This window comes from Microcebus murinus, chromosome 14, assembly GCF_040939455.1.
Source record: "Microcebus murinus isolate Inina chromosome 14, M.murinus_Inina_mat1.0, whole genome shotgun sequence".
NCBI classification, from domain to species: domain Eukaryota; kingdom Metazoa; phylum Chordata; class Mammalia; order Primates; family Cheirogaleidae; genus Microcebus; species Microcebus murinus.
In genome coordinates this window covers 8,143,154-8,200,674 of record NC_134117.1, presented here as the reverse complement: position 1 = coordinate 8,200,674, position 57,521 = coordinate 8,143,154, and the positions used below count along the sequence as shown (strand labels likewise).

The window sequence follows — 57,521 nt, the reverse complement described above, 5'->3', positions numbered from 1 at the left end:
TGTTGGTTGTCTGTTTACTCTGCTGGGTATTTCTTTTGCTGTGCGGAAGGCTCTTCATTCAATTAAGTCCCAATTATTTATTTTTGTATTGCTGTATTTGCCTTTGGAAACTTAGTCATAAATTATTTGCCTAGGCTTAACTACACAAGTTTTTCCATGATCTCTTTTAGAATTATTATGGTTTCATGACTTACATTTAAGCCTTTTATCCATTTTCAATTAATTTTTTATATGGTGAGAGATAGGGGCCCAATTTCAATCTGTATGTGCTGATCCAATTTTCCCAGCACCATTTATTGAATAGGGCTTCTTTTCTCCTATATTGTTGTCTGCTTTGTTGCAGATCATTTGGCTATAGGTAGATTGTTTAATTTCTGGTTTCTTTATTCTGTTCCATTGGTCTATGTCTCTACTTTTATGCCGGTACCACACAATTTTGGTTGCTATAGCCTTATAGTACAATTTGGATTCAGGTAATGTGATGCCTCCAGATTTGTTCATCTGGCTTAAGATTGCTTTCGCTTTTTGAGTTGTTTTCTTTTTCATTCCAATTGAAGTGTAGCATTATTTTATAGATCTGTGAAATATGACGTTGGTATCTTGATGGGGATTGCAGTGAATCTGAAAATGACTTTGGGCAGACCATATGGACATTTGGACAATGTTGATTCCACCAATCCAAGAACATGGGATATTTTTCCATTTGTTTGCACCATCTATGATTTTGTTCATCATTTTTTTAATAGTTTTCCTTTCAGAGACCTTTTACCACCTTGGGTAAGTATATTTCTAGGTATTTTACTTTCTTTTTAGCTATTGTAACTGGCATTGAGTCCTTGATTTGACTCTCAGCTTGACTGTTATGAGCATGTATAATAGAAAGGCTACTAATTTGTCACATTAATTTTGTAACATGAGACTTTGGTGAATTTATTTATCAATTCTAGAGGTCTTTTCATAGAGTCTTTAGGGTTTTTTAGATAGAAGATCATATTATCAGCAAAGATCAATAGTTTGATCTTTTCTCTCCCAATTTACATATGCTTTATTTCTTTATTTTGCCTCATTGCTCTGGCTAGACTTCCAGTACCATGTTGAATAGAAGTGATGACAGTGGGCACCCTTGTCTTGCTCAGGTTCTTAGGAGCAACGCTTTCAACTTTTCTACATTCCGCATGATGTTGACTGTGGGTTTGTCATATAAGGCTTTTACAATTCTTTGCCTCATTGCCTCCCTCCTCCCTTTTTCTTTCTCTCTATCTACCTTAAATGCTCCATGTTCCAATTTCTCCTTCAAACAAACAGCCACATCTTATCTGTAGTTTGTGTTTTTCCCAGGCATGTCCTCGAAGTCTTGGCTTAATAAACCTCCATTGACTGAGATTTTTGCCTTGTTCATTTACTTGGGCCAAGAAGAGATAGGCTCAAGACTTTCAAGGAAAAAAGTCGAATCAGGAGAGGGGTTGATTGCCAAAGCTGTTTCTCAGGAATTCTCCCTGGTTTACAGAAATCCTATGGATTAGTGAGTGGTTATACACTGTTGAACTATAGGGTGTGAGTTATGATGTCCAGGTGAAGACATTTTATGGCTCCTTCTCATCAGTGTAGAGGTCCCAGGGCAAGTGGCTTCAAGATGCATTTGTTTAGCTCAAGAAGGGAGTGAGACTTGACTGTCGACACATCTTAAATGTTTTCCTGAGCCTGATGATTTATAGGGCCTCACACTCCTCAGATAAAATGTTTCTTTTCTTTTCCATACTCAAGGCTGCACCAGTCACTGGCATGGGGGGTGGCATGTCCCCATTCATACCACATCCTTACTCTACTCAGGCCAGTGCTTGGTGCTTGGCCCAGGGTCAGTTTTTCCCAGAGAACATTGAGCACGCTGGGTGGGAATACATACCTGGATAAAATTGGGGTTCTCTGTTAACAAAAACCATGCTGGCAAGGTAACTTACCAAAGGCCCAGCAGACCCTTAAAATACTTCTTGTGAAATAAGAGCAAGGGTTCTGAGGAGGCCGCTTATGACAGATTCGGGGAGAATGGAGAGATGACAGTTCTGATGCTATGCACAGCAGTCAGTCTGAGGGAACATTGAGCAAGGTGGAGAGAATTACTGAAACCTGGGAGCAGCAGAGGATAGATGTGCACATGCTCTGAAGGGAAAAAGATCTGGGGGATGCAAATCCTCAATGGCTCTGACTCAGCTGGGGAGAACACACCTGTCCTGACATGCTGGAGTAGATGGCCGGGCCCTCGGGCTGGGGTCCCAGAGAGAGGACACCATTCTCTCCCTGGGCTCCCAAATGACTGCATGTGGGCATTTACATCCAATTGTGGAGAGCTCTGGACTCTCCCCAGCCTGGAGTCAGGAGTAAGGTGAGTAAAGGGTAATTGTACAGGCTATGTGAGGTAAGAGGAGGTAGGAGAATTAGGAGGAAGTACTGTAATTTCCATTAGGAAAACCCTGAGTGCACTAAAACAGAATTAGCATTGAATACTAGGTAGGGAGAAAATTTCCGGGCTTTGCCTCTTCCTCCGTTCCTCAGCGAGGATGCTCTGAGTGACTCAATAGCTCCCAGCCTAGCAGTTTCACCCTGTTCTGATAAAGTTGGACAGTTCCTTGCACTGCGAACCCATTAGCGCCCTGTGTAAAAAGGTTACAGTTTGCAAATACAAGGGTATCTTCTATGCTGCCTAAACAAAGGAACAATGCGATAGGTTTTGGCCCGAATTTAGGGACAGGTGTTTCCCAAAGAGCTGCTGCTTCACCAAAGGCATTGAGAAGAGGCCAGCCCCTCTGGAAATGGGAGAACTGCACACTTTTGAAAATTAGGTACAGTTTCTAGCTTGTTTGATCAAGAACAGCAAAAGATATTAACAATTTGGTAAAATCCAGAAGTGGTTAGAGTTAAGGAAAGTAGATCCTCATGTGCTATCGTTTGGATGTGCTTTATCTCCACCAAAAGATCATGTTGAAATTTGATTGTCAGTGTGGCAGTGTTAGAAGTTGGTATTTTCAAAGAGTGTTTGAGTCTTGAGGGAGTGTCCTCATGAAGGCATTAATCCCGTCTCAAGAGAGTGAGTGAGTCCCGCTGTCCCTGAACTGGACGAGTTACCATGTGCCTGAGTAAAAGAGGTCACTTGTCACCTTAGGGACCTCTTCAGAGCCATCTTGTGCACGTTCCCTTCCTCTGGCATGTTCTGAGTCAGCAGCAGGCCCTCATGAGAAGCTAAGCAGGGGCTGGTGCCATGCTCTTGCACTTCCAGATATCAGAATCATGAGCCAAACAAACCTCGGTTTTGTATATATTGCTCGGCCTCGGGTATCCTATTCATATGATAGCAACACAAAGATAGCAGACAAAGAGAGCATGTTTGGGGGACTGTCCCTCAATCAGTTATTCACCTGCTTACCAGTAGATGGACATTTGTGTTGTTTCTACTCTTTAGCTACTAGAACTGATGCTGCTATGAACATTCAAGTAGAAGTTTATGTGCAGACATATATTCTCAATTCTCTTGCTTCTTATACCCAATAGAAATGCCTGGCCAGCAGACAATCTTTTGTGAAACTGCCGGCGTGTTTTCCATAGGGGATTGTCCTCTGTTTTTTAACCATGGCACTGCTTTCGACTGAGCCGTGTGGATCCTGGTATGGGACACCTGCATAAGGAACGCAGATACACACACTCCTGTCACCCATCTACACATTCCCACACATGTAGACCTGTCCCTCCACCTGCCCCAGCATTCTAATAAAGACTCTCTTTAGCTAACTCAGAATTTGTTGTTTTGTTTTCTTACTTTGAAAATCTTCCTTTCACTATTCTAGGGCCTTGCATATCCCTGAGAGTGATTGTAAAGCACTTTCGGATCATCTTCCAAACAAGAGGGATTCTCATTTGAGTATGGCCTGTCTTGGGGCAGGATAGCTCGTGGCTATTTTTCTTCCAGGCACTGGGAAAAGACCTGCAGGGACACATGACTGAGAAGGTGTCGGCTTTGTGCTCACCGTTCTGCCCACGTGGGTAATGCTGACGAATGTCTTGGTGATGGGCGTTAAAACTTTTCTATTTCCCACTGGCAAAAACAAATTACGCTACATTTGAGTCCAGGTCCCGTAAAGATCTGAAAAGAGCAAAACCAAATTGCTCATATTGCTTATGGGATCTTGAGACTTGTGTTATCTGTTGTCTTAATCTGTTTTTCACTGGTATAAATAAAAACCAGCTGGGCAATTGATAATGAACAGTGTGGAACACAAGCAATTCAATGAAGCGAACTTAACACACATAGACAGTTTACTTGGGCCAAGTTTCAGGAGTATAACCCAGAAAGAAAGATTAAACTTGCTCTGAATATATGCTGCAATTAGCAACAGTTACACGTGGGTGTTTAAAGAAAAACAACAGGCAGGTTCTAAACTGTTTACCAAGAAATTTCATTAATGCATTTAATAGCATAAGCTACAGATAAGATCTACATTGTTCTTTGCATCACAAAATTCAGGAACATGAAGATAATCAGTGAGCAAGTGAGTTAAGAACAGAATGCCTTTAAACCACTGCCCCTAGGCCTATGTGTGGGGGGCAAGACTGAAGTCCCATACTCTATCTCTCTGGGTCTGCCTGACAAAGTATGTGTATCTAACGTACCTCAGACTACTCTCTTCTCAAGACAAGTTGGCTGTGTTGTGCCTCTGGAGGCTGAAAGACCAAGACTTGAGGGGCCAGCATGCGATGAGGGCCTCCCTATAGAATGTTGCAAGGTGAAAGGGCAGAGTGAGACACAGACAAAATGGGACCAAACCATCGTCTTATGAGGCTCCAAAGCCTGTGACAATGGAACTAATCTGTTCAAGGTCTAATCCCCTCTCCAAAGGCTCCTGTCCCCAACACTGTTGCATTGGGGTTTAAGTTTACAATGCAAGCACAAGGACGACATACTCTAACCATAGCATCAATGTGGCATTTTATCCAGAAGATCAGGAAGTTAGGACGATGTACAAGGATATGAGCCCCATGAATGGCCCAGACCTTCATAGCCCTGGAAAAGCCCTGGAGGGCCTCAGCGTCCTTTTCTTGTGTTTGTAGAGCCTGGTGAATGCGGGGGCCTCTTCACGGGTACTGCAGGCCACTCCATCCACACCCTCAGGAGAAACACTCCGTGTATGTGAGCCATGTGGATGAAGCCAACACTAAAAGCCTTGCCAGAAGGCCCTCCCCTCAAATGAGTGCTCAGGGTGTGAGTTTTCTTTGCTGAAGTTATACTTTTCTAGGAAGGAGAGATCACATGCAAGAGAGGAAGCAAGGCAAGGGTGGGGATGCCAGACTATTTTTCGTGAGCAGCAGTTGCACGAAATAATGGAGCAAGAGCTACTGAGAGAAGGGCACCGGCCATCATGGGGGATGTGTGCCCATGACGCAAACACCTCCCACTCACCCTTCCACCCAGCACTGTGGATCAAATCACAGATGGCGTTTGGAGGGGTCATATGTCCACATCATAGCAGAGTCCATCTGGGTCTCTTTCAGTTCACCTTCCACTGATCCACCACTAGCGTCCAAAACAAAATCTGAATCCATTTACACTCCGTGCTGAAACTATCTCACTGTGCCCTGTATTCTAAGTGAAGCTGACTGTTTTCAGCATGACCTTGCAAAACCCTTCATGACCTCGCTCATGGACCTGTCTGTCCTACTCTTCATTTCTCCCCTGTGCAGCCCCCTGTGTGCTGAGCACAACACAGTGAGACTCCTGGACACACCACCTGTGTGGCAGGGCCCTGTCCTTGCTCATGTCATCCCCTCTGCCTGGAACAGGGTCTTCTTCCCCATCTCATCCACCTGCCCTCGGCAGAGGTCCTGTTTTTGTGTTTCCTGATTCAGCTGGAGAGCTCACTCTTCCAGAACATCCTCTTCACTCTTCAGGTGGATGGAGCCTCTGTCTCCTTTTTTTACCCCAACATACACACCCTAGAATATCTGTAGGTGATTTTAAGCATACACTATAATTTGCTCATTTATGGGAGCCAATTTATTGGGCCTATCCATAAGGGAGCGCTAACTTTAGGTATAGTTACAGTTTCTGACTGAGTGACCTTGAGAGGGATGTGATGAGTTCCCAGAAGGCAGTGTCAATGCAGCAATGACTTACTGCACTGCTGCCCCAGGGCTCTTGTCACTGATATTAGCGTGGGAGTCACACTTCCATTAATTCCAGACAAGGCCATGTGAAAACCCCCAGGGATAGACGAGACAGGTGATGAACTCTCTGTGATAAGGGCCCCTGTCCACTATGGACCTGCTGTGAGGTCAGGAAACCAACTGGGTCACTCAGGTGCTCTGTGGGTTTCACAGCTGGGAAACAGCTGCCTCCAAAATCGAACTTTCAGCCCTTACCCAAACTTTGCTTCCATTAACCTAAAAATTGTAGCAAGACCAAGAAAGTCTCATGGAACAATGGGAGAAAAAGGTATAGGGGAGGAGAGGAATGATTAAGCCAGGCATTTCCAGTGTCACCATTTACCCAGAGGTTAGAAGCCTGGCCTGGATGGCACATTTCCTATTGACACTTATCCTTTTTGAAAGATTTTGATGAGTCTGAGTGTTTCTGTCACCAAGAGGAGTGGGGCTTGGCCAGTAATGACAGCAGTATAGAAGATCCCTGTTTGTGTGTTTGTCTGGATGTTTCTGTCTGTCTTCCCATATTCTTAAGAGCCTCTGGCCTCTTTCCTGGGAGCAGGGGAAGTGCGGGGGGCTATATGAGCAGGGAGCAAGGGAGATCAGATGGAAGAGTCGGCACCAAGAACCGCCTGGTTCAGCCAGGGCTAAGGGTCCAATTCCTGATGTCGTGCTCAGCTTGGATGTGAGCCCCGTCCTTGGAGCTGCCCCCACAGCCACTGACTCTCCCCTACGTCTGGCCATGGGAGAGAAGTTGGTGTCATCAGCACAGAAGGTCTTTGAAGACATTTTAGTCAATGTTCGGTGGTCATAAAAGGACTTCATTCTCTGGTACCTGTGGGGCTTCCAGGGGTTAAGCTGTCTTCACCTGGATGCACAGAAAGCCGGGCTCCAACTGGCTTGATCCACAAGGACAGGAATGGACTCCTGTGTCTGCAAGTGTAGACGCTTCAGGGCTGACGTCACTCAGTGACTCTGGAGTCGCCTCCCTGCCACTGTCTTTTTCTGCCTGCTCTTGAGTCGGCCTCGCCCTCAGCCTGGTAGCACCTGGGAGCGGCGGTTTCCCACCTCCCTCTGGGCCAGGCCCTTCCTGTGACCTCATTGGCCCAATGGCCACATACTCCAGTCTGCGCCCGTCACCCACCTGCAGGGTGAGCCTCCCTGTCCCCATTCACACCACCTCTTTAGTATAGTCAGCTGGGTTCTGAGACAGGGACATGGGTCACTGGCTCCCAGGGCACATCACGCTCGCTGGGTTGAAATGACAGTGGGGTTCTCTGTTAGCAAGCAGGGCAGCTGTGCTGGGGAGATGAGTCACAAAATGTCCGGCAGTCCCCTCAACTCTTCCAGATTAAGTTATAGCAAGGGTGTGTGCAGTGGTTAGTGACAGACCCTGGGACAGGGCGTCTTCTTGACTTGAGCACGTTAGGGCTCTGTGTAAACAAAGTTATGGGTTGGACAGGACAAGTGCCGCTTCCATGACCCCTGGGAAGAAGAGCAATGCAAGGGGAAATGGTCTGAGATGTGGACGGGCGATTCCAAAGAGTCGCAGCTGCGCAAGAGGCATCGAAAGACACGAGCCCCACTGGAAACGGGGGAATCGAATATCTTTAAACATGTGGGCCAACATCTAGCACGTGTGATCACTAAGTCATATGAAAAGATTTGGTCAAATCCAGCTTTGGTTAGAGATCTGGAAAATGAATATACATCGTGTGTCGTTGCTGTATGAATTGACAATAGTCCTTGGTAGGTAGATTGGCTACCATTCCTTTCTCTGTCTGAATAACGTTCCATCGTGTGACTGTCTGGTTTTATTAATATTTTCCTGTTAATCAGTTGAGGGACATTGGAGTCGTTTCCCCTCGCTAGGTGCCACGGTGGGCAGTGTGGTGCAGTTCCTGTGCAGACACATATTCGCAGCCATCCTGGCCTTGTGCCTAGTGGAGATGCTGGGCCACAAGGGGCCCCTCTGAGTGACCCTTGTAGAAACTGCCAGCCTGTTCTCCACAGGGCCGTGTGCTCTATTCTTTTAACTGGGACATTGCCCTGGGACTGGCCGCGACCTGGCAGGATACAAGTTTCCCAAATGCAGATGCATGTACACATGTCGAGCATCCGGACATTCCCACATGGGTGGACCTGCCCCACAGCTGCCCCCGCTCCCAGGACTCCCACTCAACAGCTCCAGAGCCTGACTCTGAGTCTCGCCTCAGGAACTCTGGGAGAGACGAGTAGTCGGGAGGTTTGGAGCTTCCCCTGGTTCTGCCTCTGATGCCCTGTAGCTTAGGGCAGCACTCCGGTTCTCCGTGAGTCTGGCCACCTCAGCTGCTTCAGGACACGTGGCTGCCCCACCTGCCAGGTGTCGTGAGGTTTCTGCAACACAATAGAGGGGAAGTGGCTATGAGTTAAGCCAAGGCAGGAGGGCTGACCAAATGAGAGGTCACCTTGACCTGCGGCCGACCAGGGACTCTTCCTCCAGTACAATGACGAGGAAAGGGGTAGGAGCACCTGGCATTGTGTCTCAATCCCAGAGACAGGGCCCCGGCACCTGGCTGAGAGGAGAGTGTGCATTGGCACGGAGCCACACCTCACGCCTCCCTCTCTAGACCAGCCAGGTGACCGGCAGCACCCTCAGAGCCTGCTGCTGGGCCAGCCTGGGCTCCACCTGGGAGGGAGGGATCAGATGCCAGGAGCCTCTCTATATAGCCCCAGCCCCAGAGCTAGCTCACGGCCGAGGCTGGTGCCAGCGCCTGTCAGCATGGGGGTGTCCAGAGCCTTCACCTGGGCGCTGCTGCTCAGTACAGGTAATGTCTGGCCGCCGGGCCCTTCTCCTGGGCTCTCACTGCTCTCCTGGGTAGCCTCAGAGATTCTGTCCTTGGCTTATGGCACAGACACAAGCCCCATGGCTGCCAGGCTGCAAGGTCCTCTCCCACACACAAACTGTCCCACTGCCTCTAGTGCTGGGGGAGGAAGGGACAGACATGGGAATGTCCCTGTGTCTGGGTCGATGCCATCTTGATATCAGAGGTTTCCTTGGTTCCCGATTCGATGTCTTGGCACATGGCCATGGGATCCGTCCTGCCTCAAGCAATGTGTCCTCAGGCACTGCTGGGGGCAGGCTTGGGCCCCCAGAAGTGGCCAAGGGTCGAACCCTGGAGACGTTCCCAGTGGTGTGAGTGACAGCAGAGTCTCAGACAGGGTCCCTCCTTGGGATGCATCAGAGGGGGCATCCGAAGGGTAACTGGGCCCCCTGGGGGAGCCCACAGCGGATTGAGGGCTCCACACTGCCCAGTGGATTGTCCCTGGAACCCGCAGCGACTGCAGGAGCAGCACAGACGCAGGCTGCCAACAGGGCTGGGATGTGTTGCAAGAGGGAGGCCGCTGTCCTCCCTGGGGGGCTGCCCCCTGGGAATTGGGTGACATGCCTGAGGATGGGCCAGCTGGGATTGACAACACCTGCAGGGATAGGGACCATGTCTCAGGGATAGCTTCTGTCTCTCTCCTTCTCTCTGGCTCCGTGTTTCCGACCTCCCCCCACCCCCCCGTGTCCTTCTGTCTGTTCTTCCTCTCGCCTTTCCGTGCCCAGCTCTCAGTCCTGCTCTCCTGGCCCCTCTCTACTCTGTCACTGTCACCTCGGCCTTTCCAGCCTTGCGTGTTGATCCTGTACGGCTGTGCTTTGTCACCTGCACACTCGCATCAGGACTGCCCCACCTCGAGAGCCTCGTCCCCCCCTGCATCCCTCCTCGGCTCCACGGGCCACCGTTGCCTGGCCTGCTCTGGCTAGAGGTGGCCTCCAGCCCCAGGTTTTGTCTCCGTCTTCACTGGAGTAGGGCTTGCACCCTGTGTCCAGCTTGGGGCAGCAGCGGGGCCGTAGGGACACTAGTGATAGGCTACCCGGGAACTCGGCTGGACAGGTTAATAGCATTGATGTCGTTTTTTTCCCCCCTATTAATGTCAGGAGGCAGAAAAGCAACTAACTGCAAAGGAAGGAGGAACTCAGGGCTTGCAGGTAGAAGTTAACACCTGCTGTATTTCTTGGTCAGGTAACTCAACCTCTGTGATGCTCAGATATACAAGGATGAGCCTCCCACAGGGCTGCGAGGACTTGCAGAACGGGACACTGCTGTGGCGCCGACTTACAGGAGTTAATCATTACATATCCCCAAGGCGCCCACGGGCAGGACCCTTCACCTCCCAGGCGGGAGGCTGTTCATTCAGTGCTTGTCAGGGGCAGCTTGTGCTCTGTGCCTCAAAGCCAGCACCTGAGAATGCAGAGGAGAGGGCCTCATGGCAGATGTGGGTCCAGCCCAGAGGTGTCACCCACTGGCACGGGCACGCGAAGGACTTGCACTTGAGGTCTGCTTTCTGCAAAGCATGGTCCACATCTCCCAGAGCAGGCGAGATAGAGACCCGGCCGTGGGAGACTCTCCCTGCCACCTCGAGGCCAGCGAGCCTCTGGCCCAGGGAGGACGGCTGAGATGTGCTCCCAAGTCCCGGCTGAGCTTCATTTTCACAGTAGATTCTAGAGGACTCCATTGGCTGCTAATTCACCAAGTAAAGAAATACCATGCAATGTGGGACACGCAGGAAGGTGTGCGAGTGTTAGGGTGACAGGCAGGTATGTGGCAGGCCACCCTGAGCGGGGCATGGAGTCAGGGGCTCCCCCTCCTGCAACTGCGAGTCAACCACCACCAGGATGCCCATTTTAAGATGGGTGAGTGAGGCTCAGGGGCAGTGCAAAGCTTGAGCAAAGTCTTTCTGTTCTAATGCCAAGTGGGACTGCAACCGGGCTGGTGTGTTCCGAACCTGTGCTGGAGGCTGAGTCATGCAACACCTGCTTCCCAATGCATAGCTGCCACCAGCATCGTGCAGGAGCCAGGTCCCCACACAAAGGGACAAGGCCTCAGGCATCTGCAAGGACAGCCGCACACACCATTCACAGGGAAATTCCCTGCTGGCCTCCCATGCACAAGGACATGCAAGTTGTAACTTCAGGGCTAAGTCTTGGGAGGCTAAGTCTAGCTCCTAAAACTGAAGCCTGCTATCACACACTACTAATGTTGATTACAAGTTTATCCCTCCCGGTGCACAAGAGAGACAGGACAAGTTCATGCATCCTTCCTCCTACCCAAGAACATCGGAATAATGGATTCTTCCTTCAGTCCATTTTTCTTTTCAAACACACTCCTTACTGGATGTAAATCCTATATTTTCTCAGCACTAATTAGAGCCTCACAAGAATTCAACCATCTGCTTCAGTGCCCACCCTCCTCCTTCTCTCTCTCTCTGTATGTCTCTGCCCCGAAATACTGAGTTCCCCTGTCCCCCTTTGGGGGCTGATCAAGTCACAGGCGCTTCTCCACTGTGTGCCTTTTAAGGACACATAATCAGACTTTGGCTTAATAAACCTCCATTAACTGAGATCTTCACCTCAGTCATTTTCCTTGAGTTGTTCCAGGTGTCTCTTGGAGCAAGTATTGAACCTGGGTCCCTGAAATAGTGAAATTTCCCAAACTTACAATGCTTTATGTCTGCTAACTTCCGATTTTATTGTAGTCCTGAAAAAAAACATCAAATCGATCATTTGCTTCATGACGGAAGTTACAGTAAGAAATGTTCGGGTCCCATTTAGTTTGGCTGACTCTTCTGGTTTTCCCAGTAAGGTGTGGTTTCCTGGGACATGGTCCATTAGTGCTAAAATCAGAAAAATGTAAAATAAATCAGAACAAGCTGGTCACCAGTGTCGGTCACCAGTGTTTTCTGACTGTGGCATCACAGTGGGCAAACTGAACATCAGCTGAGTGGACTCAGAGAGAGAAGGAGGAAGCAGTGAGGGAGCTGGTCTCCAAGGGCACTCTGAGAGCCAGAGCTTCTCCCACCCTGCCCTCAGGGGGGCCCAGTGTGGCTCCCAGGCATGGGGACAGCTATGGGCTCTTCCTGCCCAGCCCCACCCCTCATACTCAAACTCCTCTTCAGAGTGTTCTCATTTCCGTCTGCCTTGACCCACTGGGGACTTCAGCTTTTCATGTTGTTTTTCTGTTTTGATGTCTTTCAGCTACAAGCGTTTCAGCTGAAGTTACCGAAGGTAAATGCAGAGAAAGTTATCACCCCCGTCCCCGTCTTCATAGAGGTGATGTGCTTTTGGGTTAAACTCCAAATGGCTCAATGGGAAGAACATGTACTGGGGACAATTGTTGCTCCAAAGGGCATGGTGAAGCCGGCCCTGACACTGCTTCAGCCTTCCCTTTCCCCAGCGCCTCCGACTCGGAGTCTGAAATCTCTGAACGGCCTACATGCACAGAGCCCACCTTGTTTTCGGGGCCTTCAGACTAGGATGATCAATGTTGCATTTGATCCCTGAGGAGGGGAAATTAAGAGGTGCTGTCATGAGCCTGCAGCGCCTGGACCCCTTTTGTTCTCTTGCAGAGCCTGTACAGTGTGGCGGCACCTTGATAGACGATTTTGGCAACTTCACTAACTATGCTGGACCAAACACTGAGTGTGTCTGGATCATCAAGATGACGCCTAATATTAACCTCGTTTTCGAATTTCGAGACTTGAAGTGAGTGCAGAGGTTGATTCTTGCTGGTGTTGCTGTAGTTTCCGGGAGTGATCCCCTCTTGGCCTCCTTGTGCTCACCCTCCTCCCTCCACCCCAGGCACCTGAACCACTGCCCCACTCCATTCCTGCTCCCTGCTCACCCTGTTCTCTGGAGGAAGCTGCCCTCCGTGGGACCCTTCCCATCCTGCGCCCTCTGGCCCCTTCCTCTCTGCCCCCTTCTCCCTCCCCACTGCTCTCCCGTGCGCTGCCCTCCCCCCCCCCAGGCTGAGCCATAACACACTGAGTTTTCTGGACACACCAGAGTTCAGCAGTTCCTGGCCTTTTCTCCCCTGACCCCTCCACCTGGAAGCATCCTTCCATCCCTCCTGAGGATCTGCCCTCTGCTAGGGGTCCTCAGGGTGTTTGTCAGGAATTAGCTCAAGGACAGGCTTTTCCGTGTCAAGGAGCCCCCCTTCCTGACGCTTTGCAGAGGAACACAGTTATCTGTCACATGCACCTCAAACAATACCTGGAACAAAGCTCTAGGTGGAGTTTAAAGGGTAGTGTTATCCTCGCCTGTGTCTGTCAGCTAGAATGGGAGTCTTTGTAGTGCACAGAATTTTCCTGAAGGAGAGAATGAATAAATGAAGTGATGAAGCCACTGCAAGTGTTTCCAGTGCAGCACAAGCTCCTGCATGGCCGTGCCAAGGCAGTGTTCCCTGATGTGACCTGGGAGCCACGTGTCGGCCACTTTTAGGCCAGGCCAAAGACGGACCAGGAGGTGGACGAGAAAGAGGGAGGAATCTGTGTGGCTAAAAGCCTCTGTCCCCTCCAGGGCTTTCTGGGACTGGGACCCCCAGGAGGTTCTTCAGGTGCTCTGTGTGAGGAAGGGCTCCTGAGAGCTGCGGACAGGGTGGGGCTCGGGCCATCTACCCAGCCTGTGCCCCAGGGTCTTGGAGAAGGAAGTGGGGCCCGGGAGACCAGGATGGGAACCAGGAGCAAAGGAGGTGAAGGCAGGACCTGGGGTGGAGGAGTCAGGCATTTCCTGTGTCACCATTCCCCAAATCAGAGGGGTGGGCAGCTCTGCCCATTTCCCCACACTGTTCCTTTGTCCTTTTCAAAGACAGAGTTTTAGACCTCTGTACTTCTCACAAGCAAAGCTGTTGGAATTTAGTTTGTTTTTTTTTTATTTTTATTTATTTATTTTTATTTATTTATTTATTTATTTATTTATTTATTTATTTATTTATTTTTTGAGACAGAGTCTCGCTTTGTTGCCTAGGCTAGAGTGAGTGCCGTGGCGTCAGCCTAGCTCACAGCAACCTCAAACTCCTGGGCTCAAGCGATCCTTCTGTCTCAGCCTCCCAAGTAGCTGGGACTACAGGCATGTGCCACCATGCCCGGCTAATTTTTTCTATATATATTAGTTGGCCAATTAGTTTCTTTCTATTTATAGTAGAGACGGGGTCTCGCTCTTGCTCAGGCTGGTTTCGAACTCCCGACCTCAAGCAATCCGCCCGCCTCGGCCTCCCAGAGAGCTAGGATTACAGGCGTGAGCCACCGCGCCCGGCCTGGAATTTAGTTTGAATCATTGGTTTGGTGAATGTTTTATGCTAGGGAGGGATAATTCCCAAAGCTCATGCATGCCTTTTCCTCTCATCCAGGTTAGGAATTCCAGGATCGGACAACTGTAATGAAGAGTATGTGGAAATACTAGATGGACTTCCTGGGTCCGTCTCCCTTGGCAAAGTTTGCTGGGAACACTTTGCAAGTTTTCAAACTACTCACAACATTGCCACGGTCCATTACTTCAGGAAACCCTCCCACCCAGCCACTCGCTTTAAATTCAGTTACCATAGAGATTACACCAATGATTGTTGTCCACCCTACATCTAGCCCACGACCTGACCCATGGTGGGCAGAGCTTGTTCCTGTGACTTTGGAAATAACGTTGAGACAAAGTTCTGCTGACCCAACTTGGGGTGAGGGATCATGAGTGGGACGCTGTCACCCCCCAAAACTTACATTCAAGTTTCTGTACCAGCATTTCTGTATGTTCACTTGTTTGAGGCAGGAACATCAGATTGGAAAACTATTTCCTTTCACTGTGCTGCCATTTCGTGGTTGGAGTGTGTATCTACCCCTCAGAATATATCATCCTTCTCTTTGTTTAATGCATAATCGACTTGGCATATCCTAGTGTACGCATGCAAATGTATACTACATGTAGCATATATACACAGAATGCATACGACACATATTCTTGACATATGTATGTAGGTAGGAAGAAGTATATGTAATGAAACACTTGGAACTCATGGAAAGTGACGATAGTGTCGATCCTGTGGGTCACTCTGCACAGGCTGAAAGGCACATTCTCTGTCCCTGGAGACTCACATTCCGTAGAGAACTGAACCACCTCACGGAACCCCCAGGGCAGCAGAAGCAGCTCTGTGCCCAGGACTCGCCCATCAGGAGGGCGGGGCAGCTGCAGACACTGTGGGGTCCGGGCCCCGCCCAGCGGCTCTGGCCACACAGGCTTCCCAGTGAGGTGGAGCCCAGGCCTGGCCTCCAGCTTGGGGGAGGCTGGGGAGGCTGGAGGAGGATGCGCTGAGCAGGAGGTGCAGGGAGCAGAGGCGGGGGTCCCCCCAGTGTGGTGAGCTGAGGGGCAGAGGGAGGAAGATGCGTGGTCGAGGGCCCTCTGGGCATCGCTGGTGCAGGGCTGTGGGCACTGGGCACGTTGGAGTAGCGCGGCTGGGTGGACAGGGTGAGGGGCTCAGACACGAGGCTGGACCTCTCGGGGTCTCTTTCCATGGACATCCCCAGCCCTGCCGGCTCTCCTGCAGGAGACTGGGCCTCCCCCTACCCCCTGAGAAGCCTCCCCGGGAGGGAAAGGAGCCCCCTCTCCACAGAGCCTGTGTACGGGAGGACGGGAGCCTCCTCCAAACGCCCAGAGTCTGCAGAGCTGAGGGCTGCTCCGTGCTCAGCGTGAGAGATGCCAGCGGTGGAGGCCGAGGCCAGGGCGGCAGGAGGAGGGCGCGCTGCAGGGAATGGCCGTGTCCCCACGATGCGGGAAGGACGTTCTCGTGTGTCTGTAGCTAGTGCTAAACCAGCTCCTGGGTGGAAACTGGGCGCTTTACAAACCAGAACACATTTGAGCCCTGGGCCAACGTGCAATTTCATCCTGGGTCACAGAGTTCGGGCCTGAGGCATCAGCGAGCAGGGTCCTGGATTCCTCCCTTAGGTCTGAGGACTCCAGGATTTTCACTGGTCAAGGAGTGAGGACGTGCCTGGGGCAGGAGAGCTGCCTGCTTTACAGCTCTCGGGCCTGTCCCTGGGGAAGACATCAGTATGATAATTCCCGGCCCCATCCCCGGTCCGTGGCGAGACCCTACACGGATCAGCGGGAATTGTGGCAGAGGAAAGTTTCGTCCCAGGCAGCCAAGGGAGGAGACACAGGGCAACCTCAAGTCCGCCTCTCGGAGGACTTGGAGCTGGGACCGCAAGGGGTGTAGACGGGTGCTGGGCTGGGATGCTGGGTCGCCCGTGGGAGAGAGGGAAAGCTATCGTACTGGAGAAGGGAAGAATTGCACTTTTGTGCTGACTTGGGTTTTGGTCAGCGTCTTCATATGGCCTTGTACCAGCCATTGTGCTGAAATTCACGATCAGAAAAACACCTTTAGGAACTTGTGAGCCAAAAGTCCTGTGTTACAGATGCTCTGGATAGTCGCAGTGGGGACTAATGGTCTCCATCTGGTGTTAGGAGACTTTGGTTAGAGAGTAGTTACAGGGACGCCGGCCAGAGGGAAACCTGACTGAAATTGCTACTCTCTGCTACTCAGGGACAGCCTCAGCTCCTGGTCATTTTCTCCAGGGGATGAAGGGTGTGACCTCAGACTCAGCTGCCCACGACTGTTGGCTGAGGAGACAGAGTCAGTGTGAGGGTGACACAGCTCCGAGTCTGTGGGCACTTGGTGTTCACACGTGTCCCATAGGGGCTGGGCCCTGAGCATCAGGGACTGGAGGGCGTCAACCCATCCTACCTGCTAAGAGGGCTGAGAAAATCGGTCTCCTGATGACGGGGACACGCTGAGCAGGACAAAGGACACAGGTTCTCTTCAGGTGGATGGAGCCTCTGTCTCCTTTTTTTTTACGCCAGTGGTCACCCCCTGAAAATCTTTAGGTGGTTTTAAGCATACAGTATCATTTGCTGATTTATTTGTTTTGCCTATTCAAAGGGAGCTCTGACTTTGGGAAGAGTTACAGTTTCTGACTGAGTGACCTTGAGAGGGATGTGATGAGGTCCCAGAAGGCAGTGTCAATGCAGCAATGACTTACTGCACTGCTGCCCCAGGGCTCTTGTCACAGATGTTAGCATGGGAGTCACACTTCCATTAATTCCAGACAAGGCCATGTGAAAACCCCCAGGGATAGATGAGACAGGTGATGAACTCTCTGTGATAAGGGCCCCTGTCCACTATGGACCTGCTGTGAGGTCAGGAAACCAACTGGGTCACTCAGGGGCTCTGTGGGTTTCACAGCTGGGAAACAGCTGCCTCCAAAATCGGACTTTCAGCCCTTACCCAAACTTTGCTTCCATTAACCTAAAAATTGTAGCAAGACCAAGAAAGTCTCATGGAACAATGGGAGAAAAAGGTATAGGGGAGGAGAGGAATGATTAAGCCAGGCATTTCCAGTGTCACCATTTACCCAGAGGTTAGAAGGCTGGCCTGGATGGCACAATTCCTATTGACACTTATCCTTTTTGAAAGATTTTGATTGAGTCTGAGTATTTCTGTCCCCAAGAGGAGTGGGGCTTGGCCAGTAATGACAGCAGTATAGAAGATCCCTGTCTGTGTGTTTGTCTGGGTGTTTCTGTCTGTCTTCCCATATTCTGAAGAGCCTCTGGCCTTTTTCCTGGGAGCAGGGAGCAAGGTAGATCAGATGGAAGAGTCGGCACCAAGAACCGCCTGGTTCAGCCAGGGCTAAGGGTGAAATTCCTGCCGGACATCCTCTCTCCACTCTCCTTTATTTGGAACTCTTCCTTCCCTCCAGGATGGTCTGGCAGGTGGTGTCTCTAGTCAGCCATTTTGCCCCTTTTGCTGTGGTATTTTATTTCTATCGTAAAATGGTTCTTAGCAAGTATGTGCTAATGTGAAAACTGATAAACCTCTATGGTAGTACCCAAGGGTTATAGTATACTTGATTCCTGGCTGTAAGTTTGAAATAGTTTCACATACGTACAGTAATTTTTCTTTCTTTCTTTCTTTTTTTTTTTTTTTTTTTTGAATCAATGTATTGCTCTGTCACCCCACCCCAGCTAGAATGCAGTGGTGTCATCATAGCTCACTGCAACCTCAAACTCCTAGCCAAAAATTTCCTCCTGCCTCAGCCTCCCAAGTAGCTGGGACTACACGTGAATACCACCATGCCTGGCTGATTGTTTGATTTTTTGTAGATACAGGATCTGGCTCTTGCTCAGGCTGGTCTGCAGCTCCTGAGCTCAAGCTATCCTTCCGCCTCAGCCTCTCAGAGTGCTAGGAGTATAAGGGTGAGCCACCTCGTCTGGCCAGTAAATTTTTATAAGGAAAGTTTTCTTTAAGAAATTTTGTGTTAAACAAAGAAATTGTCCAGTTAGAATATAGGCTTGAGCAGTGAAAACCTTGAGAATTGTACGAGATGTTTCGCCCCCACCGGTGAGTGTGCACCACCTGCTGGGAGGTGCGGGACATGGTGGGAAACAGGTGTTGATTTCTTTGATTTTTCTTTCCTTTTCTGGAGGCATAGTTTCTAAGGTTATAATGTGTACCTTCTCACATTTATGAACCAGGTACTCAACAGGATGAAAATATAAGTGGCTAACATGTTTGACCCACATGGGAAGCAACCGAACACCTCCATGATCTGAAATGGAGAATGTTTGATAACACTTGGAAAACAAGAGTCTCCCTTTGAAATTGTTTCAGGTTTAAATAGAAAAAAAAACAAAACAAAACAAAAAAAACTTCCTATATAAGCAAGGAAGTATATTATACATTCTCCACATCAGAAGTGGCGAAAACAACCTCTGATACAGACGAGTTGAATTGTTAAAAGCTGTGATTGAAAAGGGTTTCAAGTTAAAAACTACAACCTGTAGTACTTCCTAGAAAACTCAGTCAGCAAGTGATAAGTAATGGGTCTATGTGGTATGGAGTGAAATATAAGGATTCATTTAGATATTTTGGTGGATATTAAATCATTCGTGCTTAACCGTTCCGGTGGCAATTACCACACAATACATAAGGAAAAGAAGGAGGAACTACAGCATCATTTAATCCATGTGGGGGCTTGGATATGTTTGACACAGGAAAGTGACTCCCAGTGCTGAGAGCCACTTAATGTCCACGTGGGTCCTTGGCTTTGCCCAAGGAAATATTCAGGAACAAGCCAACAGTATAAGTAAAAGCAAGATTGATTCAGAAACTACCAAGAGGCTCCTCCACTGACAGCAGAGGCAAGTTCTCCCTGCAGAAGAGAGCCAGCCCCATGGTTCCCTTTGCCCTTCTATTTAAGCAACAGCTTGATTATAGACTGCACAAGGGGGGGACGATTCATGGTATTTCTTGGGAAGAGGTGGTGTGTCTCTGGAATTAGGGAGACGCCATCCTTTTAACTAACAGGAAGTGTCATGGTGTCAGGTGCATGATGGGAGTGGGAGGTGTCCTTAGAAACGTTTCTGGTAATGAATTGGATACCGAAGCTGTAAGGTCAAGAGGTGGTCTATCTCTCCACCCTCGTGGTTCTAACCGGTGGAACTTGCCCTGCCTCCATTCTGTTTTGATCAGGGTAGCTCAAAGCTTTGTTTTGAGACTTGTTGGCTCAGTTTACAATGTCTGCACAATTAAGCTATGCCCAAAGCAATGCGCAAAGCATTACTCAAAGAAGCGTCCAAAGCAGTACCTGCCACTTCGCTGCCTCATTTTCACTGAAAATAAGGCTTATGGAATTTTTAATTTGAAACATTCCAGGCTAGTACCAAAGACGGCCTATAACGACTCAGAATGGTACTGAGGTTACTTGTTACTTGTAGCAAAATTGCAGCTGTGGTTACCAATAAAGGGGGTTGGGTTCTAGTCCAAACCCTGGCTTTCCGTGATGTCATTTTTGACAGCCCAGTCAACAAAGTTCATTTGTGTTACTAGTAAGAATCATTTCATGTAAACCTGCAGGATGGGGTTTTGTGAGCATGATATTTTGCATATTTCCCTCTGATTATCCTTGGTATTTGTATGGCTGCATTTTCTGACATCTGGGACTGGCTTTTAGAGGTTTTGCTGAAGTACTAGACTGAAGTAGCCAATATGCAGATACAGCTAAGGGGCTCTGAGAAGCCAAATGTAACATTTTGTCAGAGAGACCTGGAGGGTTTTTCTTTGAAAACACATCCCAAGCTGTTTAGTGTCTCCAGAAATGAAGGGCTGGAGCAGTTCCGCTCAGCATGGGGCTCTCCAGCAGTGACGGACTGTTCCTGTTCCTCTAAGATGCTCTCAGGGACAAGGGTTTCTTTCTCTGGTGTTTGTGGGCTTAGAGGTTAGGACATGTTCACCTGGAGGCACAGAAAGCCCAGCTCAAACTAGCTTGAACCACAAGGACAGGGATGGACTCCTGTGTCTGCAAGTGTAGACGCTTCAGGGCTGGCGTCACCCAGTGACTCTGAAGTCGCCTCCCTGCCACTGTCTTTTTCTGCCTGCTCTTGAGGTGGCCTCGCCCTCAGCCTGGTAGCACCTGGGAGCGGCGGTTTCCCACCTCCCTCTGCGTCAGGCCCTTCCTGTGACCTCATTGGCCCAATGGCCACATACTCCAGTCTGTGCCCGTCACCCAGCTGCAGGGTGAGTCTTCCTAGCCCCATTCACACCACCTCTTTAGTATAGTCAGGTGGGTTCTGAGACAGGGACATGGGTCACTGGCTCCCAGGGCACATCACACTCGCTAGGTTGAAATGACAGTGGGGTTCTCTGTTAGCAAGCAGGGCAGCTGTGCTGGGGAGATGAGTCACAAATGTCCAGAAGCCCCTTTATCTGTTCTAGGTTAAGTTAAAGCAAGGGTGTGTGCGGTGGCCTGGGACAGGGCCTTTTCTTGACTTGAGCACGTTAGGGCTCTGTGTAAACAAAGTTATGGGTTAGACAGGACAAGTGCCGCTTCCATGACCCCTGGGAAGAAGAGCAATGCCGTGGAACATTGGCCTGAGATGTGGACGGGCGTTTCCAAAGAGTCGCAGCTGCGAGAGAGGCATCAAAAGACACGAGCCCCACTGGAAATGGGGGAATCGAATATCTTTAAACATATGGGCCAACATCTAGCATGTGTGATCAATAAGTCATATGAAAAGATTTGGTCAAATCCAGCTTTGGTTAGAGATCTAGAAAATGAATATACATCGTGTGTCCTGCTGTATGAATTGACAATAGTCCTTGGTAGATAGATTGGCTACCATTCCTTTCTCTGTTTGAATAACATTCCATCATATGACTGTACCTGATTTTATTAGTATTTACCTGTTAATCAGTTGAGGGCCATCTGAGTTGTTTCCACTCATTAGTTGGCACTGTGGGCAGTGTGGTACAAGTTCCTGGGCAGACATGTATTTGCCAGGTGTTACAAGACTTCTGCAATATAATAGTGGTGAAGTTGCTATGAGAGGAGAGTGTGCATTGGCACGGAGCCACACCTCACGCCTCCCTCTCTAGACCAGCCAGGTGACCGGCAGCACCCTCAGAACCTGCTGCCGGGCCAGCCTGGGCTCCACCTGGGAGGGAGGGATCAGATGCCAGGAGCCTCTCTATATAGCCCCAGCCCCAGAGCTAGCTCACGGCCGAGGCTGGTGCCAGCGCCTGTCAGCATGGGGGTGTCCAGAGCCTTCGCCTGGGCGCTGCTGCTCAGTACAGGTAACGTCTGGCCGCCGGGCCCTTCTCCTGGGCTCTCACTGCTCTCCTGGGTAGCCTCAGAGATTCTGTCCTTGGCTTATGGCACAGACACAAGCCCCACGGCTACCAGGGTGCGAGGTCCTCTCCCACACACAAACTGTCCCACTGCCTCTAGTGCTGGGGGAGGAAGGGACAGACATGGGAATGTCCCTGTGTCTGGGTCGATGCAATCCTGATATCAGACATTTTCTTGGCTCCCGATTTGCCATCTTGCCATGTGTCTGTGGGATCCGTCCTGCCTCAAGCAATGTGTCCTCAGGCGCTGCTGGGGACAGGCTTGGGCCCCCAGAAGGGTCTGAGTGAATCAGAAAGGGTGGAGCTCTGTTGATGTTCACACCCAGAGGGTTGAGAGATGGCAGGGGCTCGGACAGGGTCCCTCCTTGGGATGCACCCGAGGGGGCATCCGAAGGGTAACTGGGGCCCCTGGGGGAGCCCACGGCAGGCCGGGGGCTCTGCACTGCCCAGTGGATTGTCCGTGGAACCCGCAGCGACTGCAGGAGCAGCACAGACGCAGGCTGCCAACAGGGCTGGGATGTGCCGCAAGTGGGAGGCCGCTGTCCTCCCGGGGGGCTGCCCCCTGGGAATTGCATGAAATGCCTGTAAATGCTGTGTGAGGTTGGCCAAGTCCCACAGCCTCTGTGATCCTCAGCTATAGAAGGATGAGCCTCCCACAGGGCTGCGAGGACTTGCAGAACGGGACACTGCTTTGGCGCCGACTTACAGGAGTTAATCATTACATATCCCCAAGGCGCCCACGGGCAGGACCCTTCACCTCCCAGGCGGGAGGCTGTTCATTCAGTGCTTGGTCAGGGGCAGCTTGTGCTCTGTGCCTCAAAGCCAGGACCTGAGAATGCAGAGGAGAGGGCCTCATGGCAGATGTGGGTCCAGCCCAGAGGTGTCACCCACTGGCACGGGCACGTGAAAGACTTGCACTTGAGGTCTGTTCTCTGCAAAGCATGGTCCACATCTCCCAGAGCAGGCGAGATAGAGACCCGGCCGTGGGGGACTCTCCCTGCCACCTCGAGGCCAGCGAGCCTCTGGCCCAGGGAGGACGGCTGAGATGTGCCCCCAAGTCCCGGCTGAGCTTCATTTTCGCAGTAGATTCTAGAGGACTCCATTGGCTGCTAATTCACCAAGTAAAGAAATACCATGCAATGTGGGACACGCAGGAAGGTGTGCAAGTGTTAGGGTGACAGGCAGGTGTGTGGCAGGCCACCCTGAGTGGGGCATGGAGTCAGGGGCTCCCCCTCCTGCAACTGCGAGTCAACCACCACCAGGATGCCCATTTTACAGATGGGTGAGTGAGGCTCATGGGGAGTGCAAAGCTTGTGCAAAGCCTTTCTGTTCTAATGCCAAGTGGGACTGGAACCAGGGTGCTCTGATCTGAACCTGTGCTCCTGCCCCCTGTGGTATATCCTGATGACAAGCCACAGTGTGGTGTCTACCATGGGATGCCATGTGATGGCTGCAGGTCTCTCTTGGGTCCAAGGAGCTAACTCAGGTTTAGTAGTGCAATTTCCTCACATTTGAAATGGTTCATTTAAACTCAGTTAAAATTTCATTTCACTGGTTTAATGAAATATCAAATTGATCATTGGTATTATTACATAAGTTATAATAAATGTTTAGGTCAGAGTTCGAGTGGCTGACTTAGTTGGTTTACTCAAGCAGGAGGCGCTTCCTGGGATATTGGGGCATTTAGTGCTAAAATTGGGAAAGCCTCAGGTAATCCAGGAAAAGTTGGCCACCCTGTCAGAGCTATCTCTTCTAACTGTGCCATCACAGTAGAAAAATTCCATATGTGGAATCAGAGAAAGAAGGAGGGAGCAGTGAGTGAGCTGGCCTTTGAATGCTGAGAGCCAGACCTTCTCCCGCCCTTCCCTGGGACTGGCCCAAGGTTGCTCCCAAGGTTGCATGGGGACCGTGATGCCATCTCCTCTTCCTGCTCAGCTCTGTCCCTTGCAGTCCAGCCCCTCTTCACAGTGTGGTCATTTTCCATTTTCCTGCCTTGACCCACTGGCGACTTCAGGTTTTCATTTTATTTTTCTGTTTTAATGTCTTTCAGCTGCAGTGGTTTCAGCTGTCTATGCCACAGGTGAATGCAGACGGATTTATCACTCCTGTCCCCGTCCTCACACAGACGATGTGCTTTTGGCTTGGACTCCAAATGGCCTCAATGGGAAGGGCATGTACTGGGGACCATTCTTGGCCCCAAAGACTTGTTATTTCTGGACCTGACACCTTGCTTCAGCCTTCACTTTCCCCAATTCCTCCTCCCGCCCTCCCAGGGCTCCCGCGGCACCCCGTTCCCAGCCCAGAGAGCCTCCCCTGCCCTCCCCTCTGTACGGCCTCCCGGGGAGGAAAGGAGCCCCCTCTCCACAGAGCCCGTGTCACAGGAGGACGGGAGCCTCCTCCAAACGCCCGGAGTCTGCAGAGTGAGGGCTGCCCATCCTCAGGGTCGGGGTGCGAGCGGCGGAGGCCGATGGCAGGACGGCAGGGAGGAGGGTGCGGGCTAGAGGAGGGAGGGTTCCCGTGAGTCAGGCCGCTGGCTGGTTGAGTTGCCGGGTGAGCAGGATGTGCTGGGTATGGGCTGAGCACTTTACACACATGAGCACATCTGACCCAGGGGTGAAGGTGCTGGATGAAGGTGCTGTCGTCATCCTCGGTCACAGTTTTGGGGCTTGAGGCATCAGGGAGCAGGGGCCTGGCACCCCTGCCTCGGGCCTCACAGTGATGCGGTCCCCCCCCCCACCCCCTCCCACGGGCTGGGCTCTACTCCGGCAGGAGCACGGCCTGTTTTCCGCTTCCAGGCCTGGGAAACGTCACTGAGGGAGACACAAAGCAGGGGGCGGCGCTGACCGTCTGCTAACACATCCCGCAATGGGGATGACGACAAGCAATGTTTTAGTGACGGGGTCATATCTTTTACTCCCCATTGGTGAGAAACGTGGGCCTGGGTCCCACAATCAGCTTGAAAAGAGTAAAACAAAAATCCCACCGTGTCTGCGGGGCCGTCAGTCTCGGTCTTCAATGTTGGATTTTTTTTATCCCCAAGGCTGGGAGGTTTGGAGGGGCCATGAGGCAGGGTCCCAGGAACGGCCTGTCCTGGGGCTGGAGCTGCCCTGCAGTGCCCGGACCCCCGATGTTCTCTCCTAGAGCCCGGCAAGTGTGGGGGCGTCTACACAGACGGCAAGGGCAAGATCATCAACTACGTCGGCCCGGAGACCCAGTGTGTCTGGACTTTCAAGCTGAACCCCGGGTTGAAAGCCATGGTGGGATTTCCTTTCTTCCAGTGAGTGCAGAGGTTGATTCTTGGTGGTGTTGCTGTAGTTTCCGGGAGTGATCCCCTCTTGGCCTCCTTGTGCTCACCCTCCTCCCTCCACCCCAGGCACCTGAACCACTGCCCCACTCCATTCCTGCTCCCTGCTCACCCTGTTCTCTGGAGGAAGCTGCCCTCCGTGGGACCCTTCCCATCCTGCGCCCTCTGGCCCCTTCCTCTCTGTCCCCCTCTCCCTCCCCACTGCTCTCCGTGTCCCTGCCTCCCCCCAGGCTGAGCCATAACACACTGAGTTTTCTCCTGGCCTTTTCTCCCCCTGTGCCTCAGCCTGGAAGCATCCTTCCATCCCTCCTGATGATCTGCCCTCTGCTTGGGGTCCTCAGGGTGTGTTCCAGGGATTAGCCCAAGGACAGACTCTTCCATGACACTTAAAACCCCCTCCCTGGCTCTCTCCGAAGTGAGCAGATCTTTTTCTTTTCCTCTCACCTATACCTCATCCAAGGCCCTGTGCAGAGCTCTAGGTGGCCTTAAAACATAATATTATTCTTGCCTAAGACATTGTTATTCTCTGCTAAAATAGAGGCTATCTCTGGATTTAAATGAATATTTCTTAAATGGAAAAAATGAAAGCATGAATGAAGCGATAAAGCCACAGAGAGCACTTCTAATGTAGCGTGAGTTCCGCATCTCTGAGCCAGGACAGTCTGTTGATTCTAGCCTGGGAGCCACATTTCCATCAATTCCAGAGCAGACCACAGGCAGACCAGGAGTGGATGAGAAAGAGGATGGAATCTGTGTGGCTCGGGGCCCCTGTCCCTCCAGACATCCTAGACGCCACCAACTTATACAGGTGTTCTGTGGGATGGAGGAGCTGAAAGATAGCTGCCTCAAAAATAGGGCCCAGGCCAACTAAAACTGTGCCCCAGTGATTCCGAAAGAGGAAGTGGGGCCCGGGAGACCAGGATGGGGACAAGGAGAGAGGGAGGTGGAAGAAGGACTTGGGGTGGAGGAGTCGGGCATTTCCTGCGTCATCATTTCCCCAGGGTCAGAGGGGTGGGCAGCTCTGCCCGTTTCCCCACGTCGTCCCTTTGTCCTTTTCAAAGATTGATTTTGGATCTGACTGTCCTTGGCACCAAGGAGGGACTCAGGCTGGGCCATGAGCAAACGGGTGTGAAGGGAGCTGTGTGTGTCCTGGTGGGACATCCCCTGGTTGTCTTGCCGCACCCCAGAGAGGCTCTGGCCCCTCTCCTGCAAGCGTGAGACATGCGGGGGTAACTGCGGGTGGGTGTGCGGGTTAGGTCTTAAAGTGCAGGGAGGAGAGGGAAGTGGGGAGCCCTCGCAGGACTGAGAGCACCCCATGTGTGGTTTTCCCTCTCCCAGGATGGAGGTGGAGGCCCCTGTCCCCTCAGCCCCGAGTCAGGGAGGCCAAGCTTGGGCTAGGGGGGAGGGGAGCTGTGCTGCCCCAGCTCCCGTCCCATCTGTCAGGGAGAGGAGAGGCAGGAACCCGGAAGTGGATGCTCACGCTCGTGTCTGGGGCCTCCTGCCACGGCCGGATGGAACTGGCTCCGTGTTATCTGCATTCATTCCATGGGGGCTTAAAACCCACCTGCTGCTGAGACAGAAAATCCTGTGTTGGAATCCCAGAGCCACAGGCTGGGCTTCCTGGAAGACTTGGAAACGCTGAGAATTGGAATCCACCTGCTACCCGGTGGCAGGGAAGGTTTCTGGGAAGTTGGGAAGGGTTCTGGTGGGGCTGGTGTTTTTCTAGAATTGATAGACTTTCCTTCCCTTGTTTGCATCTATCTGCTCTTGCAACTTCTCACAAGTAAACTGTTGGGATGTGGTTTTGAGTCATTGGTGGAGGGATGTTTTTGGCTAGAGAGACAATAAATCCAAAAGCTGATGCCTGCCTTTTCCTCTGCCCCAGGTTCGAAGGTGCTCCTAAAAACTGTGAGAAAGAGTATGTGGAGGTCTTCAATGGCCCTCCAGGGTCTAAGTCCTTTGGCAGGATGTGTAACGCCTACAGCACATTCATTGGATCTTCTTCCAACATCATCACCGTCAAATACTCCAGAATACCCAGCCACCCGCCCTCTTTCTTTGAGGTGTATTACTTTCCTAAGAGCTACTAGGCAGGTGGTGGAAGGGGTCTCTGCCTCTCTCTTTCCCCTGCCCAAACCTGGCCGTGCCACACGGTGGGCAGACCCTGTTCCTATCACTGTTGAACCACGGTGAAGTCATGTTCATGGACGTTGGTGAAGCCAACGTTCTGCTGGACCAGCTCTGGGTGAGGGGGTGTGAGTGGGACCCGGTGACCCTTCCAGAAAATACATGGGGTCTGGACACTCACATCATCGAGTCAGTAGATCAGATAGGAAAACTACTTTTGTTATTTATTCCTGCCATCTTGATGTTGGGGTATTAATATATATCTCTTAGAATCTACCATCTTTCTCTTGTTGACTTTACTGTAATTCCTTTGGCATCTTCTAGTGTCACGCAAAATGTATACCATATGTAGTGTATAATATACAGAATGTATGATGCACAACTTTATGTATAAATATATACAAACAAACACATATTTACATATAAAATAGATACTTACAGCTCATAGAAAGTGACGATAGTGTCGATCCTGTGGGTCACTCTGCACAGGCTGAAAGGCACATCCTCTGTCCCTGGAGACTCACATTCCGTAGAGAACTGAACCAGCTCACGGAACCCCCAGGGCAGCAGAAGCAGCTCTGTGCCCAGGACTCGCCCATCAGGAGGCGAGGCCCCTGCAGACACTGTGGGGTCCGGGCCCCGCCCAGAGGCACTGGCCACACAGGCTTCCCAGTGAGGTGGAGCCCAGGCCTGGCCTCCAGCTTGGGGGAGGCTGGGGAGGCCGGAGGAGGATGCGTTGAGCAGGAGGTGCAGGGAGCAGAGGCGGGGGTCCCCCCAGTGTGGTGAGCTGAAGGGCAGAGGGAGGAAGATGCTTGGTCGAGGGCGCTCTGGGCATCGCTGGTGCAGGGCTGTGTGCACTGGGCCGGGTTGGAGCAGTGCGGCTGGGTGGACAGTGTCAGACACAAGGCTGGACCTCTCGGGGTCTCTTTCCATGTAAGTTACCCCAACCGTGTTAGCTCGTCTCCAGAGTGGGGGACCTCCGCTGCCCTCAAAACAAAACGCCCATGTTGTTTGTGGGGTGGTCACACTTGTGATCTGTGCTGTTTGCAGCTGCCACATTACATTCTGAGCAGGCCGTGTATCACTTTGGACACACCGAGCTGGGGTTTGTCTTTGAGATGAACGTGAGGGACAGAAGTCTCTCCCGCTGTCCCGAGAATGCTCAGGACCACGTGCACAGCCAGCTCTCCATCACCTGGGCTCTGCTTCGCTGGCAGTGACAGTCAGCCTACAAATACTGCTTACGGTCCTGCTATGTAGAAAACGAAACTTTCCACAGTGTTTATGGAGAGGAGATGCTGTTAATGCCGTTTGCTTTGAGTGCAAAGTTGACTGCAGATGCTGCCGTGGATGTTCGAGGTAGGATCTGACCTTGTCGGTCGCCACTTACAGGTTGTTCATGTTAACATTTTTGAGGGCTCCTGGAGCTGGTTTTTTTTTTTTTTTTTTTGAGACAGAGTCTCACACTGTTGCCCAGGCTAGAGTGAGTGCCGTGGCGTCAGCCTAGCTCACAGCAACCTCAAACTCCTGGGCTCAAGCAATCCTCCTGCCTCAGCCTCCCGAGTAGCTGGGACTACAGGCATGTGCCACCACGCCCGGCTAATTTTTTCTATCTATTTTTAGTTGTCCAGCTAATTTCTTTCTAACTTTTTAGTAGAGACAAGGTCTTGCTCTTGCTTAGGGTGGCTTCAAACTCCTAAGCTCAAATGATCCGCCCGCCTCGGCCTCCCAGAGTGCTAGGATTACAGGTGTGAGCCACCGCGCCCTGCTGTTTTCTATTGAAACTTATCTGGGGCGCCTCTGGGAAGACATCATCTCCTAACAGAATGAAAGTGCAGTGTTTTAGTGAACGAACCTACTCGCTATTATTACAGTACAATTACAATCGGGTTAGTGACCCAACTGATTGGCCAGCCAATCTGAGTCCGCACTTCTTACGCATTATTCATTTTTCAAAGAATGATGACGCAGGCAGGAAGCCCAACCAGTATTTATATCTTTATATCTGTATAAAATATCTTTATCTATAAAGATATTTATATCTGTAGATATAAGATACAAATATCTGTATATCTGTAGATAAAGATACAAATATCTGTATCTATATCTTTATTTCTGTATCAAACCAATGTATTTTTATATATTAATATATTCTGTATCTCCATATACCCCTCTTTTCCATGTAGACAGAATGCTGACAAAAAGCACTTGCTTTTACCTCAGTAAATATCCTTTCGGTTCGAGCAACAGGAATACACTTTAGGTAGTTTGAGCAGACGCTGAAGGAGTTTATTGAAGGATCCAGGAGTGGCTCATAGGCCTGCGAGGCAGTGGAGAGGAGAACCCGACTTGGGGAGCTGACCCTGCTTCTCTTTTGACACCCCCTCACCTGACCCTGGCCTTTCACTGTGTGCTCCCCCAGACTGGCAGCCTCCTCTTCTCCCTGCACATCGTGGAAGAGGGGGCCCGGCAGCGCCCACGTTTATCTGTTCCTAGCTCAAAGCAAAGACTCACTCGCTCCTCTGATTTCACCAAGCCTCATGCTTGATGGACTCTTCTGAGTCTTCCCCAGGGGCTATTTCACTTAATCCTCCAACATCCCCGCGAGGAAGACACTATCATCGCCCCCACTGGCGGGCGAGGAACCTAAATCTGAGAGACGTCTAGAAACGTGGCCAAGACGCCTCGGCGCCCCACCTAACGGGCGGCTGTTCCCACCCACGTCTGCTGCCGCCGCAGCCCGGGCTTTTGACTCAGGGCACTCGGGAGCCTGCTGACTGGAACTGGAGATTTTGAGATAAGGTTGGATGGGGGGGCTCCTGGTATTATCATTTATGAGTATTTGCCTCATTCTTCAACTATTTATAAGTTTGTTCAAGATGAAGTCCAAGCCATACACACACACACACACACACACACACACACACACACACACACACGATCATTCCAGTCTGATCAGGAACAGGTGAACCTGGACGGGTCCTTCTACAGAGGGAGCCGTCTCCAGAAAGAGAACATGGTACCAGCCGGTCTCCACTGGTGTTCATGCTCTGTGCTCACGATCAGCCGACTAAAGCAAACAGCTGGGTGACTGCCACAATGAATGCCTGACCCAATATTCAGGCTGCCTCCACTTCCAAGTACCTACATTTCATTCATTCACTCACTCATTCGTTCACTCGTTCATTTAGTCTGTAACCCAAAATCCAGCTTGAGTTCACTGTCTTCTCAGGCTCTTGATGAGGCAGGCTCAACTTCCCAATTTTACCCTGCTTGCAGTCCAAAACCTTCCCTGGTATTTCTGCCAACTCTGATAGACGTCCTTCTCTGAGACACTGTATCCACACATGTTGTCTTCTTCTGAACTCTCTGCCTGGTAGGAAACCCAGCCCTTGCCCCAATTCACAAACTCCAGCCCACACCTCCCTGCCACGTGGGGGTGTCACACGGCCCTTCACCCCCACGCAGTGCCCAGCCTCATTCCTTCTCACTAGCTTCTCTCCTCCCTTCTTTCTTCCTCTCCTTTGCAGGAGAAAAATAAAAATTCCTCTCACTTCCTCCTGCAAAGAGTCTAAGCATTCCTCTGTTGTTAGGAGACTTCCTTTATAATTCAGCCCCTTCCAGCCTAAATTATAAGGTCTTTTCCCCCAAGAAAGACAATTCACCCTAAGATAAATTCTGGTGCCAGCTCTTAGGGAATATAAATTTCAGCTCATTACAATTATATAATTGTTTACTGCGGTACATACAGTGTGTTAGGTACTAGAGGTAGGGCAGTTAAGTTGGGCCTAGGTACTGGTTACAGAAAGGGCTCCTCGGGCAGTGGATAATACCGGTAGACAGACGACATGTGGAAGGGTGAGATAGAATTGGTGAGATAGAAGGAGCAAGGTCAGGTTGCCAAGGGATCCCCGAAGAAGGCAAGGCAGCCAGTTCAGGGGGTGATTATAGAAGGAGCACAGAGTGGATCTTCAGGAAATGAAGCTGGAAGCCCAGCCATGTCCAAGGTGCTGACCAGATGTTTTGCCTCGGAACCCCGCCCCCAGCTTGTTTGACCCCAGCTCGGTCACCCACTGCAGACACCAGCATCCTAGATGAGTCCCACCTGACCCCACAGGGCTCTTCTGAGTCTTGGGGCGACCATATTAAAACCTGCATAAGCTCCAAGAATGGGAAAGCTGATGGGCCTGTTTCCGAAAGCAACTCAAAATAACACCAATGCCAAACTATATGAGTAAGGAAGGCCAAAGAAGTTCTGACTTTTTCAGTAATGACTAACTTTAAGCTTATTTGAAAATCAACTATTGGATGCTTTTCCTTTAATCCATTCATCTATCTATCTAACATCTATTTTTGCCTTTGTCTATTGGATAACCTGATACTAGACTTTTGGTAAAAATGTAGTCTATCACTTGTTCCCCAAGGCTGCATGGCTAATCAGAGTTTTCAGGGAATAGGGGTTGTTAGAAATTTCAGATTAGATGACTCATTACCAGGAGTCTCTTTTGTCTCAGCGCCAGTGTCCAAAGGCTTTCTAAATCCCATATCACCATTAGCATACTCTGCTGAGCTTAAGACTCTTGTGGAGCCTTGGGGTCACCTACCTCGTTATCAAACACTATCATCTGGATGTATTTGTGTAACTCCAGGTGAGTGGTTAGGACAAATACATGCTTATTCCAGGGCAGTTTGGGAATCTTTAAAAATTCAAATCTGAACCTACATTTATTTTCATATACATTTCCTAAAAGGTGGCACACACTCATACATGGTTAACTGTGAGTTATTTCTGGATGGCTCCAGGTAATTAATGTTTGTTGGAATTAGTATCAGATTTATCAACAGCAGCTAGTAGGACAACATGTTGGCCTCATGTTTACCCCTTCCCTTTCCAAAGGGTTGGATTTACTGCGAGAGGTGACTTCAGAATCTCAGAGAATTTGACTCAGTGAAAATATCTCTACACTGGCACCACCTGGCCTTCTTATAGCACAATACTTAGGTTGTCACTGTGCACACTAAGAAGACATTGAGGAGTGGACAAGTATTTAGTCAACCACTAACTCCATCAAACACAGCTAATTAAATGAATCATAGAACTGGACCTTGATAGCTATCTAGTTCAATGCACTCATTTAACAGATGGGGAAATTGAGTCACAGAGACTAGAGACTTACCCATGCCACACAGATGGTTGACAGCAGAGCCATAAGAAAAGCACTGATTTACTCGTCTCTCCTCCAGAGAATTTTCTACTGCATTGTATAGCTTATCTTGGCAATTTTTAGGGTCCGGATAAATAGTTTTTAGTTTTTTCAAACTGGCTTGAGTTTTCAGATGATGCTTTGATATTCACAATTTTATACATATGTAGGACATTATATCAGCACTGGAAATAATATTTTCCTTCCCCCCACATTTTTTACTCTGCCTCAGTTGAAAAGTTGGCCCATTTCTTTGGCTTACAGTGATTCTTTAGTCAAAATCCACTGATGATTTTGGGACAACAAAATCTCGGCCATAGCAGCTACTAATACAACTTCAAGATGCTTTTCTCTTAACCCGCAGCTGTGGCCAGAGGAGTTGTTCTGAGAAACAAGAGAGGGTGGAGCCCACTACTAATGACTCTCGCTCTGCTTGCAGGGGAGTAGGGGCTCTGAATGAACTGATGGTGAGAAACCCTGAGGTGGGAGCTGGAGAGGAACCAGGCCTTGCTGTGGGTAGCTGCATGTTCCAGTGGACAGGTTCAGTGTCTGCCCAACTCTGTAGGAGTCTCTGAGAACAGAGTGTGATTACCTCTGGGGGTAATCACAGTGGGGGATCCCTGTGTACTTCAGATGCAAACAATAAGTGAATGTGTGGAGCTTCTCAGATGCTGAATGTGCTGGCTTAGACTCAGGATAAGATTTCTGTCTTGGGGTGGGGGGAATCCCCATTTGTTCTAAATATCCAAAGATGCTGCAGCTCATACCCATGCCTGGAACTCAAGTTTGACCCCAAAGATACTTGGGAGATGGAGGGCCCACTTCCCTGTTCAGCTCAGGGTCTGGCTGTCCCCCCATGTCCATAGCCCAGAGTTTAATGGGCATCTCAGTCTTTCATTGAATATCTCAGGATCAATAACATGGCCTGCCCATTGTGGGCAAGCCCACAGTTTGGAACAGTTGTCTGAGGCCATGGACAGTGGCCAGCTGTCTTCAGTCTTGATTACTGGGAAAGAGAAAGGCAAGGAGCTTCAGCTGAATGTCCGGGTCCTACGTGGGCTGTGTTGTGCTTCTGATTTGAAGTGGGAGCTAGCCCTGAAATTCTGACAGAATGGCTGATTGTATGGGTGGCTCAGAGCAGGTGTGAGGATCACTAGTGAGGAGCCGACAGCTGTCGTAGGAACTGCACAATGAGCAGGGATACGTGTGTGTGTGTGTGTGTGTGTGTGTGTGTGTGTGTGTGTGTGTGTGTGGAGAGGAGGCAGTGTACAGGGGAGAGACGTTAGCCAACTTCTAGCTTCCAGTTCTTCCCTCCCATGAGAATTCATTTTCATAACTTGTAGCATACCTGGAAGGGCCAGCCCTTCTCTGGGCCATCCTCCTTGTTGACATCTAATCTTCAGTATGAAAAAGAGCGCAAGTTGTGGTAGGGTCTTACTGCCTTATTTGTTGTCTCCTAGATCTGCCACCTTGGGGCACAGGCAAGACCTTTGTCCCTCCCCAGAGACCTTCAGCACCTCCTCCTGACATGCCCAGAGGAATTGTGCATGCTACAGCCATGCCTGCCCTGTGGCTGTCCTTGACCTGATGGGGAGGCTGTGGATCGCCTGGCTGAATTGAAGAGGAGGATGGCGATGAGAAAAGGCTGGGGTGGGCTGGCTCTGTCTTCCAAGGCAGAAACAGTGCACCCAGGCAGGAAGTGGGGGCATGGAACAGACTTCTAACTTTTAGGTTTGGGCAGCCTCCTCCTTGAATAGTGTTCTTTTCCTGACCAGGGCCACAGGCTGGTCCCAGCTCCAGGGACTCCTGGACCTGCCTCCTTGAGTTCATGCCCTCTGCAATACAGCCTCCCATCAAGAGATGAAGTTCATTTACCCACCTTTGCATCTGGACTGGCCTCACATCTTACTTTGGCCAACACAATGTGGCAAGAGTGACTGTGTGCCAGTTCTGAGCATTTATCTTAACAGGCCTTGCAAACTTCTACTCACTCTCTTGGACCACACAATGGCCCTGTGAACAAGGCTGGGCTAGCTTACTGGAGGAAGAAAAATGTGGCTCGGTCACCCCCATTGACCCAGCTGAGGGTTGCCAGCCCCCAGAAGGAGAGGCAGCTAACTTATTTGCAATTTGCTGCAGGCACATGAGGAACCCAGGTGAGAGCAGGAGAGCCGCCCAGCTGAGCCCAGCCTAAATTACTAACCCACAGAATTATAAGTTAAATTGATGATAGTTGTTTTAAGGCACTAGATTTTGGGGTGATTTCTTGCACAGAAATAGATAACTGATACAGGCCCCAATGGAAGTAGGTGAAAAGGAAGGCTTGAGCCGACAGCCAAGAGTTGCCTCAGCATCCAGTTCTTACTTTGCGGACCCCCTGGAGATCAGGCAGGAAAAGCCAAGGTCCCAGAAGAAGATGGAGTGAGAAGGAGCCTGGGGCATAGCTGGCAGGAGTAATAAGGACCAGGACACTTGGTTACCCTGGGGAATAAATAAGATGTTAGTAATGATAAGGAGCCCCTTTGTACATGAGCTGTTTCCAGATATTCTCTTCTCCCAGATTGAAGGTGTTTATCGCATCACTTGGGTGGGCTCTCTGTGATATAAAATCCTGATTCATTAGCATTAAATCTCCAGGGAATTCAGCTAAGTCGAAGAGATTTCGGTTTGTTAGGCCCGTGATGGATCGCTCCCGTTTCTTTGTGGAGAGAAATGGTTTGCAATCATTTGCGCTGTATGTTAATTTTGGTTTTGGTTCTTCTGACTTGAAAACTACGTTCATTTTTACTTCTCGTTTTTCTGTGTTTTTGCCTTCTGCCTCCTCTTTCTTCTCTTGATTAACCTTATTGTAACAATTGGGGTCACAGGTGTCCCCTTGCCTGGCCTTGTCTTTAGCGATCGAGCCCAGGCCCACTCCGGATAGAAACGAGGTACCTCTAAGCTTTTCAATGTCGGGCCGTAGCTGCTCATTTCTCAGGGCTCGAGCAATCTGCATCCTTTCTATGTGCTTGTGGATGTTCATCTTCTCTCTTTCTGGCATTTTAAGCTCCTCTAGGGGCACAATCACCTTTGCTGTCCATATTTTTCCTAGGGGTCCACAAGTAGCACAATCAGAGGAATGTTGTTTTTTATATTCTATTGCCTGTTTATAGTCTGGAGACAGCAACTGTAGTTTCTTGAGCATTTTCCATTCTTCCTCTTGCTTATAAGCCAAAAGCCTTCTTGCTGCTATGGTATGAATGCCACCTAGATGCTGACAATGGGAAGAGAATTGTTAAAATCTCAACGGCACAGGGGCGGACAGCACCATGGAAAGAATTAGCTAGTGGCTGGTTCTCTCCCCATTGCTGAAAGTATCTGAGCCTCTATGTAGTGGGAAAGAGGGTGGACTTTGGGGGTCAAAGTCTGGGTTCAGATCCTACTACCTATTATGTCTCCTCTTACCTATTATGAATTCAAAAGAATGTTGTTGACATTATAGGGTCATTGTGAGGCCTCAACAAGACAATATATATATGTGAAAGTAAGTGCATAGTAGGGGCTCAAGGAGTGATAGTTTTCATCATTTGCTATCACTTAAAGTTATGTTTCTAATTAGAACTCATAAACAGGGCTATTTTGCTGTGCAAGTGTAACAGCCACTAGCAGACTCAGCCAACCTGAGTCCACTGTCTGGGAGGTTTCTCTGTTGCTGGTGGCTTTGAACCCTTGACTCTCCCTAGCTAAACTGGGTGGCTCGAGTGGAGTCTGTGTGTGAACTTCAGGGTACTTACTATGATCTCTTTTTCCAAGGGGGAGTATTTCCCGAGGGCAATGCGTGGGTCCGATGTGCAGAATTTGGTCCATATCCTGGAAGGCAGAGAGCAGGGGGTTAGAACCCTGGAAACAAAACATCACAAAGGGGGAGTCTACACTGGCCAGTCTGGGATCCCCCAGGAACAGGGGTGGCCCCCAAGTGGACTCTGCCATTTGGGCTCTTTCTGACTTGAATGAACCTGGCTGAAGCTCAGGTCACACTAACCCTAGTGGTGACGCAGATCTCAGATCCTCTGGGAAACACGGGGGATCTTCATGCTGAAAGGAGTAGCTGGTGTTAGCTATTCTGACTTGCTTTTCATTCTTCTTGTTTGACTTCCCCTCTCCCTCCTTTTTTTCCTGTGCCCCTAGGTCTCTAGCCCTCTGTTTCCCAGTCTGCTGACAGCCATTGTCACATTCTCTGATCATCCTTCAGCGGTAGGCTAGGCGGGGAGGTGTTAATGCCCAGAGTTTGTTTCTCAGACAATTTAATGGGAGCCCAAGGGACAGTCACAAATAGGTCTTGCATCATAACTGACCTACTTGGAGCTATTGTGAGGTCTGAGTTTAAGGCATCAAATGATTCCCTGGGGTGAAATGGACACACACTGCCATGCTCCTGGGGTGCTGGGGTTCAGAGGAGGGGACTGGGCAGAGTGTGTCTGGGGGGGAATCTGGCCATGTCACCGCTGCTAGCAAGCCTGCCAGGACTGCTCATTTCTTGCAAGATGAAGCCCCAGGCAGCTAGTGTCTCTCTCAGGTGTTTTTTTTGTTTTGTTTTTGTTTTTTTTTTTTGAGACAGAGTCTCACTTTGTTGCCCAGGCTAGAGTGAGTGCCATGGCATCAGCCTAGCTCACAGCAACCTCAAACTCCTGGGCTCAAACGATCCTCCTGCCTCAGCCTCCCGAGTAGCTGGGACTACAGGCATGCACCACCATGCCCGGCTAATTTTTTATATATATATTTAGTTGGTCAATTAATTTCTTTCTATTTTTAGTAGAGACGGGGTCTCGCTCAGGCTGGTTTCGAGCTCCTGACCTCGAGCAATCCGCCCGCCTCGGCCTCCCAGGGTGCTAGGATTACAGGCGTGAGCCACCCCGCCCGCTCTCTCTCAGGTGTTTGCATTCCTCCTTTTCCTGAGCCCTCAGGTTGATCAATGCCACTCTACCCATGGTTCTCGGAACAAGCACATGGGCTACTGTTCATAGTCCCCCCCATCTCCAATGCCTCTCTCCCCTTGATCACCTTCTTGTCTCCCAGGGCCCAGCTCAATTGTTGCTTCCTCCAAGGATGTTGCAGAATAAATCACCCTTTTGTCTATGTTCTCATAGCACTTCCTGCATCATGCTATAGTGCTGTATCTCATACTGCCTCGATTGTCCAATAGATCTGTCTCTCCTTCCATTGAAAGTAGGTGCCAATGGCATCTTACTCTTCTTTGCAGAGCAGTTCTTTAGCACGGGGCCTGGTGTGGGGCAGATGCTCGGGTTGCTGACTCAATAAACAGTCGTCCTGGGTCCCTGGTTAAAGGTGGGATCAAGAATGGTGGGAATGGATGTTGCCACAGCCTCTATGGAAGGTAAGGTGGCAATATATACTACAAACTACAAATGCACGTACTCTTTGACCCAATTACGTGTACAAATTACAATATGCACAAGGTTAGTCATGCAACCCTGTTTGGGGTAACAACCTTAATGATAAACTCAAATGTTCATTAATAGGAAATTGGTCAGAGAATTATGTTTAGCCCTACAATGGAATACTATACAGGAGAACAGGGCTATCGGAGTAATGAAGAGCAAGGAAAGAAGGTCTTGGTTTATATGGAAATATCTCCAGGAAATACAGTTAAATGTAAACAGCCAGTTAAAAATGTATATGTAAACTGTAGACGACCTTTCTGCATTAAGAAGGAAAAAATAAGCATGTATATTTGTATTTACATAAAGGAACTCTAGGATAATACACACAAAAAACTAATCAAAATAGTTAATATGTACCTGACACATGAGGAAGTGGTGGAAATGAGCCTTTTCATTGTATATATTATTATACTATCTTGAATGTAGCACGGTGTGTATGTATTATATATTCGAAAAGGATAAATTTAGGAAAAGTAAGCAGCTCATGGCAGCAGAGTGCATGTTGTCTCTGACAAGTGCTGGCCCTAAAACTATCGTTTGCCTCCACCAGAAACCCACAGCAGATGCTCGGACTTGCTCAGATCCATGGAGCCAACCGCAACACAGAGACGTCCCTCCGTCCACACAGGCACGGTGGCCTGCACCAGCTGGGAACTGGACATCAGCTGAAGGTTGCTGAGCCTCTTGCCCTGTGTCCACTGACTTTCCCATTTGTTCCACTCAGCTGCTAATTACGGGTGACCTTGCACAAGCCATACGGCACCTGGCATGTCGTGCGCACTCAACAAATATTTGTGAAACAACCAGTGAATGATTTATGATGGAATGGTGTGAACCCATAAAACACTAAGCCTTGGGAAAATTTCCGATAATACGACATGACACCGTGCAAAAAAAAGCAGAATATAAAACTTATGCAGAGTACGATCTGGAGGCTGTAAATACAAAAATACGCAAGAGGATAAAGAGACCAGAAGGAAGGAAGCAGAGATGTCGAGGTGACGCCAGGCTGTTGGCCTGCGGGGCTCCTCTGGGGCAGCCTGGTCAGCTCTAGACTGTGGGTCACGACAGGCCCGGGCACGCAGGGGCCGGCTCCTCCAGACAGCAGGGAAGAGGAGGCTGAGCCAGGGCCTGCCTGCGAAGGTTGTTACCACGGCAATGCCTCTCGACACCGTGGGAAAATCAATTCTTCCCACACTCAGTTGCACAAACTTCTGCATTTAGCTGACTTCCTTCTCTCATTTCCATTGCCAGACTTTTGGCTGTTGTTTTCTCTTAAAGAATTTTCCCTTCAATCATTTTTATATTAGGTTTTACTCTCGACTTTCACCTGGTTTTGTCCTTACTTTTATTCCTGGTCATCAACCTCATCTCTTGGTTCATTTTCAAACTCTCCCCTTTAACTGCCTTTCCTTTCCATCTTTCATCTTTTACTCTCATGCTTGTTTATTTGGCTCGAAGCCTTTGTCACTTATATGTATTTCATCTTTTCTTAATATATTTGAGCACTTTTATCTATTGGATTAGTCAGGGTTCTCCAGAGAAAAGAAAACAATAGGGTGTGTGTGTGAGAGAGAGAGAAAGAGAGAGAGAGAATGAGAAAGAGAGAGAGAGAGAGAGAGAGAGACTTATTTTAGGGAACCAGCTCACGGGATTATGGAGGTTGGCAAGTCCAAAATCTGCAGGGTGGCCCAGCAGGCTGGGGATTGTGTGTTGCACTTCAAGACCAAGGGCCATCTGACAGTGGAATTTCCTTTTGCTCAGTGGTGGGGTCAGTCTTTTGTGCCACTCTGGGCTTCAACCCAGACCCATCCACATTATGGAAAGCAATCTTGCTTTACCTAAAGTCCACCAAGTTAAATGTTAATCCCATCCCCAAACACCCTCACATCCATAATAATAGATCAGACCAAATACCTGGGAACCACGCCCCAGCCAAGTTGACATTTAAAATTAACCATCAAGCCAACTTATATTTATTAAGTTTTTAATGATTAGCTTAAATGTTTTTATAGTTTTTTTAATATCAGGCTTTTAGTGTCTATACATAGTTTTACCCATTTTTAAACTTTGTTTCAACAGATTCATACAATAGGTATTCTTTTCTGTCTGCTCCTCCTGCATTTAACAAATGAAAAATGTTTTTTCATTTATAAAAACATGAAAACATGTTTTTACAAATCTCCTCATATGTTTGGCTTTAGTGCACACATTTTCATCGCTGTTTGGCATGATGATGTCATGACTTACTAAGGCCTCTTCCGTTGCTTACACTTGAGTCACTTCTGGCTTGGGAGTGTTCTTGTCCAAGTCTCCTTGGGGTTATGTGCATGATTGTCTGCTGGGTCCATACCTATGGGCATAACTGCTGGGTCATACAGCATGTGTGGCTCCAATTTACTAGAACATTCTCACCTCTATTTCAGAGTGTCTCTACCAACTCACAGTCCCTCCAGGAGCGCATACCCATCTTGCCAACATGGGTGAATAGGTCACGGTATCTCATGTGGCTTTAATTTGCATTTTTTCTGGTTATGAATGAGGTTGAAAACACTTTTTCTACTGGCCTTTGAGATTACCCTTTTGTGAAATGTCTATTCAAGTCTTTTGTTCATTTTTTTTCCTAGGTTTTATTTCTTATCGATATGGAGGGGCTTCACTATGTATTCTTGACAAAAGCCCTTTGTCAAGCCCTTTCACCTGTTTTTGTAAATATGTTGCAAATATTTTTTTCCTACTCTGACTCACCTTTCTACTTTCTTAAAGGTGTCTATGGGTGAATGGAAGTTCTCATTTTTTGCTAAATGCACTCTAATTTGTCAACTTTTCCCATTATGGTTAGTGCTTTCCATGTCTTGTTTAAGAAATCGTTTAAGAAATTCCTACCCCAAGTAGATATGATACTCTCCCATAGTTCATATTTTTTATAAACATGTGTGTGTATATATGTAGTGATATTCTCCTATATTGCCTCTAAAACCTTTCCTTTTGAACTTTACTAACTCCCTATCCTCACTTACTAACTTTATTTTTCCATCTCTTTTTCTTTATATTTTTCAACTTATTTTTATCATGGCTATCAAGACGTGTGTGTGTAGACAAACAAGTAATATACAAAAAGTTGAGGACTCCCTTCCTGCTCACGCCTGTCCTGCAGCCAAGCCTTGGGCTCTGGCTCCCTCTGGTGGATCTTGCAGCCCATTAAATGATGGTTCTCTGAAGACCCAGCTGCCGGCTCCCGCTCCCCCATCCCCAAGACCAAGAGCCTCTCCGCAGACAGCCCCCTGGTTTGTGGGAATGGTGCACCCTCGTGACATTGCGTGACATCCAGACCTCATATGAGGATCTGTGCACATTAAAATCATAGTCACCTCTGCAAAACCATTGGCTCCAGGCCCACCCCACTGCGGGAAGTGTATTCTAGGTCTGTGCTTCTGCAGTGTTAACGGGCATATAAATCTAGAGACGTTCTGGAGATGCAGAGTCTGATTTTGTAGGTCTGGGGTAGGACCTAAAAATCTGCACTTCTAACAAGTAACCAGGTGAGGCCAAAGTTGTGACTCTGTGTGAGAGCACTCGGTAAGAGGTGCCACTCAAAATATGTCTCTGCAGCACCCAAGAAATGCAGACTCTCAGGCCCCACCTCGGAACTACTGAGTCACAATCTGTATTTCACCAAGTTCCCCAGGTGAATCGCATGATGGTAAAGTGTGAAAGGAAGCTGGCCTGGGTGACACCCTCGGCTGCTCCCTCCCAGCGTGGTCCCTGGCACCTAGCAGGTACTCAGCATGTACCTGTGAAATGAAAAAGAAAAGCCTTTCAAGATCTGGCCTGGCTTCTGCTCTGGCTGCCCGCTTGAATCGCTCAGGGGAGGCCCCTTCCACGGGGAGCAGGTGGGGTCTCTGCAGAGGCGTGAGGACCAGGCCAGTCCTCGGGCAGGGAAAGGAGATGCAGAGGAAGGACTTTACGCTGGTGGGAGAGGGATCTGTTGCCACTCCCTGGGTCTCATTCTCTCGTGTCTAGACCTTGAAAGGTCCAGCCAGCCTTGCAAGTGGCCCTGGTGCTCCTCATGGGGCAGGCTGGGAGCAAAGTCGAGAACCAGGAGCCTTGGGGGGGGGGGGCACACAGCCAGAGATGAGCTGAATCTGTGGTCCAAGCTCCTCACTGACCGTGGCTACATCCTGAGCCTTGACTGCTCCAGGCTGGTCTTGGCCATAGTTGTATCTGGGTTGAGGGACGAGGGGAGGGAGGGAGGGAGGGTGGACAGTGCCTCTGAGGACGCCAGGACCCTGGGATCAGCAGGAGTTAGCAAAGCCCCAGGGGAGAGGGCTCGGGCAAGCTTCGTGGGGCCCAGCAGTCTCACGCTGGTGATCACACCCCTGCCCAGCTTGGCGGACCAGGTGTGGTTCGATTGCTCTGTAGAGGAAGGGACACCTGCTCTAACTCACAGAGTGACCCTAACTCACTGAGGAGGGGTCAGGTGGGCAGGGAGGGATGGGCATTCCAGACAGAGGACACTGGAGAACTGGAAGCAGTTCACAGGGGGAGAGGGAACGTGGGGACTTGGCAGGGGAAGGGGCCAGAAAGAGAGGCAGGCAAAGGTTGGGACAGCCTGTTAGGCCATGTGGGAGAGTTGGGGCCTTTCTCTGTGGGACAGTGAGACCTGTATGACCATTTAAAATAATGAGGCAGCATGCAAAACATTTTCATTTTTTACAAACAACTTTGTTGAGGTATACTTTACATCCCATAAAATTGTTTTAAGCATGCAATTCAGTGGATTTTTAGTAAATTTACCAAGTCGTGCAACTGTCTTTATAATTCAGTTTGGAATATTTTCATCATCCCAAAAAGATCCCTCGTGACTTTTACAGTTAATCCCCAGGGAATAGTGTGTGTGTGTGTGTGTGTGTGTGTGTGTGTGTGTGTGTCTCAATTTACCTTCAAATTTTTCATTTGAAAATGATACCTTTCTAGCTTTAAATTACCCTTTCTACCTTGGCTTTTGGCTGCAGAGAGAGTTGGGTGTTTTGTTGTCCCCTGTCACTGTGGGAGGCACCTCTAGCTCCGTGCTTATGCAACCTGCCCACTTCCCATGAAGCCGGAAGCTCCTGCCGGAGCCCAGAGCTGGGATGGCGCCTGAGCTCGCAGGCCCTAGCGGCTTCCCTGGAGAATCGGGCTGGGGATCCTCTTACCCTTCCACAGCCCAGCACAGAAATGACTTAGCAGTTCCGAGACTCCCTTGGATTACAGAGGAAGGGTGTTAACTGCGGTTTCCCTTATCTTTAAATAACAACTTCCTGTATAAGCCTGGCGTGAAGATGGCGCCAGGCAAACCCCAGCTGGTGCCACCACAACCAGACAAGGCAGGGACAAGGGGGCTGGGCAGCGCCCCTGCGTGTGGAGCACGCCTTCCTGCAGGTCAGTTCTTGTGAAATCTGGACACAAATAAAACAGGAGAGAAGACTCTCCCCGGCCCACACCAGGACAAGATTAGAGGTTGCAGTGTTCTTCTTCCCATGATGGGGAAGGATGGGGTTAGTAGGGCCCAGGTTCCACTCGTCTCATTGTGCCCAAGTGACCATCCAGTTCAGCTCTGTCCCCTATCTGGGTGACTCCATGGGGGAGACAAAGCATTGGCCATGCTGGGAGGTGCATCCCCTGTACTTACCAGGGGCTGGCTCACCAGGTGGTCTATTCTACCTGGGGAGGGTTACAGAGAAAGGGCTAAGGAGGAATCACTCAGGTCATGTGGTTTGGTGGCAGATCAGGGTCCCCAGAGCAATAAGGCACCGCCAAATACAGAAGCAAAAACCCCAGCACATTTAGGGTTGGGAGGTACTGATGGGAAGAGACTGGCATTCGAATAGCATATGGACAAACTTTTCTCTCTCTCTTTTTTTTTTTCTTATTCACAAAAGCATCCTATGGGATACATTAACCATTAAATGTTTGTCTTGCAAGTATTTACATTCCTGGTAAAACCTGCCAGTGTAGCAGCTTCTAATATGGAAATTAAAGTAGGATATATTAGTCTATTTAAATGCAGTTCTCTTTAAAGGAGGACCTTTTTCTCTGGGTTTGATTTCTTTGGTATTCACACATTCATGTGTGCATTTGTTTATCTACTTGAGTGGCATCATGAGCTGGACTCCACTAGATGTTGGAGATACAGAGGAGACGGCAGGATCCCTCCCTTGCAGAAGATCTCATGGGTGGAGTGCGACAGGCACACAGCAGCTCAGGGTGCAAGCTACCGTGCAAGGGAGGGAGTCACTGGCAACTCCTGATATCCAGGGGCTCAGAGCCCCCGCCTATAGGGCAAAACTTGGGTGCTCAGAGAGATAAGGTGCATGAAAATTTAGGGAAGGAGTATACAAGTTTATCCGCCTCCTGTTTTCTGCAAATCTACTGCATTGGAAGCAGTAGATTAGGTGAACAGAAGCCAGTTGTAGGAATTTTCCAGGTAGGGTGACCTCTGCTGGGGAGAGATGGTGAGCCCAGCAGCCACTGGCAGGCTCCATGGATGGTTCTTCTTGTTTTGGACACTATTATTCATCAGCTAACAAGGTTGATTTTGGAAAATAAAGGCAATTGCCGTTAAGCACAAATAAGAAAAACAAATCGTGGTCTGCATCATGAACACAGCAGAGGTGGAGACCCCCTATCGCTGATATGGTCGGGTGACCCAGACCCTGGACTCGTCAGCTCAGAGCCCTGCATCACACATAGAGTAACCCACATAATGGGGCAGTGAAGGAAGAATGTGTGAATACTAAAGAAATCAAATCCAGAGAAAAAGGTCCTCCTTTAAAGAGAACTGCATTTAAATAGACTAATATATCCTACTTTAATTTCCATGTTAGAAGCTGCTACACTGGCAGGTTTTGCCAGGAATGTAAATACTTGCAAAACAAAGAAGAGAAAGAGTCCAGATTTTATCATGCTAGGAAGACAACGATAGCCTCCCAGTGAAGGGAAGTGCCCAGGTCCAAGTCCCAGCTGTGTGGCTTCCCACCTGCGGGGGCTTAGGCAAGACTAAGGGAGAGGGTGGCCAAGACACAGCAGGGGAGACTGATGGGGAAAGCAAACAGGTCAGAATCAAACTACTAGGAAAGCGACTGCTCAAGTAATAGAAGTCCCCTGTCCCTCCCCACCTGCAACACCAGGCGGAGGGACTGTGAATTGCAAGGGTGATTTTGCATTTATGGGGTCTATGCCCCCAGGTGGCCCCGTTTTGTGGATTTGTACAAGAAGATGCTGGATGTCAGAGAAGACTGGAGAGGAGAACCTGTAGAAGCTGCCACTGCCCAGGTAACCTGTGTGAAGGGGGCTAGGGCTGCCCCGCCCAGCAGGACATCCCTGCCAGGGCAGGGGTCCCCAGGAGACCCCTCCTACTCATTCTCTCTTAGGAGGTCTGGTTTGCAGAGTTTTGCAGACAAAGAAGCCAGTGTACTGGAGAAAGCTTCAATGATTTGCCCAAGGTCATATTACTTAAAATTAGAAAAAGCAAAACAAAACCAAAAAACACAAATCTCAATATAATCTGAGGTCAGATTCCCCAGGAAATGCTGTGGTGACAGAATGATGCAAATTAAGTCTGATAAGGAGATTGAAATCGAATATGAAGCTGGGGAAAGTCAAGCAGGAAAATATTGAGAGACAAAGGTGTAGCAGTTCCACTCTCACCACCCTTAAATGACACGTTTGGTCTAAAATAAGGATCATCAAATTTAATAATAATGATAATAACTAATACACATTGAATATTTACTACAAGCAGGCACCAGTCTACTAGCTGTATGTGCCTTAACTCATTTAAATATACAAGTATTTAAAACAGTATTAATAGAAGCTATTGGAAGATATTTGTTTCCCAAACCAGTAACCTATTGCGACAGGCATGGTGATATTAGAAATACTGGAGCCTGGTACCAGGCACAGCACGGTTGCTCACTCCATCCAGTTCTGTGTTCACACTTTATGTTGGGAGATCTGAATTAAGGAAAGTGCTGGGGCTCCGAGCAGTTATAGGAAACACTCGGGGTTTCATTACCCAGCAGGAAGAAAGATCTGCAGTCTTTCCACAATGGCACAGCTGTACCCATCTGCGCTGGCTGACCACCAGCCCTGCTGGCAGGTCCAATCCTGGGTCACCTTCATTTTCTCAGGAAACTCTGCCATCATCATCTTCTTTTGTATCATCATCATCTTGGGGGGAACCTCCCACATGTTTCACACAGTGCAGGACATAGAACCCCAATTATCTCTCCCTGCCTGGAAACACGGTGTGTCCTCTGTCTAGAAGCAGCCCCGCTTGCTTTCCCAGGACTGCAAATTCCTGTGTGAGACTCTGGCCTTTTCTACAAGTTGAGGTGGAGCTTAAGGGTCATTATTAAGGACACAGGCTTCTCTCTGTATCCCGACAGGGTGGTCCAAAGAGGCAGTCTCTCTTTGACTGTCCCTTGTATACCCTTCTCCCCTCTCCGGCTCACCCAGGGGGGAGTCATGTTTTTTCAAGAAGGCTGAACCTAATTGAGCATGTATAAAAAGATCACATGAGTTATGGTACACAAACATGAAACCGTCTTATCTTAACACCTGGTTGGCAAAGCATCTCCTAAGGATCCTGGACGCGGTGGGTAAGAGGGAGGGATTACAGAACATCTTATGTGGATCTAACCCCAAGGAGAGTACGTCTCATGATCTATCAGCTGTGTGCCTTGAAACAGAGTCCTGGGAAGAGGCCTAATGGTCAGCGCTGAGAAGCTCCAAATGGCCCCCTGAGCTCATGCTTGGGGTGGGCAGTGCTTTGCCTCCTTATTGTCCAAGCATCCATTGATTCCTTAAATGGGCATGTATTGTTCACGCCAGTGTTGGTTATGGACATTAGTGTTAGCTGGTGAATAACAGTGTCAAAACAAGAAGAACCATCCGTGGAGCCTGACAGCGGCTGCTGGGCTCACCATCGCCCCGTGGTGCCTCCCAGTCACAGGCAAAGCTTGTGGTTCTCATAGCGGCAGTCGCCTCGACCACTGTCACCCACTGCGGTCCCCACGATGGGGGCTGGCAGCCTCTACCTCCACCACCGTCACCTCAGCCCCATCGCTCAGGTCAACTGCCGTCACCTCTGCGGCAGCTGCAGCCGGTGGGCATCGCCAGAGCCACCTCGGCAGCAGTCACTCTCTCTCGTCTGGGCTGTCTTTGTTGTCGCCGCGTGTCCCAACCTCACTCACTGTCAGCGGGCAGTGGAGGCTTCGGGCATTCTTTCAGCACGTCCGGTGCGGGACAAGGAAGTGGAAACATCCCACCAACGAGGCCAGCTAAAGGATGAAAAGGATGGAGTGGGGGTGTGTAGAATGGTGACGACATCAAGAGACGTGTGTCCTTCCCGAAGCAGTTGACCCCGCAGAGGTCAAACAACCGCAGGAGGAGGGACGTGGGGACAAGACGAAGGAACTGGGGATGAAGAGATGGCACGTGGCGATGAGGGAGCAGAGCATGACTTGGAGCTCTCCACTTCGCCTCTGAAGGCTTTCGCTTTGTAATCCGGTGTCTTCTGTTTGTCACGGAAGGTGAAGATTTCAGCCTTGCTTCTGGTGGTTGAGCATCCAGTTCATGCTATATGTAATGGGTTGAACTGTCTCCTGCAAGATTCATAAGTCCTAACCCCTAATACCCCAGAATGTGACCTTATTTGAGATAGTGTCTTTATAGAGGTTATCAAGTTAAAATGAGGTTATTAGGGCGGGTCCTAATCCAATGTGACTAGTGTCCTTATTTTTAAAAAGGTGTATGGGGGTGGAATTTGGAGACAGACATGCACACAGGAACAATACCAAGAAAAGATGAAGGCAGATTGAGGTGATGCTTCTACATGCCAAGGAACACCAAGGATTGACAGAAAAACACCAGAACCTAGGGGACAGTCTCGGAGTGGATTCTTTCTCACTGTCCTCAGAAGGAACCAATCTTGCCAGTAACTTAATTTCAGACTTCCCACCTGCAGAACTGTGAGACGATAAATTTCTATTGCTTAAGCCATCCGGTTTGCAGTACTTTGTGATGACAGCCCTGGTGAACTAATAATATAACATCAAAATCTTTAAAATTCAAGATTATCTTTTAATCACTAGCATACTAAAATTTTTAACATGTTATTTTTTTTTTAACTAGAAGATACAGTGGTCTAGGAGACAGATTTAGCATCTACTTCATGGGCCAGGAAGGCCAACTTTTGTGCAAGGGGCTGTGATAAGTGACTGGGTTGGTGGAGCCATGTGACAATGACCACCATGTAGACAATAATAATCTCTCACCTAGTGTTACAGGCTTGAAGTTAAAGCTCATACCAGAAACCATAATAAAGTTCTAACCCACCCTAGAGAGAAGGAATACTTACCTGCTTTTCATTGTCAAGAGATACAGCGTTCCATGTGGCTACTTAAAAGGGAGACATGGAGGCAGAGAACATGAGAACCGGTGACCCGAGCTCCCATTCTACATCTTCACCCTCTCAGCAGCTGACCCTGGGCATGAGAGCCAACTTCACCTTGTCTCCGATTCCACATCTGTAAAATGGACACAGGACCATCTCTTCTGCTTACTCGCAGAACTATCAAGGAAGTTAAAATGAAATAATGAATGTGAAACGCTCAGAGCAGCAGACAAATACTGGGCAAATAGAGGGAGTTACATGACAATTATTTTGCTTTATTTGTGTAACAAATGCCCTTCTCAAATTTAGTTTACTCTTTTAATCTACTTTCCTCCTTCGAGTGTTTACTCTCGGCTTCAGTTGATTTTTCCTGCTTTTATTTTTGTTTCACTTTGGCCTCCTCACTTAGTTTGTTTTTTTTAAAAAAAGACTTTATCTTTTTAGATTGTAAGCATTTTTATAACAGCTTTTGATTCTTTTTCTAGAAGGAAGTGACAAAAATATAAATGATGGCATTATAAATTCTGTCCCAGTTATGTCAGGTAAAAGGTGCATCCTATCCATGCATTAATACAAACATGTTACTCGGACCACCGTCTTTTGGGGAGGGGTGTGTGTTTTTTCCCAACTCTGGGCTGCAGCTCAGGATCCCTGGATTAAAATCTTGTCTTCACCCCTAGCTAGCTGTGTGAACTTCTACAAATTTATATTTAAAAATAAATCTCAAGTGAATCCTGCTGATCTGGGTATCAGGGAGACAGAAATAAACTAGCAACCTGCCAAGTCAGCTTTACAAATCCCCACACCCGTGACACATGGGAAATGCGCACTGTCTACCTCCTAGAGTGCTGGGAGGGTTCAGTGCTGTGTGTGTAAAACACTGAGCACAATTTGGGGCCACAAGGAGCACTCAGTAACTGTCAGCTGTTCTAGGTTAGTCCCTATAACGAATATAAACCTAAAAGATACAATCCTTCAAGATGAATCCCGAATGGCTACCTGGACCTAAATTTAAAGCAGACCCAAGTGGCCATTTTCTGACTAGAGGTCACACGTGTACTCTGAGTTCCCCCCAAACTCACATGTTTTTAACTTCGAGACTCTCAGAGCTCACCAGAACCAACCAATCAGAGCTCACCAATCAGGGCTCAGCTGTATCAACCATCCAGAATTCCCCTGTGTCCATCAATCAGGACTAAACAAGTTTTAAGCTTTTATTTGCATAAATGGTCCTGACTGGGAACCTAGGTGGGGATTTTTGCTATAAAACCTGAGCCCTCCTTTTGTTCTCTGGAATACACAATTTATGGAGGCTACATCTCCCCAGTTTACAAAGTGTTCACTAGGATAAAGTCTCTTTCCTCCAAATTCCCTTTTCTCAGAACTTTTGTTCATGGACCAGGCCTCATCAGACAACCCGAGACCCAGGAACCAAGAGGCTGACCAGGTCCTGCAGGATTTCGTCTGTAACCTCTGCCTTTAACCTGGATTTAACCTCCGGAATGACCAGTGAAGTTCTGCAAGTTGGGCACAAATCGAGCGGAATAAATGGGGCTTTGGTCTGAAATGGGAACCAATGAAACTAATGTTTTCTTTCGAACACTCATGAAGGACGGGATGTCTCAATTTCTTTAAATGTCAACATAATGCAACCTGACCTCGTTTTATTCCAGTGAAAGAATCTATTGTGTCTGTACATGGAAAACAACTGGCAGGTAGGAGTTCCATGTTAATCTTACCACTTTTCAGGGGCAGCTTCTTCACGGATCCTTCCCTTGTCCCCAGTCAGTACTTCAAGCAACCTGCTCCTTAGAGCCCAGGCCCCGCTACAGACAAGAGAGAAGTGTCGAGAGGCTCCAGGGAGAAGCCAAAGACAAACTGGACAGCAAGTCAGCTGTCCAGGGACCGATGGAAGCCAAAGAATGCAACAGGGGCTATTCCGAAACAACTTGCTGGTCTTAGACAATCTGTCGCTTTACAATACATCTAATTTAACCAAATACTGGAAACAATGCCCATCAGTAGCCAACAATAGAAAAGTAGAATAAATTATGCATTCTCCGAATGAAATATTACCCAGCTGTTCAGAATCATAATCATGTTTTCAAAGAACATTAAAACTGGAAATTTCTTGTGAAAATTTTTTTTAAAAAAATCAGAATATAGGACCATACCACCATATATAGTTTGTGAACCCAAAACCAGTGATGAGAGAATTAATAACAGCCACAAGAAATGGCATGTATACCTTTTTTTTTAAAGCTTTAGAGGACGTATACTAACATTGTATAGCTTGGGGATGCTGGTTTTATTTGCTTCTGCAAATTTTCACGTACTTTACACAGTTTTATTTAGTGAACATGTGTTGTTTTCATCATGCTAACAAATAAAATTTATAAATTATATCATCAGCTTTTGATAGAATTTAATTAGGATTTCTTTTTTTTTTTTTTACCTGTGTTCCTTTACAACGTCACACAGTGTTTGGTGAAAAGGGCAAGGCCCAAATGTAGTCCTGGAGAGGATGCCAAGGGTCATTTATTTGGTCCTCCTCCTGCCTCAGGCAGGTGCAACACTGTTATCTACAAAGGGGGCAGCTCAGTGAGGTTGAGGCACCTGCCTGAGGTCATACAAGCAGTAGGCGGAGGAAGAGGACACTAGAACTCAGAGTTTCTTACCATGAGACTGGCGTTATGTTGTGTTGGTCGTCCTCGCAGCTAAGTAAAGCTAAAATGTATGTTCTCCCTGAGCTAACACAATATCTAAAATGACAAAATGGAAAGTCTTTTGACATTGCATTAAAATCAGCTATTCAACATTAACATTACAAAGAACACTAGAACCTGCCCTTTTAGGCCCCTGGTGGCCTCTTGTGACTTCATTTCTCCTTGTCCCATGGGCCCGTGAACCCAAGTTGGTGCCATAGTGTCCTAGGCCCCGGCATGACTTGGCCCAGGAAAGCATTTTGAACGCTGGCACCAAATTGATGCAGGTCGATTCTGCCCGACTCCTCCTCCCTCCCGGCGAGAGATCTCGCTCACTCACCCCAGCCCAAAGTCTCTACTTAAATGTTACCTTCTTCTCCATGAGGCCTCTCCTGACCACCTTGCTTCTAGGTTCTTCCTCTCCTCCCACGTTCCCTCTCCCTTTCCTGCTTGGTTATTCTCCAAAGCACTTGCCACCTGTGCCATGCCCTGTGCTTCACTTGGTTTGTACTCTCTGTCTTGGCCAATTAGAAGGTGGAGCTCCCCGAGGGCAGGGGATGTTGTGTGTTCTGTTCACTGATATATCCCCGGTGCCTAGAATGAGGTCCAGGATATAGCAGGTGCTCCGTGGGTATTTATTAGAGGAAAGGAAGAAGGGAAGGAGGGAAGCGTAGGTAGGATTTCCCCACCTGGCCCACGTTACCCCAGCAATAAATAGCACCATGTCTTCGCTGCTCACGTGAAGGCCACTACCTTCTTAGAGCCACTTCCAGGACACCACTGAGACTTCCCAGATGGCCATGAAAGGTGCATCCTTCCTGCACTTCTCTAAATCTGCACTTTTCCAGATTCCTTTAGTTCTGAGGAACCAGGCCTACTCAGAGGGAAACCCAGCATGGCCATATGAGTATGCACACCTGGATACCACACCTGCAAGCAGATGCCACCTGGGACCCTGAGGGCTTCTGCAGGGAAGGCGGCATGCCTTCCACAGCAGCCTGGTTGGAACTGCATCCTAATAAAATGATCGACTACTCACCAGGGTGTGTGAATATTCAGTGCGGTAGAGTACCACCCTTAATGAGCTTTTTGTTCTAATCCAATTTATCCAAAATTCTAATATTCATGGCTGGAATGTCCAAGACTCAGGTCCGTTATAATAAACTGTTTGTAAAAATAGTTTAAAACAAAAAGCAGTTAAAAAACAAAAAACAGTTGTAAAAATCAACTTCTCAACACTCACTGTAATAAAAAATATCTCAAATGCCTTCCACACATAGCATCTCACGTGGTTTTATATCAGCTCCACGGGGTAGGGAGGGGCAGTTGCTCTTAGCAATAACAATTAGGGACAGCACTGTCATTTATGTTCCAGGATTTCTACTGGATGCTCTTCGTACATATTCTTGATTATTTACAGCGACCCTGTGAGAAGCCCGTCGCTATTCCTATGTGAGAGAACAGAGGCTCGGGGAGCTGCAAAGGTACAGCTAAGACAGGCTACAACAGACCTCTGTCTCTGGCGTTAAAGCCTCGCTCCATTTCCCCAGCAAGGTGGTTTCTAAGCGCGAGAGTCGACTATCCCACCGTATGGGGAGACAATATTGTAAAGTATTGACCACACCTCCCTTTGCCCTCCATCACCTGTAGGAGCAATAACACCAAAAAGTAAAAACATCATGTTAGTGACTTTTGATCAAAAGATGTGAAATAAGAAATATCTGGAACAAGTTTCATCTGGTTGAAAGTCCTCTGGAGTGTTAAGCAGACAGAAGTGACACAGGAGGTTGATGCTGGTGGGCCTCTGATGCCCATGGGACAGCAGAATGCCCAGATAGTTTGGAGGATTTGGGGATCTAAAAGAAGAACCTGAGTCCCTCTCACCATGTGAAGCCTGGGAAGGCGGCACCATTGCTGAAGTTCCCCGTTGCCCCCCGGGTGAAGGTGACAGGAGAGAGGGCTGGGTGGTTTGTCAAAGATAAAGGGCTCGGGGAGAAGGCCTGGAAAGGTTGCAGAGGTTAGAGGAGGGAGAAGGAATGTGTCTGAGAGCAAGGGAGCCGGGGGACCCTACGGTGGAGAGGTGTGGTAGGACCAGGGTTGTTGAGGAAGCAGCGAGGACCCTACAACCTGGGACCAGGTGGGACTGCCGACACCTCAACAAGGACCAGCGTGGGAGGGGCAATCATGTCTGAGCATGGGACAAGACTGGGTATCTATCTCACAGGGGGGCGGTGTGAACAGAAGCCAACACCCAGCAACCCAATGGTTACAACCTGCTTCAGCTTCCAGGCACATAGAAGGATAAAAAGGAAGAAAACAAAACAAAACATGGATTTACTAATAATAAACCTGAAATGGCTGAAACTTATATTGACTTTCAATTCTGTAGTCTGCTCTGGCAGAATGGAATTTCCAAAGAAAGGTTGAGTTATAGGAAAATAAACAGAGCTTCACTTTTGGTCTATGAAATATTATGACAGCTACAGTTATTTTTGTCTATGTAACACCTTCTTTCCCTCTATGCCTATTTTTTTTCCTGCTTTGGCTAAATTTGATTGAATTTATTCTGCCACTTAATAGCATTGAGGACTGTCAGAAAAGCTCAAAATCTCTCTTATAAGGACACCTGCTGAGAAACAGTAATCTTCTTGCTTGTATAGTGTGCAAATCTCCCCTATATCCTAATTGCATTCTCCCAATAACCCTCTAAGGTAAGCAGGGCAGATAGTATTATTTCACTTTTCTGGATGAGGAAACTAAGGCTTAGAGAAACTAAGTGGATTACCCCAAATCACAATGGAAGGAACAAGCCCCAGGCCCTGTAAACCCAAGCCCCCGCCCTCACCCTTCTTCAACTCTACCCATGACCTAATTTTTGCCATCAGAACCAGGTGTGCACCTGGCCAATCTTTGGTATTCCACACACAGGAGGAGCCCAGAAGACATTCCTGCTGGACTTGGTGATCAACACATTGGAGTCACCCAACTTGCCAAGTGGTCTTGATAAGTAAGATTGGAGTAGTCAGATGGGAAAACTATGTTCTTGCAACTCCTTCTCACTACCCAGGGCCCACTGAGTCTACAAGACCTTCTTGTCCACTCCATTGTTCCATTCATAGGGATATGGAGTTAGACACATGCTCTAGCAGGTGTGTGCTCCCTCCCATCCAAGTACTATCCAGGCCCGACCCTGCTTAGCCTCTGAGATCAGGCATATTCAGGGTGGCATGACATAGACCTGAAGGTTCATTCCCTATCAGAAGACTGTTTTATACAAGGCTCAGGACAGAGAATTCTTTGAGATTATGGGATAACTTGTTACTATAAGCCATTGATCTAAGTCAAGAGAAAATATATGTTAGGGAAGCAATAATTTGAAGAACATCAGATATCCCCGGGTACTGCAAAGTTCAATCCAACAAATATTTGAGTAGACAGCATCTTGCTAGGCCTATGGTAAGTTAGCAATATGATATGTGAGACTATAAACAACATAAAGAGGAGTCCTCAAAGTTTACAAGCTAATGGAGGAAATTGGGCCAAAATACAAGTATTGACAATCAAGGCAGAATGTACTTAGAGTTAATAAATGAGGAGTCAAGTGAATGCCGTGGAATTTGAGAATGGAGTGAACCTATGTGGTTGGGGAATAAGAGGAAACTTGAAGAAAGGAGGAGAGGGAGGGTGTAGGCGCTGAAGCTGAGAAGAGTTTCAGCAGCTTCTTCCACCGGGAATGGCCACGTGCTAAAGGAAATGGTGCCTCATGGAGGTCTAGGGTTCCTGGTGGCCTCTTGCCCCGGGACAGAAAGGTCAGGAGGGTCCCACCTGCCTAACCAGGTACCGGCAAGTGGTTTGCTTTCTCTTCCCTCTGATTTCAACCTCCCACTGTTCCATGGAATGCCTCTAATAGGTAGAGTCACCCTTTCTCCCTTAGCAAATACAAAATGCCAAAGCAAATGAGTTGTCTGCTGTTCTGAACGCCTGCCAAGCCAAGGCTGAGAAGAGCATCAGGTTGCACTGACCCGCCCCCACCAGAGGAACCTGCAGAGTATATAAAGCTGGGACTCCAGGTTTTCCAGCAGCTGGAAGCCCTCCCAACATGGGCGGCCAAGCCCTCCTCCTGTGGCTGCTGTTCCTCCACGCTGGTGTTCTTCCCGAAGCAGGTACTGCAGCTCATGCCTCAGGTCCATTTTGCTCATGCCTTGTTACAAGCTTGAAAGGGAAAGTATGGGTATTTGACATAGTTCACCAGCACACCGGCTTGAATTCAATCCAGATAAATACAGCTTTTACTCTGTTTAATGCAATACAAGCACTGATGAGATGTTGCTGTGATGATCACCGAATGCATAGTCATGGTCAGTTTTAAGGAAGTTGGGTCAAATATCTTCTGTAAGATTTGTTTTCTATAAAAAAAAAAAGCATTAGCCAATTTATTGATCTTTAAAATCATGGCTCTGATTTGTGGGACTCTGGAGAGAAATGGATAAAGAAGTAATATTTGTCTATGGAATAATCCAGTAAGTTGTTTAAAAAAATGTTCTTTGGCTGATATATTGATCTTTAGCACTGGAGGTATTTGATTTCACTCGTGATTTCTTTAATGTTGCTGAACGGTGCTGTAAAATGTACAGTAAAATAATATCTTAGCCTGAAATACTTGGCATTGCATAAAAATTATCTGGACTTGATTCATGAAAGCTTTCTAATTTGAAAATCTGTATCTAACTATAAAAACCAGATTTATAAATTTGATATTCTTGGTTTTAATGTGTATGCCACCTCTAGTCCTCTTAAGGAAATTTTGATTTAATTTGGAACTAATTTAAAATACACACCATTTCAATTATTTTTATCATTGTTTTGTGGCTTTGGGAGGGGAAACATTAATGTCCTTTATTACTTAGTTTTCCCACTTGTATTCACAAATGAATATTTGGACATACTCTTGACCAACGAATACTCTGAATATTATTCTTATTAACTGTAAAGGAAAAACATGACTCACCAACCACAGAATGACAGTCGAGTATAAAGTTTATACTATACTCAAACTTTTTATTTTGCAAGTAATTATACATATATGATTATGTTTCATATTCAAACACATCTATTAAAACATATTGGGTGTTAAGAAGGGTTTCAATAATTTCTCGAATCCTTTAAGTTTTTGGGCCTCATTTCTCATCTCCATGTCCAGTCAGGCTTGAGCTTGGGAATATGGGCTTTAGGGCCCAAAAGGTCTGGATCATTCAAGCCCGAACTGGGTGCTTTCTGGCCCTGTGAGCTTGGATAAGTTTTTAAATCTGTCCATGCTGCTATCTCTCATGTAAAAAGGGTATAATTCATAGGGTTGTTGAGGAGATTTAATGGAATGTTTGTAAAACATTTAGAAGAGTGCTTCGTGCATAGAAAATGTTTAGTCAATGTTAACTAATACGATAGATGCTGTAAATTATAAGCTGTGTACATGTTTTAAACTGGGAAGAGATGAAAATATAGATTATCAAATTCGTGGTGGCTCACACCTATAACCCTAGCACTCTGGGATGCCGAGGCAGGAGGATCGCTTCAGATCAGGAGTTCAAGACCAGCCTGAGCAAGAGCGAGACCCTGCCTCTACTAAAAATAGAAAAATTAGCCAGACCTGGTGGCACACACGTGTAGTCCCGGCTACTCGGGAGGCTGAGGTGGGAGGATCGCCTGCTCCCAGGAGTTTGAGGTTGCTGTGAGCTCTGATGATGCCACTGCACTCTACCTGGGGTGACAGGGTGAGAATCTGTCTCAAAAAAAAAAAAAAGAAATTCCCCACCCTACTTATAGCAGGAGCTGCCATCACAGCCCAAGCTCACGACAACTTCCAGCTTGTCCACTCGAGCTACCTGCACCCCAGTTTTTCCCTCCTTTTGTCTCTCTCACCTCTAGCTACGCCTGCACTGGGCTTCCATGTCTCTTCTCTGAGAAAGTACCCAAAATGACACTGCCACTTGAAAAGGCTCTTCCTAGCCTTCAAAGCCATAAAAAAAAAAAATCAGTCTCTGCCATTTATCCATCTAGTTCCCAGGCTCCCTCCACGCAGAGCCGGCTTCCGGTGCAGGCGGCTCCCTCACCGAGCCTAGGTGAGAGGCTCATGCCTGCTTATCCACATCCTCTAAATTTATCCAGCCCACTCTCCAGGCCGACTGATATCCCACACCATTAATTCACTCGCCAGACGTCTAGTGAGTGCCTGCTATGTTCCAGGCACTGTGCCGGAGGATGCTCTGTTCCATCCAGGATCCTTCAATCTGGCTGGGGAGACACAACACATACACAGGTAGCCCTGGGGCCACAGGTATCCAAAGAGTCATTTGCCATTGCCCCTCCCCCCAGGGGGGGGCTTGGCACGTAGTAGGTGCTCAAAGACATTTGTTAAACTCAAATGAACTGAACATAAAGGTTTTGGGAGATCAGTTTTTCAGTAGGGAGGATTGGGAAACACTTTATAAAGGTTTCTGATTTGGGGTTGGTCCTGCCTGAGTAGCCAGGACACCATGCTGATACGAGAGGTTATGACATTCCAGGGAGTTTCAGTGACTCAGGAGAAGTCACA

At 48.5% G+C, this 57,521-nt stretch overlaps 1 protein-coding gene and 1 long non-coding RNA gene across 2 annotated transcripts; one reads left to right on the top strand and one right to left on the bottom strand.

Annotated features, from left to right (window-relative positions):
- Positions 1-34,821: 34,821 nt before the first annotated feature.
- C14H10orf120 (chromosome 14 C10orf120 homolog) lies at positions 34,822-36,624 on the bottom strand. The gene is made up of 3 exons (XM_012781292.3): positions 36,367-36,624; positions 36,119-36,194; positions 34,822-35,598 (listed from the first exon to the last, which is right to left on the bottom strand). The coding sequence occupies exons 1-3, from the start codon at positions 36,567-36,569 to the stop codon at positions 34,846-34,848; spliced, it is 1,032 nt and encodes a 343-aa protein (XP_012636746.2). The 5' UTR covers positions 36,570-36,624; the 3' UTR covers positions 34,822-34,845.
- Positions 36,625-36,772: 148 nt separating this feature from the next.
- On the top strand, positions 36,773-38,676 carry LOC105880336 (uncharacterized). The gene is made up of 3 exons (XR_001158153.2): positions 36,773-36,900; positions 37,585-37,719; positions 38,337-38,676. It is a non-coding gene; the product is annotated as an uncharacterized LOC105880336 (long non-coding RNA).
- Positions 38,677-57,521: the final 18,845 nt, after the last annotated feature.

Bases quoted from the DNA above. Each gene is read 5' to 3' on its own strand.
- C14H10orf120 (XM_012781292.3), bottom strand. From the start codon at position 36,569: ATGATCAGAGAATGTGACAATGGCTGTCAGCAGACTGGGAAACAGAGG. The intron at 36,195-36,366 runs GTTAGTGTGACC...TCTGCCTTCCAG, and splicing joins AGATCTGCGTCACCACTAGG to GATATGGACCAAATTCTGCA. The intron at 35,599-36,118 runs GTAAGTACCCTG...TCCCATTGTCAG, and splicing joins CCTTGGAAAAAGAGATCATA to CATCTAGGTGGCATTCATAC.